This window comes from Halichoerus grypus, chromosome 2, assembly GCF_964656455.1.
Source record: "Halichoerus grypus chromosome 2, mHalGry1.hap1.1, whole genome shotgun sequence".
NCBI classification, from domain to species: Eukaryota; Metazoa; Chordata; class Mammalia; order Carnivora; family Phocidae; genus Halichoerus; species Halichoerus grypus.
In genome coordinates this window covers 85674123-85746211 of record NC_135713.1, presented here as the reverse complement: position 1 = coordinate 85746211, position 72089 = coordinate 85674123, and the positions used below count along the sequence as shown (strand labels likewise).

Below are 72089 nucleotides of genomic sequence, written 5' to 3'. Positions count from 1 at the left end.
TACTTGAAACTTCCTTTGGGGTTTGTTTTACCAATTACATTTGTTTCCTTGTTTTTCATCATCAATAGCAAACTACTAAAGGAAATAGAGTATTTTCTCAATTTTCCTCCATTTTTTTCTGCGATGCAAAATCTTTATCTTGGAACCTTTTTTACAGGGAAAAAATTTATCATTTGTTAAAATAGCTTGGGCTATGACTGAATTTTTATGAAAGAAACATAATATAGTCTTCATGAAATCTGGCATTAAAAATTTTTTACTAATATGAAATACACAGGATTAGGGGAGAAACCCACCAAGACTAACAGACTTTTGGGAGGAAAGGAAGTAATCACAATTGAGAATTACTACCTAAAGACTATTATTAGTTTTCTTAAGTTAAATTTATTTACGTACAAATCACACCATTAAGTACTGTCTGAACCTGAATATTCTCTCCAAATCTCTTATGTTAGGTGTTGTGCCATGCTAATGACCCTGTTGTCAATTTTAGCATTCATAGATGTTAATTCTACAAGTAGGTTTAAGGTACCACTTTTATCTTTATATTACCTGAATTTTTAAAAAACAATTTCCAAAACCTAAGAACCAGTGCCTTTCCTCCACATTGTATTTCACAACTTGTAAAAATTAACTTTCGTTTTTAGGAATATTTGACCTGTTAAGTTTAACAATTTAGTCATCCAGTGGAAGAATAGCATAGTGAGCTTAGTGGGTTAACACCAAATAGGTAAACATAGTGGGTTAACATCAAAATGACCTGGATGTGAATTTAAAACAAGAAAAACTACTTGTGCTGCATTAGTAGTCAAGATTATCTATTGGGTTAAGCATAAACAACTCAGAAAGTAGCAAAAATGGATATAATTTCCTTTAAAACGTCTACATATTAAAATTGTCCCAATTTTTCTGTTAAAAAACTATTGAAATGTATAGTAGATGGCAGTAAAGTTATATGATTCTATTATGTTTTTTTTTTTTCTTAAAGATGGAAAATATCTTCATGTACATGGGACTTTATTTAGGGATTTTCAAAACATGTTTTAAATGTCACTGTGAATCTATTGTATAAATCTATGAATATGAGTTTTATAAATCCACATTTAATTTAATTAATCATATTGATTCACTTGACATTTTTCTCCTCCTAAATCTCCCTTTACCTTCCCCCCCCAATCTCTCTATTAAAAGCAATTCATTCACAGTGGTAGACTAATTTTTGAAGCAGATTTTACAAAATAAAACCTACAATGGCTTTAGAAGAACTTTTAAAAGCATTCAACTTAAATTTGTTAGAAGTGGTTAAAATGATTATTTAAGAATTCAGAGTACTTAATCACACTAATCTTCACATTCTATGTAAAACCCACTACCCCAAATGAGCAGATCTACTTTTTTAAAAGAGCATTTATTAATATTAAAATAACCAGAATAATCATTAATATGCTTTAAGGCAAAACAAGTGATGAGATTAGCAACAAATATTTACTTTGCCAAGTTTTAAAAGAACACTTTACCTCTTTTAAGATAAAATAACTTGTAAAACAGAAAAATATTTAGTGATGTTTAGTATCTATTAAAAACCCCAATATATACAATTTGAGAATTTATATTTGATTTTACTAAATCATTAAAATTGTTGATGGAAAATACTAGTCTACTAAAACATTTAGAATATGGTATATAATAATTTATTATTAAAGGCAACGCCATCTATCACACCAACATACGTATTTCCTATCCAAGCTCTGGAACGAATCTGGAAATGAGGAGACAAAGACAGATTTACTAGTAAGTGTCCCAAAGATATTAGTAATAATAACTAAGTTGAAACGAGTATAAAGCCCTAGGTATCTGCATCAAGGTTTCTATATTTTATAAGAATATATAGATATATGTACACAGACAAGCTAAATGCAGATATATTAGTCATTTGTTTGCAGTGGTCATCATATCATAAAATGGATTTTTAAAGGTTCTATCTTGACCACTTCTTTTCCAGCCCCAAATTATCAAACCATTTCAAGGTTTTGCTCAGAAAAGTTACATTTCACTTAAAACCAACCATAGAAATTGCCCCCAAAGAAGTCTTGTTTGCTTGTTCTTTTCATTTTGTAGTGGTATGGAGTCCAACATGCAACTGAGGGTGGGGGGGAGGAAGGGGGAGGAAGCAGCAAGAAGCAATCGAAAGGATTAGGATGGAAAGTTCCTCAAGCTTCACGGGCTTGTTTGCTGGCCACAGATGCCATTATGGTGTATAGATAAGATATGTTTAATATTAAGACTTTAAAAAGAGCCTTCACACTCCTGAAAATTCAGAGGCAAAGCCGAGCCTCTTTCTTTAGCCCATATACTTCACTACATTGGCCCAGGAAGCCTGGCTAAAGATAGTTTCATCCAGCTCACACACTTGGGTTTTGTCACTTCATGTCATAACCTCCACATTACTTAAATGTAGTTTTAAAATGTGTTAAACGGAAATGCTGATATAAGCCTAAATGTAGCTGTACTTGCTGTTTCTGCTCTAAGTTCATTCATGGTAGTGGATTTAGTTAAAGGGCCCAGAACAGCCATGCTTAACAGTAAGGAAACAAAATCCTCCTGGCTTCAATGGGGGGCTAGGTATATGTCATAGCAGAGGGAACTCACTTAGATATTTGAGATAAATACCTTCTGTAGAAATGGACACATTTCATTGGTGTCCTGTATAATGTAAAGAAAAATATGCTGCATTACAAATAAAGCCCCATTAGTTTTTTTTTTTTATACTAAATGCTATTTTATATATCTTGGACACAGAGAACATGCAGTAAAATTTATGATAGTAAATACCTGACTCCAGATAAGAACTGCTAGTGATCCTAGGTATCTATTGAATCATAATCAAGGACTACCTGGTAAGCATTAAGTGACAATAAAGGGTATTCTTCCTAAAATATTAGATGAATTGATAATAGAGAAAATGGTCACTTTGACAGAAAAGCCAACAGATTATAGCAGTAATTATGTGTGCCTTGTATACGAGCATCCTGCATTACATCCAGTATGCAGTGTGCTATTAAAAAAAAAAGTATGGTACCTCGTCTGGATGATACAGCTGCATTAGGAAGTTTTACAGAATGGCTTATTTTCCAGAACACAACATTTAGCTTTTCCACGTGCTTTTTTTGGTAGAATTTCTCCTCCCAGTTAAAAACTGGTTTTCATCACACAACTGCATAATTATTTTTCTGCAACTAGCGATAATTACTTGTTTTGTGTATCTCTACTAGAGTGATTCAGTGTTTGCTGTTCTACCTCATAAAATGCATCTGTATTAGAGGCATGTGAAAAGGAGTACTGACCTTATATAATATATTGCTATATTGGTAGGGGCACACAGCTCTAATTCTTTGTAAAAGGCACGACAGTCTATATTGCTTTGAGTTTTCCTTTTTGAATGGTATGTGAGTTTTCAGACTAAAGCATAAAACTGGAGGTAACTGAAGACAAGAAACCTCACAACATGGAAATTACTCAGTACACAAAGAAACTCCCTCTCAGATAAATGTACAATGGGTGACTGAATAAAAAAGGCTGTTGGAGGGATTTGTTGACAGTGGCATCATAGAAAACTCTGGAATCACTGTTTGTGAGATTTGTCACACAAAAAAATCAAGAACAGATTTCAAATCATTCAAGAATATCGAATCATTTTATGTCACTCACAGAGCTCTCCACAAATACAAATGAAAATTAAGCAGAGCCCCTCCTGCCAGTCTTCTTTTATCTTACAACAGCACTTCTCTTTCTCTCTTTTCCTTCCAACTCTTATTTGTCTGAGGTTCTCCTTTCTTTCAGGTTCTCTTTAATCCTTGCTTTCCCATGTCCCTGTTTAGTCTTATTCACCAGTGATGCCAATAAAAATAAACAGTCTATTTAAAACAAGTGAGTCAATGCCAAAAAATGCATGATTGATGTATAGCTTATTTTTTTATTCTTATTTTTTAGTGAAACTACACCTGTGGCATTGTCTTATTTAATTTTTTTTTTATCATTTAAAAAACACAACACAAAGAAAACAGCAGAGAACTGAAGGGCTATTTAAGGTCTTTGGATTTATTTATAAATATATGTAAGTTAAATGCAGTGAAATCCTTGTGAGACTACTTTCGTGCTTACTGATCCCAGGGTGCAAAAAGAATTAGCTTATCCAGGAAAACTCAAAGTCATAATTAGTCTTGTGAATTATAATAATCGGGCCTCATCCTACATTTCTTTCTCATGTGGTACTCCCAGTGGGAGTTATGCATGAAAAAGGACTACAGGATTGGGCATTAATAATGGTATACCTGCAAAATTATGAGCATTTTCCTATAGTGCCAATCAATGAAATTAGAAATCTGCCCCATCTTGGTCCTCTGCCCTTCAACCAATTAAAAGATTAACATCAACAGATTTTTCAAATTTCAAAAAGAAATTTTATTCTTAGTTTTAAAAATACCTCTTAAAATTATAAAATAAAAATAGGAGTTTTCCCCCTAATTAAATATACCTTTTATTCTTGACTTAGTTACAGATAGAAGGTGTAATTTTCACTTTTAAAAGAGTTAGCAATGCTTAAGCTTTAGATAATTTCCTCAAACAAACAGAGACAAAAGAGCAAGTAAGGAAAGAGTCAGCGAAACTCAATAGAAAGCTATATGTAATCTCAAGGCTCTCAGATCAGCTATTTTTCCTAAATTGATTACTCAAGGTTGACTAACTGAGATGACCAATTGTTTTGGTATACAGACCTACCCTAAATTAAAGAAAAAAAAGTGTAATAGTTTACCAATCCTGAGATGTTGACGTTTTGTCACAGAAATGTTTTTTATATGAGTTACATTATGATGGACTGCTAACTAGGCTTAGAAAAGCAAGCAGAATGCAGTCATAATTGCACATCCATCTACAGCCCAATCCAACATGGCCCTAATAACCCTAAACATTTAGACAATAGTCCTTCAAGAGGTGACTGGATAAACTGTAGTATATGAAATCAATGGAATACTACTCAACAAAATAAAAAATGAACTTTTGAAACATTTTACAATATGGAAGAATTGCATCATAAATATGCTGCAAGAAGCTAGACCAAAAAAGAGTACAAATTATATAATAGTTTAGGAAATTCAAATTAATGTATAGGGACAGAAAGCAGACCAGTAGTTATCTGAGGGAATGATCAGGAGGCAGGAATTACAAAGAGGTATGAGGAAACTTTTGGGGGTGATGGATATATGTCCACTGTCTTGACTGTGGTGATGGTTTCACAGACATATACAAATGGAAAAACTTTAAAAATTATACAATTAAATATGAGCAGTTTGTTGTATGTCAATTTTACCTCAATAAAGTTGTTAAAAATAAATGGACTGATTAGAATTAATATAGCAACCAATCAGAATGGATGCTTGCCATTAATAACAACAAAAAAATTCAGACAATAGGTTTCAGAATTATCCAGGTGATTGGGACCATGTATAGTTGACCATGAAGAATCTGAAGATTGAGATGGCCCTGTTCATCCCCTCCCTGATGTTTATGATCCCTGGTTTAGTTCAAAACCATTTTCCACAGTCTCCTGTTAAAAATCAATGCAATTCTGACTGAGGTAAGCATCACAAGTTTTAGTTTCTACCTCCAGCAGTGTTAGAAACTGTGTGACTTAGGAGCTATCAAACTAATGTCGGAATACTACCAGACAAGTGTTTGAGGTAGAGGTAAACTGAAAAATACTTTCTTCTAGAGCAAATAGGATCCATCTAGAAAGCATTTCAATTTTACAATTGTGTGTTTTGCCACAGCATCTCCAAAGATTTCCTCTTCCTTTTCTTTACTACCATGTGTGTGATAAAAATGGAGTAGGGAGCTAAATTAGGGGATATTGTTAGTAAAACAACAGAAATTACCAGAAGATATTTGTCTCAGCTAGATATCCTATGTGAGCTGATCAATTTCAATTCAATTCAGCAAAAATTTATTAAAATCCACAATAAGGTGCAAAATCACCATACTGCCACTTTATTGTGGAATGGAGGATGACTGAGATACCTATCAAAGTGCCTCCTACAGAAAAAAGGACTGAGATAACTGCAGGCTACTATTTTTATTGTTCTATTTTTATTATAGTGAATGTTGTGCTTATTTACTTACAACTAAATTTTTAGATGCATAACTTAAGTTTGATCAGTGCCCATCTCAGGGACAGAGGAAAAATAGCCCTACGTAATTTTTAAGAACCTCAGGGACTAAACTGAAAGTCAAAAAACATATGGAAAAACTGGAAGCAAATTGAATATATGTGCAAATTGACATTTTACTAAAAGAACATGTTTTAAACTTTGGGTTTCTCAAACATATGTCAATGAAATTGAAACCGAAATCTCTCCAGCAAGTAGAATGTATTTCTGAGTGCAGAAATAAATGTGTTTTACGTTACCTGAAATGGAAACGTTTTCCCATCTTGTACCACTACAATGTATTATTCTGATTTTAGAGATATAATACTAAAAATATGTTAAAGAAAACATTTCTGTTTAGGGACTTAGGTACATTTTAGTTTTTAAAAATGTCCGTCTTCTTGCCAGGGTCAATCCTCATGTCTCATAATTGGATTTCCAAATTAAGATTTGCAAAATGAAAAATATGCCATTGATCTTGGATTTAAACTTATAACTTATGTTAGTATAGCTAATTCCTGAATTTTAAACCTGTGTACAATAGCTACGATTAAATATTTTTCTGGATATTTTTTCAAAATGGAAAAAAATAAGAGAAGTTCAACTTTGTACTTTGTTCATGTCTCCTGGTTTTCTTTTTCATGTCTTCTTTCCTCTGCTCTTCCTTCTTTTTCTGTCACTTCATTACTTAGCTACTGATTTTTTTTCTGCTATTGTTAATGTGGGTCAGTGACCAAGACTTTGTCTTAACCTTGAAAATGCAATTGCTTGAGGCAAGTCCCCACACTATTTCTTGACTGTGCTTAGGCATTAAAAGAGCTCTTCAGAAAAAAAAAAAAAGAGCTCTTCAGATATAGTGTCTGTGAGATTGTTTTCTTTTGTTACCTTGTAGTACTGGATTTCAGTTTTAACCAGGACCAATTCAGTAAGAAAAGAATTCAAAAGGTTCTTAAGAAAAAATAATCTAAAAAACAACAAAAAAATAATAAAAATAAAAAGAACCAAAGGTTTTTAAGAGGTCCTACCACTGCCTGCTCCCTACCTGATATCTGATGTTCCATATAATCTAGTGAAATGAGTACACCTTCTTCCCCTTAAGACTTTTTGGGAAGGGTCCAACACAAGCTGTCTGGAAGCTGATACATAGAGGGAAAACCCTGTACTTAGGTTCCTAGACCTGGGCACTCTTGCTAGAAAAATCCAAAGAGTCTTTTGGTATAGAGATAATCGAAAAAGCTGCTCTTTTTGCTCTAGAAGGCTCAGTCAACTTCTCTCTTCCTACATTCCTTACCTGAAGGGAGATTTAAAGTGGCCATGATACTTTATGGCCACATTCTAGATACCTACATTTTTTTTAAATCTTTATACATTGGCAAAAACCCACTTTACTCCTTTCATTGGATTTTCTTTAGGGTTCAATGTGATAATGTATGTGAAATCACTTTGCAAACTATAAAAGTATGATAAAAATTTGAATATTGTTTACTGGGAACAACAGAACACTAGAAATTGAGAGCATTATCAGTCAGGTACATATTGATCAGTTTGGGACCTTCATGTTTTAGGTCCTGACACAAACACCTTGTTTATGCATACAGACTTTTTTAGTTCACAGAAAACCAGATCATTAGGTAGGGCTAACAAGTTGCCCCTTGTGATGCCCCATGTAATCTGGAGGAAATATTGAAAGAGTTTGTCAGCACTGAAGCGTTTGGACATAGGAAACCTCACCAGAAAAAAATCTTGTCTTAGAGATATGTGAAAAAATGTCTATGGACAAGCAATTTAGATGATATCATTAACAAATCCTATCCTCTTTCACCACATATCCACTCTCCTGCAAACTTAAAGACCCTCCTTTTTCTCTCATTGATCCATTAACATAAAATCATTTTCTAATTCACTATTATAAGTAATTATAATTAGAATGGATTTATTAATTAATGTCTACTATAATCATTAATTAATCTTAACTATAAGCATTTCATATAATCTGTTCCATAACTCTTCATCTTTTGAAAGACAGAATTCAGAGTTACCTCTGAGGACAGTGGAACCCACAAAATCAATTAGGGGCTACAGATAGAACAAAGGAATAAAACTATTTAGCAATTCAAAATAAAGAGCTAAACAGATATTGTAAATCTTCATGTTTATCTTCCCTGATGCATTAAGTTACTTAAGATTGGAAAAATCAATACAATCTTCAAATTCTACTTTGTACATTGCTTTTATTCATCAATTATCCAAGGAATATGATAATCTCGAATTTTTACTTATATAGATCTATAATACATAGACAATAAAAATTTTATCTACTTTCACTAAAATTTCTGCAAAATACAAAATCAAGAGAAAGTAGTTTTTTAACCCAGAGTATGAGAATTATTTGCAAGAGATTGATGTTGATTAGAAAACAAAATACTATTTTAATGTATGTCTGAGGAAAGTTGAGAGCATTTTAGAATATCCACGTTCAATGTATTTACTTTACCTAAAATGACATCCTTTGCTAAGCACATTATTTATCTGTAACTAATTATTTTAACAGGTGTTTACTGTCCTATCCAAAGACCAAGATATGATGTCAACACTTTTTCTAATATAATGGCAAGTGGCAAGAATAAATTATACAGAATTCTGTTTCAAAATAAGCAAAATTATACTGTGGGGATGCCTGAAGTAACCTAAGCAAATATAATAACAGACACAGAGAGTTAGGGATAAAGGCAAAGTTCTTTGCTTTAAGAGATCCTAAAATGAAGCTGAATTAGAGGAGATACAAAAGACATATAATTACTCCTAAATTTTACCTTTTCCCCAAATAAGTGGCTCAGTTATTCCCTTCTACTGGCAATTGATTTATGGCTCAATCCAATAATCACCTACTTTTACATACAGTGGAAGGTACTGGCTGCCTAACTCCTGTGTATACGGAAAGGGCTTGAGATCATGTACCTCAAGAAAGGTGTTACATGACATCTTTTCATATGTCATTGTACAAGAACCAGCAAGTATGCACCTGGTCCATTAAAAATGACCTGGATAAGAAATGGGATATTCTGCAGAATCCTACAAATCTCTCCACTGCTGCTTCCTAGTTTCCATCTGTCAGTTATTGGTTTAAAAAGTCACTGATCCCTGGTTCTTGTCGTTACCTCAGTCTTTTGCATTTCCTATATGACTCCTAATAATCAAACTGAGGAACTCGTCATGACCCACCTGAAACTCTTTACTGGCACTCTCACTGCCTTCTTCCCACAGTCTTTCTGTACCAGTCCCATATTATGCGTGGTCTGACAACTATGTCAGGTGCTTTCTTTTATGTATGTTAGCATATGTACTTGGTCAACTGAGAAAAATAATCAGTTTATTTTAAATTTTTTAAAAGATTTCATTTATTTATTTGAGAGAGAAAACGAGAGAGAGAGAGAGAGAGAGCAAGCAGGAGGAAGGGCAGATGGAGAGGGAGAAGCAGCTCCCCGCTGAGCAGGGAGCCCGCCAGCAGGGCTTAATCCCAGGACCCTGAGATCATGCCCTGAGCTGAAGGCAGACGCTTAATGGACTGAGCCACCCAGTCGCGCCCAACAGTTTATGTTAATACTTAGTTGACCACCTGGGCGGCCAATTAGGAAATAACTGCATAAAATAGTCAAAAGACTGTAAGATTCAGAACTAAGATGATAGCAATAGGGAGGAAATATGATGGGCTTAAGAGCTACTGAAGGGATAGAATCAACAGGATTTGATGACAGACTGGTTCACAGAGATAAAGGAGAGGGAAAAGCCATGGATCATGCCTTAATTCTGGCTCAAGAAATGGAGGTAATCATGATGCCATTTATTAAAATTGGAGACACAGGAGGAAAAGCAGATTTTGGTTGAAGGAGATGTGATGAATTCAGTTTTGCATAATTGAATCATAGGTGTGTCTGTAAGACTTCTAAGTTGTGATGCCCAGTGTACAGTTAAATATAGGGTCTGCAGATCAAGCAAGAAATCTAGCTTCGCAATGTACATTTGAAAATACAGTATTTTACAAAACTAAATGGTCAACGGTGTTTAAAAAAAAGTCAGGAAGTCACATAGGATAAGGACTGAAACCCACTGGGTTTACCACAAAAGGCTGCTGATGAATATGGCTAGTAGAGTTTTAATGAAACGATGGAGCAGAAGCCTGGAGGAGTAAATAGAAAGTGAGGGAATGGAATGCCCTATCCTTACAATGAGAACAGCTACCTTTTTTTTTTTTTTAATCTCAAGATTAAGAACCAGAATTGCTTATGTAGTTTCTAAAAAAATTAAAATGAAGTCTTCTACCTTTCTTTCCCATCTAGTAATGCTTAGTTTGAAGCTCAGATTGAAATGGATTTCCATGTAGCTTTCAGCAAGTTATACAGAAGAATTCAGAATAAGTTGCAGTCATATCTCTGATATTGTCTGAATAAGACAGTGCCGTACATTTGCCTTGTACATGGTAAATGCTCAAATAATAGGCCAGCACATAGTAAATGCTTAAGTAATATGACTGCAGGCATTCCTAAATATCTGAATCTAATCTATTTCTGAAAATGTGTGGGAAAGCAAATTATTTTTGTAGCAAGAGCAAATATTTTATTATTTTAAATGGGAAAAATAATAGTGCATTCTTCATACAAGCAAAAGCCCCAACTAATTCCCCTAAACATCATCAAAACACTCTTAAACATCTATATAATAATCTATTAAGGATTTATACATTATAAAAATACATAATACTTGATTATTTAACATTTAATGAACACACTAGTGTGTTCAGTGAACATAGTGAGTATGTTGGTGTGAATTACAAACAGTTTCAGATACAGATTACATTTTCCTCTCCACTGCAATGAATGTGTTCTAATGTAAATAAGCAAGAAGATATGTAAAAAAAAAAAAAAAAAACCTATTGAATGCAAGTAACAACAAAATAAAATAAACAAATGAAGGCATTTTTGTTTTAAATGGTTACTTTCAGAGTGAGAGTCAGTGATAAGGGAGACCATTTCACTTGATAATGCATAACACCTCCAAACAAGGCAAATGCAAAGCACTGTTTTATTCAGAGAATATCAGACATATGAATGCAATGTATTCTGCATTCTCCTATGTAACTCTCTGAAAGTTACATGGAAATTCATTTCAATCTCAGCTGCCAATGCTAAATTTGGGGTAAATCTTTGTAAAAGTTGCTATTACCATTATTAGTGTTACACGGACCTGCGCTCTGACTCAAGATTGCTCTTGTTATGGGACACGTGCAAAGCAAAGCAGTGGTTCTCAGCTCAGTGAGATTTTGCCTCCCAGGGGATATTTGGTAATGTCTGGGGACGTTTTTTGTTGTCATAAAATAGAGGTCAGGGATGGTGCTAAACATCCCACAGTGCACAAAACAGACCCTTCTAACAGAACAACCCAGCCCAAAATGTCAATAGTGCTGAGGTGGGGAAGCCCTGAAGGAGAGAAAGAATAGAATCAAACCAGTATTTCAGAGGAAACCTCAACTGGAATAAGGAAGAGATTGAATATTGCAAAATCAGAAGTTGGAATGAATTGATGTTATTAGCTTGGGGAACTATAAAGCAGGTCTTCTCATCAACGGTACTAATAAATCTAAGAAAAGGAGCTACTTTGGGAAGGAACTATGAGGAAAAATATTAAGTTTAGTTTTTACTATGTATACTTCAGGTGTGGGTGAAACATCCAAATGCATGGAATAATTTTAAATAATTTTAATTCATGCAAGAGTTTTTGTCTAAGTTTTGTAGTTAATTTTTTTTTAAAGCATTTAGATACTCTTCAGGTTATAAGTCAACTAACACATCTAAGCTCTAACTCTGTACCATATATCATACTTTTTTCACATGCAAACTCACCCTTCAAGAAATTGCCACCCCATTTAATGGATGAGAGAGATGAGGCTTAGAAAGGCTAAGTAACCAAGGTGATACAGCTACGATATCATTATACTAAGATTTAAACCAATGTCTTCTAACTGTAAGTCCCAAGCTTTTTGCTAAAATAATTTTCTTTTAGTACTCATGCATGCTCCAATTATTTCAGACAATCCCGTATAACCACATCTTCACTGAGCTTAATAAGTAACTTCCCCAGCTACACACACACACTCATGCACATACACACTTTTAAATACATTTTTTTTGTTGTCCTTATAAAAGTAATCTATGTCAATGAAGAAGTTTGGAAAATATAAAGCACAAGTCAAGAGGATAAAATTCATCATTACTTCTACCACTTGGAAATATCTACTAATAAATAACTTTTAGGTAATGATTTGAATTTTTACTGTTTTTCTTTTTGTCTGCTGATGGTTTTGCTGATATGCAGTGATATTTCTAAAACTAATCATGAGGAATTAGAAAGAGGAGATAAAGGGAAAGATGGTACACAAGCCAGAGAATTAGCTCTCAAATTTATAAAGAACCTTGGGTGAGGTGGGGGTGGGGAGAAAACGTGGGGAGGGTAATTTCCAGAGCCTCTCTTTGCCCAAGGAGTTCTCGGGACTTAATAAGTCTTAGTTCATCTGTCATCTCTATGCTCTGCTAATGACAAGATTAAATGGAAGCTACACATTCCAGGGTGCTTATCATTTGCAGACTTGGTACTAAGAGCTTTACTCACATTATCTCATTTTATCCCTGCAGCAACTTCAAGTAGGATATTATTATTTCCAATTTAGAGAAGAAACTTAGGCTTAAAGAGGTTTTAAAAACTTGCCGAGTTCCACATCTAGTAGGTGGGGAAGCAAGGATTCAAAAGCAAATTTGGCCACAGAGGCAGTGTTCTCCCTCTTTGCTACGCTGCCGCCTCTCACTGCAGAGAATCAGGTGTGGAAAAGCACCTAATTCAGGCAAGTGAGAGCAGAGCATAGAATACTGTCTCGAGGTTTCTAGTTTCAGACTTCCTTTTCTTTTCTCTTTGTAGGAATGGGTTGACACATGGCCCCTGGGATATGGTTCCAAGATTCAGTCACTAGATGTTTTACATCTTTACATCTAGATTCCATTAGAAAGCTTTACATCTAGATTCCATTGGAAAAATACAGTGTGATAAGTAATGCGCATGAGAAGATTAGTATGTGCCCAACACAAGAGTTTGCTGAATGAAGGATCAGAAGGAGGGAACTCCACCAAAATGGAGATCCCTTTTCTGGAGTAACTTTAATAACAAGTTGAGCCAGACTCCTACCAAAGCTTACCACTTATTTATTTAGAATAGCTGCATTTTAACAGGTAGATGTTGGCTGACTGAAATTACTATTACCTGCTACTTTTCTTGAGATCAGACTACTGCTCGGGGAAAAGAGATGAATATCAGAGTTAAAAACTGTGGGATTATCACATTTGGGCTCAAATTTAAAATAAATAAGCACCATTCCCTTGTTTTTTTGTTTGTTTTGTTTTGTTTTGTTTTTTTTAATTAATTCCCTTGGTTTTGACAAATATTTGGAAAATGTAGTCTTTGGTTTTTAGCTTTAGGCTGTAGGATGGAGCTGTTGTAGAAAAGGAAAGACTTTAAGTGAGTAATATTTTGGGTGCATTTTCTCAGCTAGCTCTCTAGCTTGGGAATATTCTGTGGTCTATGAAAACATGCTCTTCCCGTGAAGCTCATTGTAGATCATTGGTTTTACATGAAGGCCTATATTAATCTAGTCACTCACAGACATTTTTATGCATAATTGTTGGGTAATAGTCTGTGTTTATTTTATGATAAATGTTTCAAAGCTACTGTTCTCTGGGGTTCTCACATAAAGGAAAATATTTATCTCATTGGAATTTTAACCACACTACAATTAAAATGAAATGCAATCGATAAAATATTAATGCAGGTATGTTTGAAGATCAACTACTTAATGGTTAGGCCCCTATCTATCATTCTCTGGCTTTCTGAAGGTCAATATATAGCAGAGTCAATGAGTTAACCCACAAACCAGAAACACGGTATCTGTCTAATTGTGGGTCTATTATTAATTGCTTAATAAAGTGCATGACTTGTTGATGAGAGTTTATGCTGCCTATTCTTTTTAAAATCTTATGCCAGGCTGGGTTGTTTAACTTTAAAGTCTCAGATAACTGAACATTATTTTTGATGCTAGATATCACTGTAACACTAAAAGAAGCAGATACAATCATAGGATGTGAAGGCAAGAAATGACTATATAGATCTCTTCTCACCCTTTCTTTTAAAGAAGGGGACACTGAAAATCAGTGAAGACAACAGAGTTGCTCAATGTCACATAGTTAGTGGCAGAGCTGACCCAGAACTCAGGTCTCCTAGTTCCCAGGCCACTGCTCTCCAAGACACCAAGCCACTGAATTTCAAGATTCCAACCCAGGGTCTGGTTTTGCAGATACTGTGGGTAATTTGTCTTGCAACTTGTGAGCCTGGCCTTTTGTTTTCTGTGTTGTTTTCTAAGCAAAGTGAAGCAGGAATTAAGTAGGTAAGACATAAAGGAGCAGCAGAAGCTTGCACTAACTGGAAATTGTAGCTCACAGTGGCAGGTGCCATGGAGATTTTTTGAGGCTACTTTTGGTGAGGATGAGCCCCCTATCTCCCACTCAGCAATGAATGTCTGAAATGACTAGCACCAACTTTAATCTTATAACAAGTACTACCTGTAGGTTCCAGGCAGAAGGATGGAACTCCGTGGAGTCCCTGCCAAGTAAAATGGATTATTGAAAAATAACGATATCTCAATTGCCATTATGGTATTTTATGTTGGCAGTAGAAGTCAAAAAATAACAATGAGTTTTCCCACTAATATTCCATTGCCACTTTCTATGTGAGTCAGCTTTAATTATTCATTTTACATAGTGCTGGATAACAAAATGATTCTAAGCTTTGGTCATTTGTGTAACTCTAGCAGCACTCTACAAAGGAGAAAAAAAAGTTCTTGAACTAAGGTTTCACTCTGTCTAATTGCACAAGACTGTTGCAAAAAACAAACACAAACAAAATTATAAACAGAAATGGCTATTCATTTCAGTTTTTAAAACATTTATTTTCATCATGCAAATGGTCACGGGGCAGTTAGAAGTTAAAGATAATTAAGTTTGGCAATATTACCCAAAATGCATCGATTCTTTTATCAAAATACAGCTACTTTGTCAAACTGATCCCAGAATTTGACTTTCAGCTCTGCCAAAAAAGTTTCAACCAACATAAGGACATTTTTCCATTTGATTGTTAGATAAAGGTCTTTTGCAACAATCAAATCAGATTGGCTAGCTGAATCCTAATTCCTGCTCTTATTCACACTTTCTCATTACCTTTTCATGTCTGAACAATTTGGCCAGAGTTGTGGAGTAGAGAGAAGAGTCAATTCTTCCTACAAGATGTTTGTGCATCGGCTCTTTGAAGCACCAGAAGAGAAATGTACCTCAGTGCCTTTTGCGTGTCTGTAAACTGAAATGACTGGTTTGCTGTAAAATACAGTTATAGCTGGCAGAGGTCTTGGACAACATTCAACCCCGCGTTTCCCAGGTTGAGGGACATGTCCACACCATTGGTGTGTACAAGATAATTTTAGGAGGCATATCGATATCCGGTAACACAATAAAAAAGTCTGGATCCTTTCAGGTTTTTTGAGACTTCTAATTATATCAGGAAGAAAGTCTCAAGCTGGTGCTGACAAAGAACTCTCTAACACTTTTCTCTTGCTTTTTAAAAAATAGAAAGCAAGCCTCAGGCTCAGTCTTCAGCAGACAACTCTGTGGAGCTAGAATTTAATAACACTGTATGGTTTTCATTAAATTAATTTTGTCCATCTATTTACAGCAGGGACACAAAACTTCCTTTTAAGATACATTCAGTTAAGTTAAAAATTTTTTTAAGTTAATTAAGGACAAAAATTAAGTGAACATTAGTGCAGTGAATATAGCAATGTAAATGTTACAGAAAGGCTGTAGTCAATGATACAGTAAAAATCACAAAGCTGCTGGGGAGCTGGAGATTGACTCCCTGAACAGATGGGAAACTCAAAGCCTCAAGAGGGCAGGAAGTCCCAGTCAGGACTGCTATCCACAGGCCATTAGCCAAGTGGATGCCACCCCTTTATTTGAATCATTTCCAAAAAATTACTAATTTGAATCATTTTCTTTTTTTTTTTTTTAAGATTTTATTTATTTATTTGACACAGAGAGAGAAAGCACAAGTAGGCAGAGAGGCAGGCAGAGAGAGAGGGAGAAGCAGGCTCTCCACTGAGCAGGGAGCCGGACATGGGGCTCGATCCCAGGACCCAGGGATCATGACCTGAGCTGAAGGCAGCCACTTAACTGACTGAGCCACCCAGGCGCCCCTGAATCATTTTCTTTAAAATAGCCTTTTCCCCCAACACTTTGTGAGTAATACACATTAAGTTTGAGTTTGAAAAATAATAAAGGACAGGAGTGACTTGATAAGATTATTTCAGAGGAAATGTAAATATTCAGAAAATTAAAGTAGATTGTGAGACATGAGTTAGGAAAGTGGAAAAAAATTCCCCAGTATAAAACTTTTCAAGTTTAAATTAGAAGTTAAACTAGTGTTTTTTTCTCTTTTGAGGCTAGTTTGCCTAAGTAAATCAAAATATGTTTTGTTTTGTTTTAAATTTACAAGTCCTGAATACTTGGAAACATAACAAGACTAATTTTCTAAGCAATGTATATATATATTTTTAACATGTACAGGCTTTCATTGAAATACAAACCTAAATGCTACTAGAAAAAGGTTTAAATTAAGGGAAATTGTGTCTTGCAACTCTTAAAAATATTATAACTAAACTTGCAGTTTGAGAAAGGGAATCTAGAGGTTTTGATGAAATCCAAAGATTCTTGACAAAGTATTTCTGCAAAGTCTGAGTGGGATGGAGAAGCAACTCCCTTTTACTGACAGAGACTCATGGTCTCTTAAGATACTGGCCCCTCCAGCTGAGTAGATATTCCGGAGGACAAGGAACAAAATTTGAGAATGCCAGAATGGTCACTGAATTACTGACTTCTAAAAATAAATAAATAACATCTTGTCCATTTATTATCTCTGAACTGAAGTCTATCTCCCATTGGGGAAGTAGAAGAAGAGAGTTAGTGGGTAGCAGGATCAAACTAGTTAATCAATGGGGTGTTAAAATCTATGCTGTATATGGAAAGAGGTGAAACAGAGTAAGGCATTTAATATAGTTAAGAACTCTAGTCAGATGAGAACTAATTCCTTGACTTTGCTCTGCCTCAGTTTCCTTTATTCAAACGTTGGGACTAACAGGCATCTGTGCTATTGGGTTGTCTAAAGAAATAACTAACATCTATTAATGAAATAGAAAGGCCAAGGGCTAAAATGGGAAATAATTAGACTGATTATCTTAATGCCTAAATAACATTCAGGTTGTAATGAGGGAAAAAGAAAATTCACCACCTTTTCCAAGTTAACTAATACTCTCCCATATCGAGGATTCCCATTTTCAGACCCACTCTCTGGGTCTAACATTTTCATTCTTGATTCTGAGAGCCCAGCTGAAGAGCCTTCAGAAAACTTCCAGTCTCTGGGAATTCCAAGGTGCGTCCCCCTGTCCCCATTCCATGCACAGCGCAGTATATGTGTAAGGGAGGTTGCTGGGCATAACTCACCAGGGAAGGAAGACGCTGCTGCATCCTCTTTGATTTTCTTCTAAGAATTCACGAGCAGACTCATTTCTGATGCAGAGTATCTGAGCAGAGGAAAAATGATCCCATTTGAAACTGGGCATCACTTGTGAACATTCTCACAAAGGTCTGGAACTCATCATTACAGCCCCTTGACTCGCTCATCAGACTGCCATGCACGACATGGTGCCAGGAGCATTACGTCCTGATGCCCGGAGCACCCCACACCATTCAGGACTCATCTCAGGCACCCAATCTTTATAAATTTCTCTCCTGCAATCTCCCCTGAAAACAGGAAGGAGGGTAGACTAGAAGCAACACTATGTGTGAAGATTCCACGACGTCTCTTTAGCAATCCATCAGTGTGAGTCAGTTTAGTTTATGTGACCCACAAACAATTTTTATGAATGTGCTCTTACTTATCAGTTTCAGTTGTTTTATACACCCTGGAAATCTCCCCATTTCATCAGTGAGGAATCAGACACAAAGAGCTATTTACTTACCAAAACCAAGTCATCCCATAGGTGGGTCATAATTGGAATCTACTCCAACACTCAGCCTCCCATTCAAATGTTTCTTCTTCAGTGCAATTCCCAGCAGTCTTCTCTCTCTTAGCTTTCCCCTGTCCAGGTGAGTTCAGAAAGGACTGTTAACCCAGGTCTGCCCGTCCTCATCATTTACAAAAGATGTTACAATGGTCTCATTTAAGACGAGGGCACTGAGTCTCAGGGAGACTAAAGGACATGGCCCTAGCTGACAGAGAAGCCACCTTAGTCAGCTGTATATAAGGTATCGATTCTTTTCAGCAAAAAACCAAAAAACAAACAAACAAAAAATCACTTATCCTTGCTTGTAGAGTTTCTGACCCAGGGGTCTCCAACTTTCATGCTAAATCTCCTTAGCTGGCCTACTTCTTGGTTCTTCTACTCAGCAATATGAGTCATATGATTCAGCTGAGTTGAAGTCACCTGATATTTTTTTTCCCCACCCTCATCAATAGCATACATACCAATTGCCCTTTCCAGTCACAGAAGAATTTTCTTATTCTTTATTATCTTTTAAGTACTTAAAGAGAGCTTTAAATAATTCTTCAAAGGAAGCCACTATCATTTGCAGCTTTAATAATTCATTTATAAAAAAATCAAAAATTTGTAGTGAGACATTATAAATTGAAAATGTTATTTGATCCTTTGGTCTCATCCTATTTGCTTGAGGAAATGACCAGGAGCTTAAAATCTGTTCAAATGTTGACAACCTCAAATATATAATCATCAAGGAAAGAGTGAAGACCTTGGAATTGTTGGAATTTGGTTTTGCCAAGACAGATGCCTTCACCTTGTATATATTTTTCTCTTCTTTATTACTAGTCCAAGCAGATAATTATAATAAAATAGCCCAGGACCATGAGAATTAAAATAGCCTGAATAATAATGTGCTTGATTTTCACCCAATTTACAAGGACAATGATGTGCCTCTCCACATAAGACCTAAGGAGTAATTTTTCCTTCTTTCATCCTTCCTTAAAGAGTAGTTTCTTTAATAATAATAATAATAAAAAATTTCAGGTGACTTCCTTTTTCATGGCTTAATTCTACATTCCATTCCAGGGAGAAGGAATTGATATCTCTGAGAGGTGGTTTCACTCATTAATTATTTACATTCAACATAATGTTTGCTGAATATCTACTATGTACTACTCAGACACTCTCTTCAATGTTATATAGACATGTAGATGCGTAAGACACAGGCCTTAAAGTTTGACCAAGAAGGTGTGTAAGAAAAATTAATCACAAGCACGTTTTAATGACAAACTTGGGAAACACTTCACAGAGGAGATCACATTGGATATAGTCCCAGAAGACTGAGTTGCTGTCCTAGAGGGGGCAGGAAGAACATTCCACAAAAAGGGAACAATTATTCAGAGGTGCAAAAATATGAAAATTGGAGATTTTAAGTTCAGGAGGTAAATAACTAAAAAACTCAAAATTTGAAGTCAAAGTTCATCGAAGTTCATCAAAAGGACTCCTCTAGTCCTTTAAGAAGACTTAATAGTCTTTTCACAGTATTCCTCCCTCCACAATCTCTGGTGGGCCAGAAAGGTGTCAACAGAGAAGTGAGCTGACAGGAGGCCTGCATGGTGACAGACTGGTCACTTTCTCCAAAACACAGTGTTCATGAAAAAGCACGGCGTAAGATGTGGAGCATTATAGTATCGATGTTATTACAAAACCACATGGAATCGGTTTGTGAAATCTAAGGCTAGTGGGTCTAAATCTTGGGATTGAGAAGTTTTTAAATTCATATAGAATCATATATGTGAGGTGGGGAGATGATATGAAAGTGGAGGCCAGTGTTTTTTCACAAATGATTATTCAGGGTAGTAAGGTTGTCACGGAAGAACTCTATATCAGGAGACATTTTGGCATGGAATGAAGTGGTTGTACATTTTTTTAAAAGCATGAGGATCATGTTTTTTACTTTCCTTTTGATAGTAATTTTACAGTTAGGTAATCAAATATAACTGTACAGCAAATCATCTACTTTAGGTATCTCCATGAATTCATTCAAACTGATTCTACAGAGCACATTCTTGGGTGCTAGGGATACAAAAAAGAAAGAAAGAAAAAAAGCCAGAATTCCTGCCCTTCAGGTTCTACCATTGTGAGATTCAGAAGAATATGTTAATGTGCTCAAAGGCAGTGTGAAGACTATGAACCATGCTTACTTTTGGGAGGTACTACGGCAATGGGAATGGTTAAAGCTCAAAATTAAGAGAAATCATTCCAGTGGAAATTGCACCCCACATAGTCATTTGAAACCTATTTCCTTTAGAATGTGTAAACTTTTTTTCTCATTGGATTCAGGATCAGTAAACCATCATATCTTAAGTAGTCTGGAAATCTCAGGATGCTATAAAAATGGGTGTCTAAAAACATGACTAGAAAAATACTTCAATCCTTACACCACCCGGATAAAGCTAAAGAATCCATGCCCTACTGCTCCTACTACAGCAATACCCATCAAGGTAATTCATCAGAATTAGTGTGGTGTTTTTTTTAAATATTTTATTTATTTATTTGAGAGAGAAAGAGCATGAGCCCAAGTGGGGAGAGGGGCAGAGGGAAAGGGAGAAGCAGACTCCCCTCTGAGCAGGGAGCTCTACCCAGGGCTCCATCCCAGGACCCTGAGTTCATGACCTGAGCTGAAGTGAGATGCTTAACCAACTGAGCCACCCAAGTGCTCCGAATTAGTGTTCTTTTTGATGAGGCAATAATGAGCTGACATCTAATTTTACTATATAAGTAAATTATTAGTTTATGCCAGCACAGAGAGGGTGATATTCATTTGATTAACCTTACATAATACAAAGACCGTCCAAAGGCTACATGTAGGATTTTCATAGGACTCAAGGAGTTTTTGCATCACATTTTGAGAACCACTACTCCATTGTGCTTTATGCTGGTGTCTTCTTGGACAGTGTATGTCTAAGATTTATAGATGGAGAATTCATGCCTCTAATAAGGCAAAAGATGGAAACTTTTGGTGTGCAACTTTCAGGAAAACTTCAGAAAAGCCTCAGGTTAATATATTCACACTTTATTCACTAGATTTCCTGGAAATAATTTTTGGTCAGAATAGGTTTTTTTGTTTTTGGGTTGTTGTTTTTTTTTTTTTAAGTGTAGGAAGTTGCTTTTTTTTTAATCTGTGATATTCAGCATTCCAGCCATATATGCACACTTTTATCAGAGATGCTTAATCATTTTTTGGTTTACTTTTCAAGAAGCCTAAAATGAGTTTGGGTTTTCTATGACTTTGGTAAATAAATATGTAGTAGAGGGAAAGTCCACCTCATTTTAAATTTGCATTTCTTCTCCAGAGAGAGCATATTTACCAGTCTCTAGTCCCCAGTTTTTGTCATCACTGCAATAATAAACCAGACACACACGCCTGCGTGCATGCGCGTGCACACACACAGGCATACACACTCCCATGCACATCCTCTCCTACCATGACATAACGTTTAGGAGTTTGTCATTTTGATTACCCCTGGTTGAAATTCTGATTTCAAAAAATTATGGAACAAATTGAAAAATCCTTAGATTTTACATCATCCATGCACCCAGCAAGAGAGATAAACTTAATTTGAAAAATGGCGGTGATAGGGACTAGATTTCCTATCCAGCAGGGAGATTTACAGCATGAATAAGATGCCAAGAAATGAACCAAAAGGGTAGAGTGTATGATTGTTTTAAAGGGGGGAAATTGTACAGGACTCATGAGCCATTATTTCAAATGCTTTTGTAAATATGGTTTAGTTCATCATCATCTTTTCCAATTATGTACATGTTCAGCTCCAAAGTACAGCCTCTGCTTCCTTGTTTGAAATGCCACCAACTGAACTAGCATTTGCATTAATACAAGCAATGTTTACAGTGCCCAGAAATGATGGTAGGCATATAGGAGTCTTTTGTTATTTGAAAACTAAAATACCTCAAAGAGGTGCCCCATTAGTTTTAGCTTAGCTTTTTGAACAGGGCCATTTAAAACATTACAATTTTTAGGTTCTTCATGAAATTTTCATATTTCTATAATAACTATTATCATCATGTAAGTAAAACAATATATTTTATTTCTAAAAGTGTAATTGCACACTTAAAGAGATTAGGAATTAAATCAGTTTCTTAATAAAAGCAATTTTATTTTTCAGGTCAGTTATGGACCCACTAAATACTTGGAAACTACCTATACCTTTATTTGTACTGAAATTTTATTCTTAGAAGATTGTAAAATATTTTAACTGCATTAAATATTTAAGCCAGGTATTATTGTGTAGCAATTAAGAGCAAGGACTTGAAGAAGATGGCCTGGTTTCACTAACTACCTGCATGACTTTGGGAACTTGCCAGACCTCTCCGTGCAGTTTCCTCATCTGTAAAATGGGGATAATAGATCCCATCTCAGAGGTTTGTTGTGAAGATTAAATTAATATATATTTGTTAGAGAGAAGAGTGAAACAAAGTATTTACTTCTGCTAATATGGCATATCACAATAGGAAATAGGGGTTCAAGAAGGAATAAAATGAGAACTATGTAATGTATGGCACAAACAGAAAGAAGACTTTGGAAGTGCCAGTTTGTGAAGGACGCCTTTACATCTTTGGTCCACCCCAGGAACCAGAATGTTATCTATAATTGAATCTTCCTGATTCGGGCATCTTTCCTTAATAATACCTGAAGACAATGTTTTTTAACACTTAAAGATCATCAAAAAGTTAATGAAGACTACCTGAGCATGCAGAGCTCTCCAAGGGTCATTACTGTCCAGAGTCCTCTGGTCTTCAAGGTTGATATGTTTAGCATTTGAGTCTTTTTCCTTCCAGTGTTTAGCTATTGACTTATTTGGGCTTTCTTTCTGATCATTCTAATTTAGTCCAAACTTGGATCATAATCTTTCTTCTTTGTCAGCTACTTCTAGCTGTCAGCTACTTTTTGCTGTTCACCCTAAATCCACCTTTCCCAAATTCAAAAAGATTTTTTAAAGGAATATATGCTCTCCCACCTCACCTGGTTGCTTATATCCAGGTGTCCCGTTTGTATAAGCACAAGAGACACACCAGGGGTCACTGGAGTGAATGGTGGTTACTGCTGTGCTAGTTCTCAGTGGTAACAATCTTAGTTGATTCCTCACCAGCACCTTTAAATCAAAATAGGAAAGAATGGTTTTATGGTACAATATACTAGTTTACTAGTTTAAAGATAGTGGTCTGCTCTTACTGCTTTAAGTCATAGGTTAGAAGAGGAGAAAACCATATATCTTTGGATCTGAACTGGTATCCTAGACATGAACTCCAGCATCTGTTAAATATTCCAGAGCTATTCTAGCCCTTAAAGTGATTCCTCACTGCTCATTTGAAAACAGATGTTAAGGAGAAGGAAAAGGACATACTGAAAATCAAGCATGAACTAAAGATCTTTAGAAAATCACTCTAATATTTGCCCAACCATGCTCAGTGGGAAGACTTGCTCTATTGAATCCATACTGTATCAGAATGCCTTCTATGAACACATCCTGTTTAAAAAAAAAAAAGCCTTGTTCAGCAAAAAGCATTTTAGATAATAGAAGGAAGAAGGGCCAAATACGATGTTTATTCCACATCACCATACCTTCTTTGGTCCTTTTCTCATTGAAATTCAGGCAAAGTAGCATGGCAGGCAGAATGTGGTGGTATAGTGGAAAGAACTCTACACTAAGTGATGGGGTGAGGGTGTGGGCCCAATATCTGCTTCCTGGAAAAACCATTGCTCTCTCTGAATTTCAACATCTATTCAGATGAGGAGGTAATAACATCTACCTCACAGAACTGTTGTGAAGATTAAAAGAGATCTTTGTATAACAGTAATACTAGACATTATTATTGGTTTTTATTAGCAATAAATAATTTTGATGTTATAGATCTGAATAATTAAGGTCCCCAAACCTTATTTTCTACCAAACTAGATGTATGATTTCCTTGTTTTTTTTGTTCATTTTTCCAGAAATTCATAACCTGCATGTCTTCTGGGATGCAGTAGATAGAGTACAAAGAGCTCAAACATTGGAATATGAGAGATCTGAAGTCAAACTGTGGTTAAGTCACTCTGAGTTCACTTACTAGTTAGTGCCAGTCAAGTCTTTAACCCTTGGTTTTCCTTTCCTAATATGGGGCTAATGACACTCATTTTGCATAGTTGTGGAGAGGATTAGTGATAATGTATCAAGGAGCCTAGCATAGGGAACAGTTCACAGTAAACAACCATTATACTATAGATATTTTTTTGGTTTTTCATTCCTTCCTATTATTATTGACAAAATGGGTTTAGCTTTGTTCACAATTACTTTATAGGTCCTCAAGCAATGTGCTTAATGGGTAGTAAATGCTGACAAGATTATACCTTGAAAAAGATGAGTCATTTGGATTAATAAATCATTAAATGGTAATATGGGGGGCTCAAAAATTATTTTCTCTTTAGATATCCTAACTGGAAAGTACTTAGAAATTCAAATTCTTGAAGAATGTAAACATTGCTAAGATATGGTTACTGTCTTCAGGAAGCTGACATCCTAGTTGGAGGCATTTCTTTCACTAATATCTATGTTCAACCAAATGTCTTTGTATGGTGACTGAGTTATGAAGTAAGAAAAAAATGCTTTCAGAAATTAGACAAAAGCCTGTGAAGTCATCTTTCTGTCAAAGGGGATGGGTGATGGGGAACTGGGTAGCAGGGAGAATTAAAATCTGTTAACTGTATTCTATGTGGCAGGCACAGTACCACACAATTTATGTTCATGGTTTTAGTTAATCCTAAAAACAATCCTATGAGAAGGGCTGCAAAATGCAGACTTTATATTTGAAAACAACCTTATCTAAGATCACACACCCAGTAAGTGTTGGAAATGGAATTCTAATCATTAACAGGGGAACTGGGGTTAGAAAGTGGGTTTTGTTCAATTCAACTGATTTAAAAAAAAAATCTGAGTATTTTACCTTCTCCAAAAATGTCTTCTTTTCCTCTCCTTGATTTTCTTCTTTCCTTTTCTGTTGGGCCCAACAATGAGCTCAATTCTAGACTTTGGAACCTTCTGATCAGGGGTATAGCTATTTTTTCTGTGCACATTGCCCAGAGGGCTTATCTTATTTTTTAATCTACAAAAAGAATTGATAGCCATTTCAGATGTGCTAGTGTTTAATATTCAAATAAAAGGCAATTCACCCAACATTAATTTAATTGTAGAAATACGGTACAGAACATACCTCAATTAAGCTATATAGTTCAATCATTTATCTTTTTATTTAACAAATATTGGTGATTACTGTTCCCAGCCCCCAATAAGTCACAAAACTTTATAAAGCAGTTTTAGGTAATCAGTATAATCAGTCACAAGTATCAAATTAACATGGCTCACCAGAAGGATTTTTTTTCTTTTATGTATCAACCAATCTGAGGATGGATATAATCTAGGATAGGTAAAGAAGAAGGGTGGAGGGGTGAAGGAATTAGAAATCTGTTTTTCTCGCTCTGTGTGTGTGTGTGCGCGCTTGTTTGTGTGTGAGCATAGAACACTTGCCACGAAGTCTATCCTCTTAGCTAGAGATCTGCTATACAACTGAATCTGTCTCTTTGTAAGAAAACATTCTGAGAAACCCTGCTAGCAACTTCACCTTACATCTCAGTCAGAACCTATCACATGGTCACTCCTAGGAGAAAGAACTCTGTTGTGGTTTGGAATGTAAAAATTAGAAGAAAAAATATTATCAGAGAGACAAAAAGAGGTCTTTTTAGAATGTTAGGAATTTTAGTTTTCCAGCCTCCATAAGAGAGAAAAGCAAGGCGGAAAAGGGCTACAAATGGCTTTGAGGAAGTTATCAGCTCATCTACAATGTCGAACCCTGGAAGCTACTGCTCTTCCCTGAGCCATGTTTGGGTGTTGCAAAGGGCATTCTGGTTCTACTATTTACTGTGAAACTGTATTCAAGTTTCTCTTTTTTATTTTTTTTAAGATTTTATTTATTTGAGAGAGAGACAGAGACAGAGAGAGAGCATGAGCAGAGAGAAGGGCAGAGGGAGGGGGAGAAGCAGGCTCCCCACTGAGCAGGGAGCCTGACATGGGGCTCGATCCCAGGACCCTGGGATCATGACTTGAGCCAAAGGCAGATGCTTAACCGACTGAGCCACCTACGTGCCCCCAGAGTTTCTTGACTTCTGTCTAGCTTAGCTTTAAAGTGTTCTTGTGACCATTTTCTACAATAGTGAATGTTAAGTGCTTAACATAGCATCTGGCACAGTGAACTTCAATAAATATGAGCAACTATAAAGATAATAATCACTGATATTATGAAATGTAATACTGATACTGCTCCTTGACCAGAGTGAGCCTTTTTACATTATCTGCATATTGCCACTGGTTTTCTGCTTTGTTTTTTTTTTTTTTTTTTGGTTTTTTTTTTTGGTCCTAGGAATACCCATCCTGAGCTTTGGATATGTCCTCTGAGAAGGTACCAATGACACAGACCACACTGGACATCAGCTCAGATATTGGGGAAAGAGTCCATGACACTTGAGTGTGGACCTGCCCATCACTGAGCTCCCTGACACAGAGCCACTAATGTCTCCTCTTGAGCTGATGGAGGCTGGTGCCGCTTTGAAGCAGTGAGAGATGCCATGCCAATTCACAGCAAGGTCTTTATTGTTGAAACTCTTGCATAATGACATCTTTATTCATGTGAAAATACAGGATGAATTTCAACTATATGATATTGTTTATGTTCATCAGAAATGTTATTTGTCTTTACAAAGTCTGGTTTCAATGAACCGGCTATGTAATGGATATTAAATAAACATGGAATTTTACACATTCATAATATTTGGTTTCTTGTTGTGATTTTGATGAACTACACTTTCAAACACTGTCAGTTCATCCTTATTTACAAACGAAACATTTGCTTATAGCAGTGATATAGTGTCTTTCTTTATTTTAAGATAAGTCAACTTTTCTATTCAATGTTTAATGTGAAACTGACTCAAAAATGTTCTTTTAGGCCACAATTACATTTCTCTTTGTGTAACATGTATTATACTATTTTAACTTAATGCTGTGAGCTATATAAACCAAAGACCTTCTAATTCTGTTTTTAATGTATTTTTTCCAAGATAAATAATTTATAATGTACTAATAAAACTAAGGCACTCATATTAAAAGACTTATATTATATGACCTACTGAAACTGATCTATGGAAATTGACTCTCTTAAAAGTAATTTTGTGAAATTATTTTGTATAAAATTGACTTTCTTATATGAATTCTTAACAACAAATATAAAACAAAAAGAACTTGAAATTTCTCTCTCCATCCTTCTACACACTAAAGAGAAGTAATCAAATACTTTCTTACTTTATGATTTGGGGATTTCCTAGAAAAAGAAAGCGGATGAATAGTAAACATTTTAGTTATGCATACCAGCTTCTGGCTACCTCTCTAACATAAAACTCCTTTTCAAAGTACACCTAGTCTTTTCACATCTTTAAAGTGATAAAGTTTTATTTATGGGTTTATTTGTAAAATGTTCTCATTTTGCCATGCAGGGGAAGAAATGCCTTTTCTTTCTTTCTTTCTTTCTCTTTTTTTTTTTTTCTGAAACCTGAAAATAAGTAACCCTAAGCCCATGTTCCTTCATCCTGATAGCCTTGGCTCAAAACATGCCCCTGTAAGCACTCATAAGCATCTCATGAGGTAAGGAAAACTCTGAAAGGACAAATAATTATTCCAAACATTAAGGTTCCTTTTACCTGGAAAGGGCTTATTTAAAACGGGTACTCACAGCATACCATGAGCAACTACGGGCATCGTGTAGGCGTGTGTTTGACGCTGCCTTCACAGGGAGCCACCAGGAAGATGTTGGGGAAGGGAAAGCTGACTAGCTTCAGAGAGGGTTTCAAATAACAGGGTGATGGTGTCTTCACACCCAGTGTCTAGCCTTCAGTTTCAAAGCTTGGGGTGGTGGCGCTACAAAGAGAAAAAGAAGGGAGGAGGGAAGTGAAGAAATGGAAAAAGCAGAAATGAAGAAATGGAGGAAGTCTATAGGACTTTTAGGGACAGAATGCTGATTCCTGTCAGCATATGTCCGAGCATTCTAGCACCAGCTTGCAAGGGCCAGAAGAATTACTTAAAAGAGTTAGAAGTTTAGAGTCCATAAAAAATGCTTTTCTATGCCATTTCGTGGATTGGGCTACTTTTGTGGGTGACTAACCTCACCCATTCTTAGGATTCTTTCCTTTTGACTAGTTCCATTTTTCAGGCAGCGACCTTTCCCTGACCTCAGCCCGAAACTCTGGGTCACCTTGCTATAGCCTTGGTGTAGCACTGAATAGAGGGCTTACCAGATTGTTGGCACCGGATAAGTGGTACTGAGCACAATCGTCCTCTTTCATGAGCTGGAGGGAAGTTGCCTTTTCTAGGGTTCAGAGACCTGGGCTGACTTATGCCTCCTTTTCATTCTGTTGCCCAGTAATTTTCCCTCTGGCCAGATCTGCAAACTGGTTGCCTTGCAGGAAGGTGACATGCACCACTGATGCAAAAAGGAAAAAAAAAAAAGAGAGAGACTATTGGCATCAGCACAACATTCAACGGTACTTCAAAAGTTTCATTTTATGGTGAAATAGGTCAATTATTTGCTCTGAATAATTAAAAAGTTTAATTGCTTAAACTTAATCTCAGATATCTTTATATTCCTGTTGTTATTTAATTATACTCCTCTTCTGAGAGGAATCATTATCTGAACACCTGTTTGCCAGTTTTCCAATCCATCCCCCAAATTATCCTAGATAACAACTTCCTCTTCTTGAAAATAAAAACAAGTTTTTCCCAAGTTTTCAAACACTAAAAAAAAAAAAAAAAGTTTGATTATACCTCAGAGACTCTACATAACCTCTGTCATTGGCCTCCATGTTGACACATAGCCATGGCTCCATGAGCAGGCTGGTAATTTCTGATGTTCTAGACTGTTCTGTGTCTTTTCTAGGAAAAAAACCTAATGGGTCCCAATGTCAGGACTCAAAGGCTACAATAAATAGTGAATTCCAACGTCACATTGAAAGGCAAGTGTGACATACCAGCCTGTCTCTTTCAAATAAATCAATATGGTAATATTGACAATTTCCCAGGCTCTCTCTCTATATTCTCTATTTGGTCCCATTCTAAGGATGTCAGCACTAAAAAATGACAAAAAGAAGAAAAAGAGAAAAAAACGAAGGATCTCAATGGCTAATGGGAAACATCAAGCTGATCCCTTATCTTGCAATCCAACTTTGTCAGTTCTTGGGAAAATAGTGCTTCAAATTATTTTTCAAATGAATAGACTCATGTCTTATGTTTGGACATTTAATTAGGCCTAAAGGTGGAAGGTTTTAATACCATTTTGCTATGTAAAATACTCATGAATATTTCCACTATATTAGGTAATTCGTTATCAAATATACTTGTGATTCCAAGTGGCTTGGCCGCAGGACCGCAGAACGCAACCATCAGTCACTGTTAGCTCTGCGCAGGACACATTGTGCCCTGCACGCTCTAAAGCAATCAAACGAGTCTGCAAATGTTCTTCAAAGAATACATGTAGAATGTTACTTCGTTAAACATCTCCTTGGCATTCATTCTATTTTCCACTTTGAATTGCTGCATTTAGTTTTGTAATGACCTTCTATAGCAAGGAGGTTTTATTAACTCTTTGATCTTCTAGCTTTGGGATGAAAACAAAGAAAATATAAATGAGCACTTTGTACACTGTCTTATAGAGGAGAGCAGAAGCAAAAAAGGAAATATGTTTTCATCAAACAGATTGGTTTGTGTGGAGACTTTCAGCCCTTCCTGTTCTTTTCTCCCTTTAAGCAAAATGCTTATCAATGTTGTACATGTGTTTGTTTTAATGTCATCTGTATAACTAGGTCTTTGTTTCTCTTCTCTCCAGCTCCTGTAGCTGAGGTTAGGGTCAGATATCTCTTTGTGGATTTTCTTTTTTAAGGCATTCTCCATCCTTGGTTTCCTCTAACCCTAAGTGCAATTCTTGGGAAATCTGCCATCTTATTTGTGGGACGCTGGCAGCCCTGCTCTGTTTCCAACTGTTCCTTTGTGTGTGTCCATGTGAGTGGGGAAGGGGAGGGGATCCCCGGTCAGGTAGTTGCCTAATACTGCAGTGTGGAAAACACTGGGAACTCTGTATCTGAATCCCAGTTCTGTACTTCATTGTGATTGTGTTTATATATTCTGGAGCAGAATCTCAAATTCTAGTTATCTTGCTCCTGAAGTCCTAAACTCATAGCATTATTAATATATAGATGAGACACTGCCTTTCACACTGACTATTCTTATTTTTTATCACCCCTTCGTGTGCTTCCTTTTACATACTCATTTGATTCTATCTTTTCAGTCTTTAACACAACTTTGGAAGCAAAACTTTAGGTACAATATTATAAAATACCAGCATTTTATGATAAATATTAGAGCCAAAGCATGAAAATAGTTATCAATCAGAACAAATCTTTTCCCAATATTATAACCAGCTATTTATTATATCATACACACTTTCTCTTGAAATTTGAAACTCTTATTTGTTATTAAATCAAAAGCATCCTGAACTAAGAGCCTGGGGACTGTCTGGATTTCCTCAATCTAGACTCTAGAATAACAGGTGATCTAGCTGTATGCTGATAATGTTACCTGATCCTATTGCAGTGACTTAGGTTTATCGGAAATGGAAATCCATGTTTTATTGTGAAATGGATTCATTTTGTTTTGGCTAAGTTTTTCTTTTACCTTTTGGCTAAGTTAAATGTCACTCATTTAACACTAAGTATTCATGATGGTAGTGATGTGCTGAAAGTGTTAACCAATATAATTCACCAGCCTTACTTCAGGAGATGAAAAAAACATGAGAGTTTACCTAGGTTCCCTGGCCAAGGAAAACAGTCCCCCCACTAGAACCATCATCTTTTCATTTCCTTTCTGCTTTAATTTGCTTTGCTTTTCTGGGTCAAAGAGTGGGAGGAAATGATCAACTATTGCAATGGGAGACATTCAGTTTTCCATCATTAGCGTTTTCTCAGCTGACAGTCCCATCGCTAAGGGAAGTGGCAACCAGCTTGGTGAACCCCTTTTTACATCCTCACTTGTTGCCTTTCAATTGTTTTCTACTTCTGAGAACATTCCTTCCTCATCTCAGCAATTCCTTATATTGTTGTATGTTTGTCTAGTCATACTTTAAATTATAACTTCCCTAAGATGAAACCTTGCTTATGTTCTAGAATGTATTCTAAAAATATTTTCCAATGATATTAGTAACTATAAGTTGCTGAAAACTCAGACTACGTCTTTTAGGAAATTTGAAATTATACATAAATAACTTACTCTGAAAGGGTGTCAGTCTGGCAGTTGTGACCAGATAATAGTCTAATTTACATACACATGAAGAATATTTCTAAATATTTTATGGAAATACCTTTTTATAACAAAATAAATAAAAGAGCAATCAGTATTTAGATACACGCAATGCTTTGACCTTAGATACAAAGCGAGATGATAGGCAAAAAGAATAACTTACAACAATTATTAAATGAGAATTTGATAAACAGATACATGAAGAAATGCTAAAATTTGATATCTTGAAATACTAATTGTTTTAAATGGTCCCAGAAAAATTGGAAAAGATTGGGAGGGAAAAAAATCAAGTTACTTACAAAATTCTTTTCTATTTTTACCTTTTGGTGGCCCATTTAAAAAAATAGTTTAAACACCATATAGCATTTATTCAGTGGCCAATAGCATTTTAAACCTATTTGATAATATTTTACACTTCTTTCAAAAATCTCAAAATATGCAATCATAGAATAATATTGTGGAGGGTGTACATAGGGTGTACTAATAAAAACCTGAAGAGGAAAATGCTTTGTAGTAAACAATTATTTATTTAGATTTTTTTCAGTCATGTTGCTAGATCAAAGAGTAACTTTGTTTTTCTACTTTGCAAAATGATGGGAGAAAAAGAATGTAAGGATCAAGGGCTCTTGTGGAAAGTTCTGATTGCCTTGATGCTTTAGAGAAAAAATCCTAAGGAGCTCTTGGTTAAAAATGGTGAATTAATTACATGCACTTATCTCTTCCCTCAACAACCTCTGCCAAAATGATAGCAAAAGAAAAACAAAGGTATTTGCCTACAAGAAAAGAAAATTAGAAAGAAATAAACAGTGGACATGGGATTTCAGCAACTATGTAGAAAACAAGCAGATAGAGAAGTATTGGCAGATCAGAGGGACACAGCTAGGAGGTAGGCCAAAAAGTCCTGAGAGGCTGAATAAAGAAGCAAGGATGAAGTACAGGGCTGAAAATCAGAGGAGTGGTAGAAAGTGTGAATATAGACAAGATGAAACCTCCCCACCCCCCACCTACACAAACACACACACACAAATATATATATATATCCAACACACACATTACCCTTCACTCTCTTCCCAGCAGGAAAGAGGAGGTTATTCTCCAAAGAAAATTAACTATACTGGCCCTAGTTTTAAGATTTCAGACATGGTAGCAGCTGAGGCTAAGACACAGGACTAAAATAAATGAAAGTTTAATACTAAATTGTAAAACTTCCATCCCCTTTTCTGGCTCTGCTCTCAAAATGCTGACAACCAGGAACATGCCTTTCTAGGTAAGAGACTTCAAGATACCTCTCTGAAAAAAATTGAATGGTCCCCAAGAAAAGACCCATACAAACTGAAATTTGGGGTTCTCCTAGGAAAATACTGGCTTACTAGTCAATCACCCTATAGGGAACTTTACCATCAGTAAGTTCTGACAATACATGCAGATCTTTTACTCAGCTTTCTAAAGTCCCATTCTTAAAATATGATTGGTAACTAAGGATTACCAGACACAGAAGAAAGTCTTTAACATGAAAGATAAAGACAAAAAAATGTAAACTCAGAAGGAAAGATAGTTACCCAAAGAATAGACAAAAAATTCAAAATTATCTATAGTTATATATCTCCAGATATTTGAGAAAATACTGTATCCAAAAAACAAAACCAGAATGTTGTTTAAAAAGGAACAATAAAATAAACTTTGAATTTGAAAAATGTATTTATAGTCTTAATTAAAAATTCAACAGAAAGGTGAAAAGATAAAGTTAAGAAAACAATCTAAAAATATAGCTAAAGAATTGGAAACCAATGGGGCCCCTGGGTGGCTCAGTCGTTAAGCATCTGCCTTCAGCTCAGGTCATGATCCCAGAGTCCGGGGATCGAGCCCCGCATCGGGCTCCCTGCTCTGCGGGAAGCCTGCTTCTCCCTCTCCCACTCCCCCTGCTTGAGTTCCCTCTCTCACTGTGTCTCTCTCTGTCAAATAAATAAATAAAATCTTAAAAAAAAAAAAAAAAGAATTGGAAACCAAGAAAGAAATGAACTAAGAATTACCATCTATCTCAATATAATGAATATACAAAGAAAATACACTGCTCCTGTAATCGTGTTCATGAGTTAATGGTAAATATTCCGTGTGGCTGGGGTTATGATTGTCTTGTGAATTCTGCAATGGAAGAAAATGCCACAACTTATAGGGAAGGGCCTTTAAAGAGTTGAGAAACATCCAAGCTCACTATATGCCAAACTCAATATGGTCCAGACTTGAATAAACACAATTTCTCATGACTTCAAGGACTCCAGATTGACCCAGGTCACTCCTTGTACTGAGCATTCTAGGGATGGTAGCCAATTAACCAGAGACTATTATAGGGACTGAGTCAACTTCGGGATCTTGGAGTCACCCAAGATCATTAATGAGATACTCAAAATGCGAGGGCTTCATTGATTTATCCATTCACTCTTTGATCCTTCAAACATTTAGTTACTATCATCCCTTCCTCTTCCCTGCACTCTTAGACATTTAGTCTTTAATATACAAAATAACAAATAAATGTAGTTAATTGTCCTTGTAACTGTTTTTGGTCCTTCTATACTCTCACCACGGTGTTTTATTGCCAGCTCACACCCTCCTACCTCTGTCAGAAAAAGTCACATTATAAGTCTTTCTCATACAGCACTGCCTCTATAGTGCTGGTTGATTATAGTATATTCATCTCGGAAATATTTGATATTAATTTGAATATACATGGTGGCATATGTGCTGTTGGCCAAATAGTCTTCTTGTGCACACAACAGAATTATATTTCCTTTTCCTCTTTGAAATTAGCCATGCCCAATGAATTTGAGCAAAAGTGAATATAAATTGCTATAGCTTTTTCCCTCTGCCATGGTGACTAGAAATGTTCCAACAGCTTTTATCTTAGACTGAAGTGAGGATGATACAGAGCAAAATTCCAAGTAAACCCATGGATAAGTAGAATGAGCAAGAAATAATCTTTATTTTATAAAATCTCTGAGATTGGGGGCTTATCTATATTACAGCAAAATCCAACCTATCGTGATTGATACAAATATAATGTAAATATAAATATAAACATATACAGTTTTTTTCTCATAGCAAATAAGCCAATATATATGATGGGTATCATTCTAAGCTTTCAGTCAGTGAGCATTCATTTGCCTTTCTGTGTTTTTCCTTTCTGGTACTTCTCTCTGTTTGTTTAGTTCCACCATTAATTTAGTTCGGGAGACTAATTTTGAGCAATACTGATGACCAAAGATTGCAAATGGTTGTTCTGGAGGTTTCACCTAACCTTTCTGTCAGGCTAGATGTTAAACTGTAAACCTTCAAAGAAATTGAGGAAATAGAGGCTGATGGCCAACAGGTAATTAGAAATTGGTGGAAGACATCGGACATTATGAAGTGCTAGCATCATTGCAAGCTAGCAGATGTTACTAATAGTATGAAAAGTAGCTGGAAGAAACCATGGCCAAACACATGACATAATTCAGGTGTTTTGAAGATAGAGTATGTTAGTTATCTCTTGCTGTGTAACAAACCTCCCCACACTTAGCAGGATTTTAGAAGTGGTTTACATGGTGGTTTGGCTCAGGGTTTTTCAAGTCTGAAGAGTTCCTTGGCATGAGGGTCTCATCATCAGGCTTCTTGAGTGACCTCATAACATAACAGCTAACTTCTCCCAGAGCAAGTGATACAAGAAAAGGGGATAGAAGCTTGAATGTTGTTTATGACCTACACCGAGAAGTTATACTCTGTCATTTCCACAATATCCAGCTTTCTATACAAGTCAACCCCATTTAGTATGGGAGGGATCAACAGAAGGGTGTAAATACCAGAACACAAGTATCATTGAAGGCCATCTTGGGGACTGGCTACTACAGTGGAAGAACCCTTGTTAAAGAGTAACACAGGGATTGCATCTTTGCAAAGGGATTCTCCTATGATGACCTTGCTGTTTGTTGATTCAGTGTTCCTATTCTGGACACACACTCTATCCCATGCCATCTGCACCTACCCCATGGGATATAATGAATAAACATATTTCAATAATATAAAAAATGATTGATTGATTGAGACTCCTCATGAGCTACTGGCTTAAAAAGATATTCTACCCCAATATTCCATAGTGTTTTATTATTTGTATAAAATTATAAATAATTAAAAAGATTGACTTTTGGTGTCTCAAGTCTTTCTTTGTTAAGTATACTAATTTTCTATCATGTACATTTAAAGATATGTTAACCAAGAAAAGGTAAATTATAATTTTTCTAAAAGTAAAATCTGAAAAAATAAAGAGCAACAATTTACATCATACAGCACTTTTTATCAGCTACAACTGTACTTTTGGAATAATTCTTTCCTCAGATTATTCTGCAATGATTGAAAGTCATCATCTTGATTTCCCTCCTTTTCTCGTGTCTTTAAAATTGGAAATATTTCCTGAATTTCATTGTAATGCCAAATTCATTATATACTTTAAAAATTCTCTTTTGAAGTTCTCATTTTTCCATAAAAAGGACAAATATAATGAAAGATTTCATTTATAAATGTTTAGTGAAGACATTACTTCTATTCTTGTTTGAAATTAAATCAACATTTAAAATTCATGTTGATTTCTTTTTTATATAAAAAACAGAACACAGGTAGCATGATGGTGACAAGACCATAACCATCCAAATGGCACCTACATTGCTTTCTCCTCCTCAAACAAAAATGTACTCTATTGGCTTTCCTAGTTTACTCATGGGTCTCATTTCAAAAGTTCTTTTATAGTTTGGTTTGTTTGTAACCTGGAATGTATTCCCCATAGAAATAATGTTAAATACAGTAATGAGGCAACCAAATTAGTCCTTGGAAGCCCTCTTAACCAGAGAATTCCTCAATTTAGGTTTCTCCAGCTACAGAATCTAATCCTCTTGTGTGGGAAAGCCCAAAGATGGGGGGCTTATTTGAAGGATATGCTACAGCTTCTTGTAGTTTAGAGGAAAAAATTAGTGGTCTTAAGCTTCTTTCGTTTTCTTCCTGGTAACCTACATATATCTACTTTTTCCTCTATTATTATTCTCTTTGCTTCTACCTAGAGTTTATCTGCTTCCTTGGTTCACAGTAGACACAGAACTTACTTCTTAAGTAACAACAACAACACATAACCCACACCTCTTGAGCACTACTGCAAATCAGATGCTAGTCCAAGCACCCTGTGTGTGTTATCTTACATCAGCCTCACAATTCAGGGGGAAGGCATTATTATTATTTTCATTTTACAGCTGACATAACTGAGGAATACAGAATCTGAATAACCTGCTTAGAATCACGCAGTTACCAGGTGAAGGGATAAGAACTTAAACTTAAGCAGTTTGTGGATTTCATCTCTTATTAACTGAGGAGATAGATAGATGATAGACAGAAAGATAGATAGATAGACACACACACAATTTTATCTCTACTAAAATTGAAAACAGATGGAAATAAAACAACTTACCTTTTTTTTTTTAATTTAGCAGTAGTGGGAAAAGCGAAGTCTCAGAAATCAGCAATAACTCGTACATGTCATCTCCATGTCAAGAAAAAACCTGTTTTTTTTTGGAAGTGAGGCAGTAGCACTGGGTAGACAAAGAAAAAAAAAAAATACTCTGACAGTGGGTTCTGGCTTGGGTATGGAAGGCACAGCAATTTGTTGGAGAGATCTCAAGGGAGCGACCCTTCCTTCTCCATTCATCGTGGGACCATCTGGACCCCGCAAACCTTACCATGAAATAGCCCTCAACGGTCACTGGAAAGCATGATAAGGAGGCTTTGGGATTCTGAGTTTGCCAGGCTGGGAGGGAGTCCTGTGTCAGGATATACTTAGGTTGGCAGTATGAGGAGCAAAGAAGAGGATAGGAAGAGAGAAAAACACCAGGTAGCATATACTTGCTTCTGTCCTTTCAAAAAATAAACAAAATATATAAAGTGAAATTTGTTGGTGTAATATTTAATACAGAATTTAACTCTGAAAAATCCTAAGTTTATTTAATGCTAATATATTGTTATTTCATTTTTTAAATCCATTGCTGATATCTGGCAACAGAACCAAACATCACAGATACCTCTTGAGCAAGTCAGAAGTGGCTGTGGGACTAAGCTGTTCTCAGTCTCAGAAATTAGAAATCTTTTTCCACTGTGCATTCTTATATCCTTGCCAAGAAAACAGATACATTTCCCGACTAGGAACTGAACAAGGTCACCTTGGCCTAGGTCATCAGGAACCAAAACAGTAACAGACACTTGCCTACAGGAAGATGACAATATTGTTATTAAAGATTTACAATATTTCTTCTTAAGATTTATTTACTTTTAGAGAGACAGTGTGTAAGCGGGGTGAGGGGCAGAGGGAGGAGACTCTCATGCAGACTCCCTGTTGATGCAGGGCTCCATCTCATGACCCTGAGATCATGACCTGAGCAGAAATCAAGAGTTCGCCGCTTAACTGACTGAACCACTCAGGTGCCCCTCTATCATTTCTTTAAAAAGAAAAGACATAATAACATGTGGAGATTTAATTAATGTCTAACAAATATGAAATGGCAACTTAGTTTACTAGTGCCAACTAAGTAATTTTGTTTAAAAAAAGAACAAATATGAATGAGTAATCAGTGCAACAGTCAAGTACTCAATTGACTTTCTCTAGCTAGACAGAAAAGCAGAAGTTGCAATTGGAAATAAAATCCAGATGGTAGCCTGTTGGGGCACAGAGAGGGACTGGGCAAGTCTTCACCAAAGGAGGTATTGAGGTGGTTGGCCATTGCAGGGGAAGCTAGACATCCATGGTGAAGGCGAAAATTTTCATATATACAAACACTGTAGTGAGAGCCTGGAATTTGGAGATTCGCTGTTGATTCTGAAATGAACAGGTTTGGGATCTTGAGAAAATTGGTTTTCTTCTTTGGGGTCTTGGTTTCCTCTATAAAATCAGGGAGTTGGAAAAAAAATCAATATTCCCCAAAGAGTATGCTTTGAAATAGCAGCTCTTCAGGATACAAATACACACAGTAAGAAAGCCTGAGTTCCAGTCACATTATGTATTAGTTAGTGCTTTTTAAGTTGCAAGTGACAAAATATCTGACTCAAGCTGCATTGATCAAAAAATAGGATTTTTCCTCTCAATAGCTGAAAAGTTTAGGAACAGGGCTGGCCTTTGGAATAGCTGATTCTTTGGCTTGAATGATGTCATAAGGAGCCATGTCACAGGCTGAATAATGGTCCTCCAAAGATCTCCATGCTCTCGTCACTGGAAATTGTGACTATTTTACCTACACAGCAAAAGAGATTTTGCAGATGTGATTAAGGTTTGAGATGGGGAGATTATCCTGGACCCAATCATATCACGCAAGTCCCTAAACGTGGCAGCAGAGAAAGCTAACATGGGAAGCACTCAATGTGCTGTTGCTGGCTTTGGCGATGGAGAAAGGGGACCACAGCCAAGGATTGTGTGGTGGCCTCTGAAGTTGAAAACAGCCCTTGACTCAACAGCCAGAAGAAAATGAAGGCTAAACAGGGGAAGAGAAAGAGTACATCCTCGCATCTCAGTTCAGTGCTCTTATTGGGCAACTTGAAACTGCCAAAAAGGATTTTCACTGGTAGGGGAAGAAATGAATTGGGGGACAGGGGCTAGAAGAACAAATGGGAAAAGAAGAAAAGAAGGAACTGTGGTGGAATACAGGTTGTGGCTTTTGTTGCTAATAAAACCTAGCTGTTTATTCTGTTGGGTCTTATGTTTGGAGCACTCCACATAGTTTTTGAAGTTGTTTCACATTGCATTTGATTCTTAAAACACCTTGGGAGATAGGTAATGCAGTATTTCTTTTCATCTCCCACACATGAGGAAACTAATATGCAAAAAAAGTTCAATTTCAAGGGTTAGAGCCAGAGTGGTGTAATGGACCAAGGATGGATCTTGCCTGTAAATTCAGTTTCCCATCCTAGCAATGTTATTAGGAATGAGTTGCATGAAACCACTGAGCTTCTGTTTTCACAACTGTCAAACGAAACACATGATATCTGCCTTATGGAGACATGAGGATGAACCAAGAGGAGATATACAAACCCCAGGATATAGCAGAGCATAGACAACCAACATCCATAAACTCCTTTACCCCCTTCTCCACCTGGAACTCATACTCAAGTTACCTGACTCCAGGTTGATAGTTATAAACCACATGGCTGCTATGGTAATCTACACATTTATTCATTTTTGTATCTATGTAAGCCTTGGTTTAATGAGAATCTAAGAGAATTACTTTGTAGAAATTAAGTTCCTTACTTTTTTTTCATACAAAATCCCTCCAATTACATCATTATGGGTTTGGAATACTTCTTGTTAAAAATTACCAATATTGCTTCCTGCAGATGTACTAAGGGCTAGTAGTTTTGTAGTTTTCAGGAAACAGAGAAAAAAGAATGCATTACTTTTGTGTTAAACGACAGTTCAATCAAGGTGTAAGAATTGTTTCAGATTTTATAACTAATATTTTACTGTGCATCACATGCAACTCTACTTATGTGATTAGAGCATAAGGATTGGGAACAGGCTGGGGAAAAAATTACCACACGTATAATCAAAGAAATTACTGTAATTTTAAAATTTTTGCAAAATCAATGAGTTTAATAACTTTATCTTGATGTATATATAAGTTCATATATGTATATGTATGCTGATCTGGGGTTTTAGTGTCTTAAACAGTGGTTATTTATGGAGATGTATTCTGGTAGCAAAGAATATAGAATTTTTAAATTGATACTAGCACTTATCTCCGTATTGAGAGTAAATGCAACAGGAATATTTTTTCATATTTTTAATATTGTAGTGCTGCTGACATCATTTCCAATGGTCATGTTAATCTCAAAATGCACAATTTATTTGTATGATCTGTATAATGTGCACGAAGTGTTCAAAGATGTGACAATTTACAGCTTTGTTTGGGTATTTATTATCAGATTATCGTAATGTGCATCTACTTCAAAGAATCTGATCTGAAAACAATACCTACCTTTTTTACAATACTGTATGACACAGTGTGTTGGATGTGGCTATAGAGAATTCTCTCTGCATTTCTGAGTCTATGTAAAAACCCACCTGCAGCTAACCAATAGAACAAAAAAAGAGAAAATTTGTAAACAGCTGGTTTATATAGATTTTTCAAAAGGCTTATGTTCTGATCCATAATATGTGTCGAATTTGTATTAGGTTTGGGGAAGGAAAAATGAAAGTTACAGCTGTGAGTCAAGAAATTAATTCCAGGGAAAAGAAGTAATATTTCCTTTCTTAAAAGATAACAACAAAATGTGTTCTTGGTATGGATGCGTTTCTTGATTTTGTGTCATTGGCTATGAAATATACCTGCCTGGAAGAGCAATAGCATCTAATATGAAATTATTAACCTATTTCATTAACTCTAATATGGGAATATCCCCACTCATAATGTTTAGTTTATAAATTGACCTCAGTGGAACTCATCAAGGGAGTAAAGAAAGGTTTTACAGATTTGCAGAAATTCTTTGTGTGTGTGCATGTGTTTAGTTCATATAGCTTAATGTCCATGAAAATTGGATAGTAAAGCGAGAAGCCTTGTTTTTTGGGGGGATAAGAAAAGCTCAGGACATAGTTTTACATAAAATAAACTCATTAGAAAGAATCTTGTTTGTTAACAAATTCAGTTATTCCATGGTTAAAATCAGTTCACCAGTGTCACTCTATCTCAGAAAATGTATTTACTTGGGTTTTATCCTTATTCCTTAAATACACATCTGAATGCAGCTCTACCACATCATTATGTTAAGCCACCGTTTACAGGTGTTGTAGGTGGGCAGTTTTCTTCCTTTTCCTAGTCAAAATTTCCCAAAAGCTTCATTTTTAATAAACAATGCAATATCATATTTAAAAATATATGGTTTGATACAAGAATTGCCTTCAAGATATGGTTCCTATTAGTTTCTTCTGTTATTAGGAGATCATATGGATTTGTAACTTTTGCCAATTTAACTTTAATTCAAAGCCCAACCACAGTGTTTCTGTATTTAACAGACTGCTAATGAAGATTCTGTACAAACTTTAAGCCATCCCTGATAATAAAAACCTTTGCAAAAATGTACTGATTTTTCTAATATTATGCTTATATGGTATAACCACAACTCAGAGTCTAAAAATATATATACTCATTTTTTTAGTAAACCAAATCTAATTTAATGACTAATTCAATATTACATCAAGCTATGCTAACCTGTCAAAAGATATTTTTCATAAGTTCTATAACCCTTTATTCTAATGACTGTTTTTATTCATAAAAATAGGATAGATGATACTCCCTTACTCTTGCTTTACATGGTATCCCTATTTGAAAAAAGTTTAAATACTAATGTGCTAATATTATCAATAATAGCAAAAAATAAAAGTCTAGATCTCTAATTATTGGACACTGGTTAACTAAGTTATAGTATATTCATATAATGGAATAGCATGCAACCATTTAAGGGATGGTGTCAAAGAATACTGAAACGAGAAAATGGCTATAACATAACTGGGTAAGAAAAGTAAAAACAAAATATATGGCATAACTTAATGGTCATGATATACCCAGATCTTAACAGGGTTATATTTGGGTAGTCAGATTGGTGATGATTTTTGTTTTTAAAATTTTCATTTTTCCTTTGTGCCTTTCTGCATTTTGTAAGTTATCTGCATTGGCTATTTCTTATGTTTGAAATTAAAAGAAAGTTATTAAGATATTCTCATTAAAGAGAAAAATATAAAATGGGTGTAGAGAGAGGCCATAGCTAGTCTGCTTTGCTGACCAGCATGATGTTGCATTCAAGCTCATCTGCACTCTTCTGCCACCAGGCCCCTGTGGTGACAAGAGCAAAGAAGACTGGTTAGGAGCCCATATCTAAAACATTCCCAGGTCTGATTATGATTGCTCAAGCTAGTGGAAGAAGTTATCTGATTCTCATTATTTACTTTTTTTCCAAATGTTGGGCTTAAATATCTCCTTTTACTATTAAACATATTCTGAGCATAACTGCTTTGACTATCAGGTGTATAATAGCGCTTTTACAGAACATATATAAAAACCACTCTTCGTTTTAAAGCCATGCTTTGTAAAGTATTTTGCACAGGCTTTTTTAACTTATTTTGCAAACTAAGAGGAAAAGATTGTTTCTGTTAACCTTTATCTTTACTCGATATTAAATCATCTGGCACATTTGTCATTTTTCCCGCATTTGGCATTTTCTGCACGTTTTGTTAATGCTGATTCTATCTGGTCATCTGCCAAAGAAAAATCAGGTGTCAACAGTCGCTTCTGTGTTCCAGAGTTCCTAAAAGAAATAAAGACATACACTTATGGTCAAAAAAAATATGAAAAAGTGACAAATTCTTACAGCATATTTTAAACATATTTAAGGATGCTGAACTTACAGTATAATTTTGTTAAGTATCCAAGTTCTCCATAGTTATGTGGGCCAAAGAATAAAGACAGGTTTGGAATTGAAGCCTACTCCCTTCAAATATTAGGATTTTTATTAAATTTCTGTAAGTAGAACGTTGGGAAAAATGACCCAAACTTCTTGTTTTCTTTCCTAACAGGTGCTTTTAGGAGACTGTGAAAAGGGAATTCAAATAATAAAGATAATCACCTGATAGAGAAATAATCTATTTAAATAGTTCTAACTAAATCGGTCTGAGTTACCCAATGATGGGTATGGCGATGTACTCTTCTTAGGAGACTATTACCCTAGGAGTCAAGATCCATGCCAGTTCCACCCTAAACCAATAGTGTGGCCTTGAGCAAAACCAACATCCTCTCTGGGTTAAAAGTTCTTAGTCATACTTTACACAATAATTTTGATCACATTTGAGTACATGTTTAATGGTAAAACTGAGTATTTCTGCCTATAATGATGAAGGATTTGACTAGATAATCTGTCAGGTGCATTCTAGCCTGAAATCCATTTGATTTTATATATGTGTATATGTTACATAGATAACATTTATAAATTTTAAAACAAAGTTATGCTAGAAATGAGAGCTTACATATTGAACTGCCCTACTTTTCTATTTGCAGCCAACCACCACCCCAATCTAATGTTTCACTGTATATAAATTCATTTATTCTTTCATTCATTTCAAATATGTGATGATACAGCTATAAAATCAATGTTTGGTTATATTGAATAACCCAAAATAGCAAATGATTTAAAAATCACTTCCACTTGACTTTGGAATCTATTACATGCATTGTTTTTCCAGAAAATTTACCTCATAATTATGTTGTGTGAGAGCGAAATGAGTTTCTATTCCAAATTCACACATTGAATTCTGACTGCCGGGTGATGAGGAGAAGCATCCCAGGGTTAACACTTGCCATGTTGCCACGGATAATTAGGATTGCCTGAGTGTGTCTTTTTTTTTTTTTTTCTTTTTTTTTAAAGATTTTATTTATTTATTTGAGAGAGAGAATGAGACAGAGAGAGAGAGCATGAGATGGGGGAAGGATCAGAGGGAGAAGCAGACTCCCTGCTGAGCAGGGAGCCCGATGCGGGACTCGATCCTGGGACTCCAGGATCATGACCTGAGCCGAAGGCAGTCACTTAACCAACTGAGCCACCCAGGCGCCCCTGAGTGTGTCTTTAACTCTAAATTTGGTATCAACTCTTATGAGTCCAGGTCACCATCTGTTTTATATCTTTTTGGACCTTGTCAGGATCTCACCTTTTCTTTTGCAAATTTATACACTTTGTGTACTGCTTTTGGAGACTTTGTTTCCCATACTCCCCCCACCCCCCGACTGTTCTCTTTCTTGCTTCTGTGAGTTACTCATCATGATAAAAAGTGAGATCCTTTAAAAAAGAAAACTCTTCCTAATGCTTGCTGTATTTACAAGACATTATCATACAAGTTAATTCTTAATCTTACCCCTAAACCTTTACTGTGATCTCAACTCAATTCAGGTCAACCAAGGTAAAGAGTCTCTTAAAGGCTGCTCTTCTCACTTGAATTTCCACTTCCCAAGGTATCCTTCACCATCAGAACTTCAAAGAGCTCTCACTCCATTCACTCTATATATTTGCTCCTTTGTCAGCCTCTTTTAACCCATCTCCAGGTTTGCTGCATTTTTTAAAGAGTTTATCTCAATCTACAACCTCAAAAAATTTGATTTTGTGTATTATGATTCTTCAGGGATCTAGTTCTCAGAGCTAGTACAATGTATTTTGACTACTGAAATACTATTGTCTGGATTATTAGGCCCTTTGCAGTTGACACATTAATAATTATTACACAAAAGCTCAGCCTGCTATTACTATTAGTGTTATTGATTGCTAAATTTCTAAATATACTTATTAAAACTTCTGGGGCTTCATTCATCTATTTATTCATTCAACAAATATTAACAAGTGTTAACTATGGACCAAAACTGTTGCAGCTGCTATGGATAATGTGGTTGAGATAGCAGATCAAATGCCTGTTTTCACAGAGGATATTTTTTACTTGGGAGAGTTGGACAATAAACTAAAAAAGAAAATATCAGATTATGATGAGCTATGAAAAAAACCCAACAGGGTAATAAATAGAAAGTTTTCAGGTTAAGATTTAGATCAGGTGGTCATGGAAGACATCCGAGGAGGGCACATTTGAGCTGACCCCCAAATGAGCACCCCCTCAAAAAAAACCCAGACAAATGTGAAGATCTGGAACACTAGAGGGGATTCAACTGCCTTAAAGAGGTGTGAGCTTGGTGTGTTCACAGGCGGGCCCTCATCATGAGAGAGAAGAGTGGAATGAACCGAGGTCGGGGAGGTGGGCAAGGTCCAAATCACAAAGAGCTTTGCAGACTGTGGAAGGAGGCAGTAGTGGGAAGCCATGAGAGGGCTTAGTGAATGTACACTCCAATTTAGATTTTCAAGATTATTTACTGAGTGTAGACTATAAAGCAGCAAATAGGGAAGGAGAGAGAGCAATAATAAGAGGTCTTTGTCTCCTAAAGAGATGATGGTGGTCTGGACTGAGGTGGTAGCTGTGGAAGGTGCTGACGAGTGGACCTATTCAGAATAGGTTTTGAAGCAACACTAATAAGACTTCTGAAGAACTGACTGCATGTAAAGGGATTATGAAGTGAGGGGTGATTCCTAGGTTTTTGGCCTGGGTTGCTGGGTGGATGGATAGTGGTACATTTTGCTATAAGAGAAATGGCTATGGGAAAGGAAATTGTTGGAAGGGGCAGGAACCAAGCACCAAGTTTTGGACATGTTAAGTTTGAGATGCCTATTAACTTCTAGTGGAGATATCAAGCAGGCAGGTGGCCTTTGAGTCTAGGTGAGGTCAGGGCTAGATATATAAATACGGAAAGATAAATGAGATCAAATAAAACCATACAGTCAAATCTTCAGTTTTAAAAATTGCACTCAAGTGCGCCTGGGCAGCTCAGATGGTTAAGCGTCTGCCTTTGGCTCAGGTCATGATCCCAGGGTCCTGGGATCGAGTCCCGCATCGGGCTCCCTGCTCAGCAGGGAGCCTGCTTCTCCCTCTGCCTCTCTCTCTCTCTCTGTCTCTCATGAATAAATAAAATCTTTTTTAAAAAAATAAATAAGTAAAAATTGCACTCAATATGATCTCATTTTCTTTTTGGGTGGGGAGAATTGAGAAGGGAGTCTAATCATTTTGCTCTGAAAGTAAAAGTATATGCAGAAAGCCATTCCCTTGAGGTAGCTCTTTTCCAAGCACATTTATTTTAAGGATGGAAAATTCATCACAGCAACTTCATTCTGATGTGCTTAGATGATCAGGAGAAAAAGAACTTTCTCCTAACTCTCAGATTCTGACTTAAGAATCTCTGTGGGAAAAGCTGTTCACATGGTAGCTGCAAATATATTGACATCACAGTATATCATCCAAGAACAAGGGTCAGAAATTCCACAAGCAAACTTATTCTTGTAAGATTTCCTGGCAGATGTTATAGATAGAAAAGTTCACCCAGAATTCGAATAAGCAGATAAATATTTGCATGGTTTTGTATTTTAAAAAAACATTTTATGTCTTTAAAATTGCCTCTTTGTTTATTATCACTAGAGGAGTGGTATCAAGGCATGGCACCCAATAGATGTATGATGACATAATAAATAAGTGAATAACCACTGTCATTCCTTGATACTTTTAGTAGTCTCTGAAGTATTGCAGAGATATATAAATTGGTATCTTACAAAGTCATGCTAAAGACTATCATCCCATATTTTTTTAATTCCGTAAGAATTTTGGGATGCCATATTATCCAAATTTTGTTATGTTATATATCAAATGAAATACATCTTGCCATATTAAAAATTTTTAGAAAATACAAATGAGGTTTCATTCTTCCACACATCATTGTTAATTATATCAGAATCACTTTGAAAATCACTCACTGCCCCTTTCATTATGACTGAAGACTGAGTTGGACAAATAAATAAATGTCCAATTCAATGAATTTACCCAATGGCATGTATGTATGTTGTTCTTTGGCGAATTATGTGTTGTTTTAGAATAGTAGTAAGCCCTTCCTGAGAGGGTCCACTGTGATCCCCAAGGAGGTAGGAAGCAATGAAAAGTGTAACCATTGCAACCAAAGAAAACTGTCCTTGTTCTCTCTCCCAGCCATATGCTTTCCAAGCTCTCTTATAAAAGTGTCAAATAGCAAGCTTTGAAGTTGTGGAGTCTTCTGTCAGTAGAACTGATTCTACCAATTCACTGCACTCTCCTCTCTTCTAATGCATAGAATATTAATTTGCATCAAGCTCCTTTTTAGCCTAAAAAAATTCTAATGCCACAACAATCTCACTCATCAATGTTTCAAATTCTGGGAAAAGCATTCTTGTTATTACTTGACATATATGCAACATTTAATGTCTGTTATTTAACTGCTGTTTATTTGCTCTTGCATTTCAAATGAATTGTGACATTTTCTTTTCCACTGTCTTATTAATAATATTCCAAATGCATTGTGGGGAAAATAGTCATCTCTATAAGACAACAGAAAAATTCCAATTCTTATTGTATAAATGGAAATTCAAAATGAGGCTAATAGATATATTTGAGTAGTTAATAAAAAATCATTCATTCAGTCAATGCATTTATTAAGTCCCAATTATTTGCTAGTGATTGGGGATATAAAGATGAATATGATACAGTCCCTGCTCCCAAGAGGTTTACAACAGAGTATAAGGACATGGACATATAAAAGAGCAAGCACACCAAAGTATTTCATGAACTATGATGGTAATATGTGTGGGGAGAGAGGAAAGACTTTACAATTCTGCCATAACAGGATTCATAGGAAAAGTGTCTTCTTAAAGCTTTGTGTTATTAAGGAAAACAAACCACATTTTCAGCATAGTCCTCATCCTTTTATTGAATAGTTTTATTTTTTAAAAAGCTATCTCTAGCAAAGTTTTGCCTTTATGATGCCAAACCAATCCTTTGAAAAATTAAACTTTAAACAACGGATTCTTTGGTTTATCAGGATGATCTACTCAAACCATCTAGTCAGTAATTATAATAACTAGTTTCAGAATGACTTAGTCTAGACTCTTGAGAAAGGAGGTTCCCTTTCTCACTTCTCATTTACCCCTCAACACAAAGATTTCTGCTCCCACCAGTTCATTACAAATCGCTCTGGACAAGGTACCTTGAAGATAAGCCCGGTGGACCCTTTCCATCCTCTTTTTATTTGAGCTTTTTGCACTATTTGACATCAATGGCAGCACCCATCTTCTTGAAACACTGTTGCCCCTCGACTTACAGGATTCTAGCTTTTCTTTCACCTATTTGGCCACTCCTTTAAAATATCCCATGAAGACTATTTCTTCAAAATGTGTGTTGCAGTATTTGGTCCCAGGTCCTCTTTGCAACTTTGTTTGCTTGTCACTGATGCCTTTATGAATGTGAAAAAAGCCACGCACTCACTCTCTACAAGAATGAACATATAAACATACAAAAACTTTTAGAGCATTATTGAAACTGGTTCACAAGATAGACACCCTCCCGTTTCACACAATTTAATAATATGATCTCCATTTACTATCAATATGCTAATTCCCAAATTTATACTTCTAGCTAAGACCTGTTTGCCCTGTATACCAGACTCATGTATCCATGTCCACTGTTCACTGGACTCCTCTTATATGTCCCTCTGACACCTAAAATCCAACATGTCCAAAACGTAACTTATCTTCTGTCCCTAAACCCGTGCTTCCTCTGTTCTGCATCTTAGGACATGACATCATGATTCTCACCAGACTTCTTTTAGTCTCCCCCCACCCCCGGCCCTCCCCCCACATTCATCACAAGAACTATGAATTCTAGCTTCAAAATGTCTCTCCAACATTGCCATTTCTCCACAACCCAATGAAGACCAACCTAACCCAGGCCCACTAATTTCTCTCTTGCTCTACTGCAACTACCTATGACCTGGTACTCCTATCACCAGCTTTCTTTTTCTACAATGTATTCCGTGTCCATGCAAATGCAAATTGGATCATGTCACTTCCCTCATCCTTCTATTCATAATTAGACCTATTATCAAACCTGGTTTATGGTTAGAAGACAGTTGATACAAAGAATGTTTAACTGGCTCTCTGTAATCCCCAAATCATTCACTCAAAGGACATGGATCTAACATCTTCGGATCTCATCCCAATTTCCTCCTCCTATGATAGGGGTTGTATTAACACCTGCCTTTCCCAGGATTTTATGAAAAAATGAGGCAGTAACAATTCTAACAACTTCCATTTGCATAGTGCTTTACAATTTACAAGATGCTTTCATATATGTTTTGTTGCAATAAATGTGAGAATACTTTGAAACACTAAAACTACAAGATAAATAGAACATTTTTAATTTTCCATATAATATTTCATATACGAAAGCCACTGAGAATCAAGGTGATAGGACAGGACAGGAAGCTAACGTTTCTGCAGCTTGACCCTCAGAGTAAGCTCTTTCCAGCTGTCAGCAGGCTGACCTGTGTGCAGTTGGAGGTCTTCCCAGAGAGCCACAGCCCCTCCCGTCCATAGATGGGCTGGGTAATTTTAGCGTCTAGACTGCCTACACTGGCCCTTGAAAGTCACATTTAGTAGAATCTTTAAAAAGCATCCTCTTTGTTCAGAAACTATTCCATCTGGAATATGATCTCTCTGTGACTTCGCACTACTTGTGGCAGTAATTTTATCTTTTAGTAGAAAGCCTGCAATAATATTATGTCCTTGGAGGAAAGTGGGAAGGGAAAAAAATTCCATATCACAGCGAGTGACTCAAAAAAATACAAAAAATTAATATAACAAAACCTTTAGAAAAGGCAAAACTGCTCTTTTCCTTTTTTTTTTTTTTTTTTAAGGTTTTACTGTCTTTTATGGGAGATTTTGAAAAGACTGAGGGAAAAGTCTTTCAGCTTCTCTCTAAGCTACTTCAAGCTGGCTGTTTAGAGAAGACAGACTTTGTAATGGGAAAATATGGGTCTGGGGTAGTTTAATCCTCCCCTTCCTCCACAAAGTGTGACCACAGCTTCCTATTTGATCTGAAAGCCTGGGCAGAGGAAAAAGCAATGGCTCAGGAAGGCATGAAAAGTTCTTGAGGGCAATTTGTACCCATGTCTGTGAAAAGAGATTCATGTCACCACCAAGAAAGATTGACAGGGCCTTTGCACTGGAAACAGAAGTGCTGCGAGTAGACTCACTGAGTGTTGTAATGCAGTGAGTCCAGGCTCCACTGACATCCACAAAACTGTCCTGGTATGTAGACGGAGGTACGACCACTTCCATGAGGCTAATATTGGCAGTTCCAGGGTCATCAAGGGGGTAAGTGGAAGGTCTTTTCGACTCTGGACTCACAGTCACAAAGATGTCAAATTTAGACTTTTGACATTATTTCCAAATGAGGTCACACATGCAGCTGCAAAGCCATACTGACAGGATTGAAAGAGGTTCATTGTGTCCTTTTAAACTTATGCATTGCCACTGAGACATCACTGTTGACAGCACAAATCAAAGCCCCTGCATTTCTCACCTGACTTACTGTGGGAGCCACTGAAATGGTCTCCCTGCTTCCACTCTTGCACCCCTACCACTAATTCTCCAAAAAGCAGCCAGAGTGATGTCTTTTCAGAGTGATTCTTTTTAATGCTAATATCGTAATAACCCTGATTGCAATCTTCCAATGCCTTCCCATCAAACCTAGAATAAATTCTGAGTCCTGAGTACAGCCTGTATGACCTTATGAGATATGAACTTCAGCTGCCTCCCCTACTTCATTTTAATTGACTTTATTGCACTCCAAGCCGACTGACCTCCCTGCTATTGCTGGCACATGACAGCATGTCGTCCATCTCAGGGCCTTTGCACTTGCTGATCCCTTGCTTGGAAAACTCTTTCCCCAGACACTTTATTGTTTCTTCCTTTCATTTATATCTTTCTTCAAAAGTAATTTCTTCAGAAAGATGTTCTTTGGACGACCTATTTAAAAGAATACCTCTGTCACTCTCTATCCTTTGAGGATACCTTAATTTTCTTACACACACACACACACACACACATTTATTTTGCTTATTTGCTTTTTGTCTTCCTCAAAGAATATAAGCCCATGAAGGTTAACCTTGAAAACAAAACTGCCAGTTATTTTGCCAGCAAAAGATGGGTTTATTCAAGAATAGCAGAGAATTGCAATTCAAGACAAGCAAACTACAGCAAAACCATAGGAAAGTCCAGAGAGGAAAACACTCTTTTATAGGAGAAAGGGGAAGTGGAGCAGGGCTGTTATAGCAAAAAGTCTATTGAAGTGAACTGGGAGTTCTAAGTATAGTGGCTTCTCATTGGTTGATCTGTAACTGTCTCTCATTGGCTGGGCTGTTGCCAGGGGAGGCAGGAATCTTCTTTCCTCCTGCTGGGATAGTGAAGTAGTATCCACATACAAGGTCCCTCTCTTCCTGTTGGGTCTCCAATTGTTGAAGCATGGAAGGGCATGAGAACTCCCCCTGCCTGCCTCCTGACTCCATTCTAAGTAAGGTTTCCTTTTATTAATTTTCACATATCCCCCTTTTGATCTAGATCTTTCTTTGAAAGCATCACTAATCAACAGCCAGGTTTCTTTATATTTAGTGGTTTGTCCCTCAGTAACAAGAAGGACCTTTTGTAGCTATCATGTCCTACATCAGAGGGAGAGTGCATAGCAGCTGGAAACCAATGAAGGCCACATCTGAGTAACAAGGAAGATCAGGAGGGAGAAATTTTCACGTACTCCAGCCTAAAGCCCGTATCTTCCCAAGATCGTAAGCGTTGGAGATCATCTCAAAGCACTGAGCCAGCATTAATTTACTGGGTACATCATTTAAAAAAAAAAAAAAAAGAAAAGTTCGACAGTCAACAAAATACAAAACTTAAAATAATTATACAAAACAGAAGGAACATAACAATTCCAAGTTGTATGATGGTTCTAAATCAGGGCTCTAGGGCTGAAAGTAGCCAACTGAAATATTTATTGGCATTTATTCCAACTTAGAGAAGAAAGGTTCTCCTTATAAAGGCAAACCTAGAGTCATGTATGTCTCCTGAAGTCTCCACTTAAAGCAACCATGAAAGCAGACTGGTGAATGCTGCCAAGAGCTCACTGAAAGAATTAACCGAGTTCTTTTGGGAAGATACAGTTTAAATATAAAGATGAAGCAATAGCTGATGAACTTTCTGCAAAATAGCAAGACCTCAAAGATGTTTAAGACAGTATTATCTCAAAGAACTGTTTGGAACCAAATGTGTTACTGATCATACAGCCTGTAAGGTTGCAAATTCAGAGACCATGAATGTGGAGAAGAATACAAAGTCAGTTAATAGTTCAGATGAAAGAAGACTTTTGTGAATTCTGAATCCTCTAAACCTTCAGGAAAAAAACAAGTGAAAATTACCTTCTCTCAGGATCACAATGAGGCTGTTTCTGAAAAGCCATAATCAAAAGGTTTCCCCTTTTCACAAGGGCCTGGGGAACGTAGACAAAGACATGGTTTTTCCACAGAAAATAGAAAAGAAACAACAGTGAGAAAAAGATATACAGACCTGGTCTGAACATCTCAGGAAAGCCATCTCAGCAGATGTCACCTGCTTCAATTCTAGGAAGTCTTTACTTTCAGGTCACCAGATGGCATGTGGGTCCAGTCAGGATTCAGTACTATCTTTAAATGCCTCATGTGAATCCAAGAGTCTGTTCCCTGGAGTTTGGCGGCACAAAGATTGGTTAGCAGTTCCTCATGAGGCCTTCCCAGAGTCTGAAGAGTCTTTCTGGAGAGGTCTTTTCCAATAGATGAAATCTCCTTATGCTTAAGGTCATCATCTCCTCAGGAGGCAATGGGAATAGATTGCTTTACCAAATCACAGTTATTTTTAATAGAAGCAACTAGGCTTTTACGATATTGAAGTATATCTCCTTTTATTAACTGTGGATCAGAAGAGGCAGGGGCTGGGTACATTGGACATCCTGTGACTGTCTCAAAGGGTGACAGTCTCAGTTCCCAAGGGGGTAGATCTGAGATTTAGAAGGACCAAAGGCTATGCTTTCAGCCTAAGCTATTTGGAGGGTCTGTACAAATTTTGCCAATTGAGTCTTAATAGTGCTGTTAATGAGTGCAACAAACCCAGACGATTGAGGAGGGATGCACAATGAAAGTGTTGTAAAAACTGGGCAAACAGCACACACTTGTTGAAGCATCTGACCAGTGTATTGGGTTCGCTGATCACTATGAAGTTCAAGAGGGTTCCCTAGGTAGGGGTGATCTTTTCTAATAGAAATGTTGGCCTGTCTACAGGAGAAAGCTTTGCTGCAGTGAGAAAACATAGAAATCATGACTAAAACATATTTATAGCCATGAGATGGGGAAGCTGCATGAAATCCATTTGTACAAACAGGTTTCCCTGGATTATACTTTTGACAGGTGGGACAAGTGATATCACCATTTTTGAGGCCCAATTAACTTTTTCTCACCAATATTGGTTCATGAATGCTATCATCTTGTCAGTAGACCAACAGTTTAATGTATGTATAGTTTTAAGTAGCAGAAATTTTAGAATTTCTGGTAGGGTCAGATTGCTGTTTGGTCCAAACCAGTGTTTTCTTTTAATCATGCCAATCAGTATTAGATTTCCATGTTGTTTTTCCTTCTCTGGGGCCAATTATTGGGTGTCCTTGTCAATTTTTCCAAAATTTGTAACTTGGGAGAATATCCCTTTGGAGCATGACAGAGGTTTGGCTATAGGTCTTCTTGTGAGAAGCATTTTTGGTGGAAGTATCAGCAAGGTGGATTACTTTGATCCCCAGGGAGTCAAGTCTGGAATGCCCAGAAAGCTTAATAATAGCCAAGTGGCTGGCAAAAGTACAGCATCATAAATTTTGAACATCAGAGCCATTTTTAAAATTATTCTCATTGGAGGTAAGAACACCTTGTTGTTTCCATAATATTCCAAAGTCATGAGCTACCCAAAAGGCATACCAACTACCAGTGTATGTGTTTGTGGTTTTTCCCTTGGCTAAAGTTTTACTCAAGCCTGAGTAAGAGCGTATAACTCAGCCTGTGGGGCTGAAGGAGCTGGTTCTGGCAACTGGTGCTGCCTCAATGATTTTAAAGGGAGTTGCAACAGCATACCCAGCACCAAATTTGCTATTTTCATCCTTTAAATAAGAACCATCAGCAAACCATAAAAAATGTGCATTGGTGAGAGGAGTTTCCTATAAATTGTCATGGGGACTCAAAAGGCAATCTGTCAGTTTTAAAGAGTCATGAGGGGTTTCATGTGGGTCCAAATGTAGCCCTTATTTCAAAATCAGATGCCCTAAGTATTTAACGTGAGCTTGAGCAAACTGCAAATTTTCTTTGGAGACTTTATGTTCCTTTAAAGCCAGAAGTTTTAACAGGTGGATGCTGTCTTCTTGTGAAGAGGTTTGAGAAGAGCAGAGAAGCAAATCATCTATGTAACAAGGTAGAACCTGCAGAAAACTACCACCCAAATCAGGTTTTAAAGTTTGTAAAAAGGACTCTGTAAAACCCATGGGCATTACTTACTCTGCAGTATTTCTGCTCTTCCCGAGTGAAAGCAAAAAGATATTGGCTATCCTTATCAACTGGAACACTAAAAATAATACTATGTAGGGGCGCCTGGGTGGCTCAGTCATTAGGCATCCGCCTTCGGCTCAGGTCATGATCCCGGGGTCCTGGGAGCGAGCCCCGCATCGGGCTCCCTGCTCGGCGGGAAGCCTGCTTCTCCTTTTCCCACTCCCCCTGCTTGTGTTCCCTCTCTCACTGTGTCTCTGTCAAATAAATAAATAAAATCTTTAAAAAAAAATACACTATGTAGATCAATTAGTCAAGAATTTGCTTTCAGTGGGAATGGATGTTAGGAGCACATGTGGGTTAGGAATAACAGGGTGCCAAAGTATAACAGTGTTATTCATTGCCAGAGGTCCTGGACAAACCTTCATCCTCAGCCGTTGGGTTTTCTCACAGGTAAAATGGGGTGTTATAGAGACTAGTGCAGGGGATGAGATCCTGAGCCTTTTAATCTTCTATTACGAACTGAAGGGCTTCTTTACTTATAGGGCATTGATTAATTATGGGAAGAGTGTTGAGAGATCTATTTGAATCTTGATGGGAGGTGCACTGAGGATTCTGCCATTATCAATTGAGGATTTTGCCTATGAAGAGGATGGTAGCTGATCAACAGGAACAAATAATCAGTGTCCCCAGACTCCACTATAGTGCCATCAGAGACAGAATGAATAGAAGATGTCAAATGATCATTTAATTCCCCTGGTTGGCTATTTTGATTACTGTTGTCAAATTCTAGAATTATTTCCCCCTTTTGGAAGAAATTCTGGCGTGATACTTTTCTAAAAAATCCTGGCCCAATAAATGAATAGTGGTGGAGTAATTAAGGAGAAAAGCAGTGAGTAGCTCTCAAAGGGCCTAGACAAGAAGGAAATAGGCTCAGAGACAGGAACCTGTTGAGGTTTATATTAGAGACCCCTACTATCTGAAGTGTTTTTGCACTGAGGCAGGGGCTACTTTATAGCAGTGGGGCTAAGCACCCAGACTATAGCTCCAGTGTCAATAGAGAGAGAGATTAATTCCCAGTCGAGAGAGTGGGTTCTCCAAGCTGATTAAGAGGGAGAATTGAGAAGAGCCCCTGTTGTTCCTCAGAGCCCTGTCATTGGGAATTAGGACATTGGACAAATTGGCTAGAGGGTTGATGGTACCTGAGGTACTTTAATTTTTAAGAATTTTTTTTCTTTTTTTTAATGCCTTCTTTGCTATAATACCCCAAACCAGAAGGGTTTTGGTTTTGTTTAGGGGCCTTCACTTGCTGGAGTTGAAAACAGAACTTTAGCAGTCTTTCTTTTGGATGACTTATCTAGGATGCCAGCAAGCTGGTTTTCCATATTAACCAAGTCTGCAATGGGTTGCACATTCCATTCAGGTCTTTTTATTTTATTTTATTTTATTTTATTTTATTCCATACTGGTCCTTTTAATTAAAAGAGAAAACTCCTGGTTCAGTCCATTAATAAACACAGAATTAAAAGCTACCCAGGTGGATTCAACATTAAAGAAAGACCAGAATTTTTTTTTAAGACAATGTGGAGTTGATTGTAATAATTATGAGCAGACTCATCAGGCTTTTGTGTGCAAGCCTGAATTTTGTTCCAATCAACAGACTTAAGAAAAGCTACTCTGATGCTTGGTGGAGATTTCCAACGAGGTTTCTAGCCTCTGCCAAAATTACGGGGCTGGGGCTGCCTGGGTGGCTCAGTTGGTTAAGCATCCGATTCTTGGTTTCAGCTCAGATCATGATCTCATCAGCACCCTGCCTAGGGCTCTGCATCTGTCAGAGTCTGCTTAAAGATTCTCTCCCTCTGCCCTTCTCCCCATTCATGCACCCATGCTCACTCTCTCTCTCTCAGATAAATAATCTTAAAAAAAAAAAAGTTAGGATTCTGTTCCTCTAAATCCTTTTCAGAATGTTCCCATTGGGCTAACTTCATCCAGTGTTTGGCCTGGTCCTCACCATAAGCACATAGAATAATTGATATACATTTGAGAAACCAGGTTAAGTTTAAACAACTATGTTAAATTTTTCAGCAAACTAATGGGGGCCCTCAGCCACGTTAGGAAACTCTTTTAACAATGATTGCAATTTGGCCTTAGTCCAGGGAACATAAGAAACTTGGGTTTTATCAAGATCCTCAGAACACTTAACTTTAAAGGCGCGGGTTGTAATAGGTTTAGGAGAGAAGGTCAGAAAGGGAGTTTCAGAGGAAAGGGGGAACTTGACAAAAGGATTGAAATGAGGGCCTGGAAGGGCGGGGGGGGGGGGGGAGGTGGCATAGAGAGGAGATGGGGAAATGCAGAGAGAATAGAAAAAGATGACACCAAAGGTGGGGCCTGAGCACAAGGCGGCTGCCGCAGGTCCGCAGGCAAATAAGATGGGGGAGAGGGATAGGAGGCCTCAGAAGCCATTGTGACTTCTTTCAGTTGTTTACCTCAGTTAATTTAGAAATAGTATTTTGCAAAAAGTCAAACTTAGAATCCTAAAAACATCTGGAAGCTTCAAAGTACCATTTAAAATAGGCATCCCATTCAGGTTTTTTGTTTTGAAGCTGCAGCCTTTTAATTTAATTTTGTATAAAACAAGTTTGGAGATATTGAAAATTTCCCCATAATGACCACTGAAGTTCTCAATTACTTTTGGTTAAATCAGTCCACTTAGTTATCAATGTGCATGTGGAGGGGCCATACTTTTTAAACATAAAATAGGCCAGAGTCCCAGTAGGAAGGGGCGCCCTCAAATCATTTTGACTTTTTGGAGGTTTTTCTCTAGAACAAAGAGAAAAATTCCAAAACAGCACAGTTTCTACAGGAACTGCCTAGTTCCAGAAGGAATCAGACCAAAGGCCAGCATAATTCCAGTAGGAACAGTCCAGCTCTGAAAAGGAATCAGACTGAAGGCCAAATGAGTACTCTCAGACATTAGAAAAAAAAAAAGAAAAAAAAAAGGTGTTAAAACAGATATCGAATAAAGCCCGGAGAGCTCAGACATAAAACGTGGAGCTCAAATTCCAGGATAAAACTTACCCTCAAACCCCAGGGCCAGCAAGAAAGCAGTGAGCGTGAGTACCAGCACCTGGTTACTCACCAGGCCCAGAATCCCTTAGGGGTCTTCTCTGTATCCCACCTCTGATCACCAACTACCATTAACCTTATAAATAAAACTAACAATTATTTTACCAGCAAAACATGGATTTATACAAGACTAGCAGAGAACTACAAACCACAGCAAAACCATACCCGCAAGGTAAGAGAACAAAGGATGGGAACAGAACTCTCTTTTATAAGGGAAAGGGGAAGTTAGCAGGGCTGTTATAAGCAAAAAGTCTATTGGAGTAAACTGGGAGGTCTAAGTATAGTGGCTTCTCATTGGCTGAGCTGTAACTGTCTCTCATTGGCTGGGCGGTTGCCAGGGGAGGCAGAAATCTTCCTCCTCTCTCCTCTGGGAGAGTAAAATAGTATCCACAGGCAAGGTCCCCTCTCTTCCTGTTGGGTCTGCAATTGTGGAAGAGTGGTAGGTGGTGAGAGTTCCCCCTGCCTGTCTGCCAACTCCATTCTAAATGAGGTTTCCTTTTATTAATTTTCACAAAGTCAGAAACTTCGGCTTTTTCACTGTTGTATCTCTGGTGTTCAGAACAAGAGTCCCTGGGAACAGAAGGTGCTCAATAAATATTTGGTGTCTTAATGAATGAATGGTCATTGGATCATGCTGCCTATGATGAACAGAGAATTGATTTATTTATTGCTTATGTTTTGAAATAAAATCATTAAACTGCTAAATATGCATGCTGGAATATGGCAGCTTAGGGAGAGCTGCCCCTTTTCAGCCCCATCCCCAGCTTCCTGTCCTGTCCTCCCACACTGCAAGGGGCCTCATGCATATGTCTGGCACAGTTCGTCTGCAAGTCTAAGCCCCAGTCACACTGCTCCCACCCAGCCGCCCCTCATAGCAAACTGCTACCTTCTGGAAACTTCTTTAGTGTAGGGTGTGTACACCAGCAGCAAGGTTTCCTCGGGGAAGGAGACCCCGGAATTAGGCTACATAGCACTGGAAGTGAGCACAGGCTGTTTGGATGGGGACTTCTGGAGTTCTGAGTATCTCAAGCACGGTCTCTAAGGGAGAACGTGGGCTGTATGTGGACGTGTCCTCTGGCACAGGAAAGGTGTGGCTGAAGGACAATAAAAGGAGGACGCTTTAAAGTTATCTAGCCACTAGCCACTTGTGGCTGTTTAAATTAAAATTTGAATTAATAAAAATTTAGTGAAATTAATTATTTAATTCCTCAGTTATGCTAGTTACATTTCAAACATTTAATAGCCACATGTGGTTACCATATCACACACCACGCAGATATAGAGCCTTTTCATCATCACAGAAATTTCAAGTGGACAGCACGGCACTAAAGCACAGGGCCTTGAAGCCTCTCATCCAGGTTTAATTGAAGTACTCCATAAGCTTTGTTAAATATCTTTGATTTATTCAGAAAATATTTACTGAGCATCTGTTATGTTCCATGTGCCATATGAATTATTAGAAAATCAGAAATGAGCAGGGCGCAATTTCTGTCTTCAAAGAGCCTGCCTCCTCGAGAAGTCCTACGGCTAAAGCACCGCTGAGGTGAAGTAAAAGGAGCCCGGCAGATCGCATGGCGGGATCTTTGCTGCAGCTCTAGGGAAGTAGCCTCAAGCAGAATCTAGGTGTTCTACTCAGGGAAATAACATATGGGAAAAACAGGATAAAGAAGTACAAAATGAATCCAGCAATATGTAAACAAAGAAACACAAGACCCAGCACCTCTTATGTAACAGAAATTTCTGCCTTCTAAGTTAGACTAGAGTTTAGAAGAAGACAGGAATGACAAGAGCTGGCTCATTTTACTTTATGAAGTTCATTTTGTTTTGGTTTTTTTAGAATAACTGAAGGAGGGGTGGGAGGCACCTGGGTGGCCCAGTTGGTTAAGTGGCTGACTATTGGTTTCAGCTCAGATTGTGATCTCAGGGTCATGAGACCCAGCCCCACATTGGGCTCTGCACTGTACCTGGAGTCTGTTTAAGACTCTCTCTCCCTCTCATTTGCCTCTCTCCCACCTCAAATAAATAGATCTTAAAAAAGGATAACCGAAGAGGGAAAAAACATAATGGCTTTTTAAAAACACATCTTCAAAGTTATGTCTCTGTGGTTTAATATTTTTCTAGAAAAAAAGATTACCTGTTTGTATTTGCAGTCAAAATTTTCCCAAGTATATATTTTTCAAGGTTTCTTCCTTTAACTTTTTCTCCTCTAGCACACAACACACAGAAAATTCAAATTCAATTAGTCACTCATTTTCCCGCTCAAACTGAAGAAACCTGTTTGGGAAAACATTACTTTGCAAAGTTAAGTAAGCCTGGATTTATTTTTCTGAATTGGACCCATTTCATTTTGGCAATTTTGTTCCATTCTCACAAATGTATTAAACAGTCCTGTGTGGATGTTGTGTGAGAATAAACCCAAGGTTTGTATAAAAGTCCTTACCTGACTTCGGAAATGGTTTCAGGTGTTCCTTCTTACTGTTTGCCTGGCCATCAAATCTGAAACCTAAAAGGATCTTCCCAGAAGCTTTTGAGAAGCCAGAACTAAGGCAAGGATCGATTTCTCAGCAACTCCAGGACTTTGGGACTTGATTAGGTTTACTTAATCATTAGTTTTGTTTATATTCCTAATTAGTGTTAAATTATTAACTTGATTCTTCATTTCCCAGAAGCTTCTGATAATTGACAGCTGTCAGGCAAGTTTGATACATGTAACACTGAGAGCGTGAGGACACATGCTCAAATACGCATTCTCTCTTGGGGAGGAGTGTACAGGCCAACAGAACACCATGTCTATTGCTTTAAATTTTCTCTCATTATCATAAATGTGATATTTTATACAAAGATATTATCTAAATAAACTAAATTGCCAAAAAAACCCCCACTAAATTGCCATTTATAATCTATTAGTAATCCCATATGCCTTACCCAGAATGGATTTTTGCCTTTGTTTGGTCTAGATTCTATACTCTAGAATTTCCATATGCTTCCTTGAGGTACATGCTGTATATTATAGTGCTGTGTATCCACACCACCTTACGGATTTGTATTAAATCCACATTCACATTTATATTATTGCAGAATCTTTACTCAGTTTCAAAATGTTTATTTTCATAAATATTAAGCATATTTAATATGCACAGGCAATTAAATCCTTTAATATCATTTTCTAATAGACTAACTGTAATGCATTTATTCTCCAGGAAAACAAATGGAAACATTATAAACTAGTTTAATTCTATTTATATTGCCTATAAGGAAGATTTATTTGAAGTGAAAAGAGATTGCCTTTGGAAAATTGGGGAATGTGTCTCACTTTCAGTAGAATACCAGAAAGATAATAGTAATAGTTCCATGATGAGATCCTTTTTTTTTTCTGGAGATTCATAAACTTCTCTAGTTGGATCCCTCTTTCTTCATAAATGGCATAGATCTGTAGAATATCATTGGTACTGTCACGTTCTATTAAATACATATTTTAATTTCCTTTCAGCATAGCGTCATAAACTGAATTGACAGCCCAAAGTGTCACTTATCCTGAGCACTCATTTGTGGGGTCCAGAAAAAGTAGCTATCCACAAAGAAGACATATTGCATTGTAACATTAGCTATTATAGAGTAAAAACGAAACTTTCAAATTTAAAAAATAAAAGATTGGAAGTATACTATTATCTTAGCCTGTATCTAGCCATATTGACTAGACCTATTTAGGATTGTTTTTATTCATTACCCAAACCTCAGGTTGTAAAATTTTAACACCTCTTCATCTTTAAGAGGGATTTAATATGTTGTTGAAAGAATGTATCTCAGCACAAAACACCATAACAATTTTTTCAAGAGATAATTCCACCTTCGCTTACCTGGTTGAATCAGTTGATGAATTATTTATATGTAAAAATCGGTTTAGTCATTGACACAGTTCTCTCCTGCAATGTGCCTAGTAGTTCTAGGATTCTAGGCTTCTAACTTGGCAATCCAGAACTTTGACTCTTTAAGGAATCCATTTTCCGGAAGCATAATACCCTTGCTTTCCCATTAACATTAGTCTAGTTAACAAGGCTACTAGAATTACCACTAGAAATGAATGCAACAACAATAGTCCTAATGCTGCTCTTTTGTCTATATCACACTGACGATTGCCAAACTTCCTCGTTCAGTACTCTAGGGCTCCAGGTATTATGACTTTGTTTTGTTTTGTTTTGTTTTGGAAAGAGGGCTCGCATGGAACAAATGTTCCAATAATTATAGGAAAATATGAATAAAATAGAGGATTTCTCAGATCCAATAGAGTGGAATAGGCCTTCCTGGTACATGAAGATGCCTATTTCAGCTCAAAGAAGGAAAATATAGTAGGCAGTATTCCTAAACCTATTTAACAACAGAACCCATCTTTTGAGATACGCCTATTAACATCTCTCAGAATCAGTGCTTAACACACAGTGGATTCTCAAAAAATGTTTGGATGAATATATAAATAAACAAAGGAATGAACAAATTGAATTTGCAAAGTGTTAAACATACGTTTTTATGGAATTTATCTAAGGTCAGAGAGCATTTCTAATTTATAGTTTTCAGGTGCCTGCAGCATCCAATAGTTTCATGTAACCTATGAACACAAAATAAATCTTTGCTATTGTTACTGAAAAAATAAATGAAGAAATTTGATTTTTGCCCACATATTTTTAAATGGCGTGTGAGGAGAACCCAACTGCCTTTTACACTTGTTCACTCACAAACTAGTTTTCAAAAGAATCTAGATAGGTACCTTCATAGTTACCATAGTTGAAAGTGAGTTGGGTTAATGGTGTAAAAATGAAAGTGACAACTGTACCTAGATAGTACATTATTTATGACTAATATTTTAACTATCAAAAATATTAGAGAAACATATTCTCACGAATGCAGGAAGGAGATGAGATTCTGAAGCATTCTCATCGGGGCTCTCTTTGGTGGGAATAGGTAGAGACATCCTTGACTTCATGTCCACGTTCTCTCTTTGGTAATAAACGTCTAAGTGCCAGTTTTAACACCCAAAACCACTGCTCTGGTAAGACCACAGAAGGGACCCAAATGGGTATTGCCTGGCCACCTCTGTCTCTCCAGGAAAATGCCCCGGGGCGCACAGGATTCATTACGGCCTTGGCGAAACACCAGCACACACCAGCTGTGTGTGGGACTGCTCAGCCTCCTGCCCAGCGGAGAGGAATAGAAGTCATCAGTCTTCCTCTGCAGGTTTTCATTAACTCTCTGCTAATCTAGAGCATTAATTCTTGGACTTCTGGGAAAACAGAGTTGTTTAATCCTAAAATCTTAAAGGCAAACATCTTTCTTTTCAAATGTACTTCTGGAATTTGTGAGCATTTGAAAGTAACATTCACAGCAGATTTGCAATATCCACTTTTTGTAAAGAGCAAGTTAATGGTGTGAGTTCCATCTATTACCTGTTATCTGAATGCACTAAACTAGAAGGAAAAATAGGGGGGCTAGCATGGGGGGCAGGGTGGGAATCTGTTACTTCAGTTAGATTTAAAGGGAGTACTTGTAAACAGGGTGCTAAAAAGTGTGTTGGATTTTTTTTAACCTTTTGTGACACGCAACAGAGCTGTGAAATCAGTGAATTAAATAGTTCCAGTCCCCTAGGCACACATGAGCAATAGCATAAAAATGGACAGCACCCATTATAACATTACTGTTATGGAGCAGATGGACAGCTTCGGTTTCAGTCTTTTGTCCTTACTTCAGAATGGGGCAGAACTGGGAAACGACTGTAAATTTTCTCAAAAGAGATGAATAGGAAAGCTGTTAACTTTTTTCTTATTAAAAAAAGAAACCTGGAAAAATTCCAAATTACACATTTTGCAGCTCTTTGACTGCAATTCTTTAGCTTTTGCTGCAAAACATCTGTAGGTGGTTAAGCATTTCCCACCCTCATTCCCCAAAATGGAATATCTCATTCCTGGCAAAACATCCAATGCCCGTGAAGACATATGTTTACCAAACCAGCTCACTGCCATATGCGTGCCACAGTTTCTCCAGAGCAGGATGCATGTGAGTTGATTGGCTTAGCTTAAGAGACTCAGAAAAGAGAAACAAACAGGAAACAGATTGAGAAAGAAGTAAAAGATGGGGAGAAAGCAAGTGAGAGAAAGAAGGGAAAGGGGAAGGGAAAGAGAATTCTTTTTCATTGTGCTTTTAAAACTTAATTTCTTTTATAGTGAATGTTGATGAGAAAATTTCCAGTCATATCACAGTAGTTCTTCTACTACTGGGTAATTTTCAAAGATACTGAGTGTCAAAATAACAAGGGTACCAAACAGACGAGCCTTTAGACTTGAGATATTTTGATACCTAGTCATCTCCAAGTTTATTTCTTTGATACATGTTAAAAGTATCAAATGAAACAACATTAATAACTACTTGAATTTAAATTTTAATTTCGGGCTTAGAAAGACTTCACATATTTTGAAAAATTCCAAAATAGAACCTCAAATACAATATAATCTTATTAGACCCAATGACTAATCCTAGCCATCAAAAGAGAGCGGTTATTTACATAGTACTTCAGATTCACGGAAATAATTTTAAGGTAATTTTGCAAAATAATAAAAACTTACCCTTTCAACAACAAAAACCAAAACAAGGCTAACAAAAGAAAAGGTATACTTTATTTTTCAAAAGTTTCTGTTCTGCATATAAATTAAAATTGTCTAATAAAAACTTAATATATCAATGGTACAAACTATTGGTAGTAAATAGCTTCTAAATGTTAATAAACAAATATATTGATAGTGTCCTGGAGAAATAACAGTTTCACTTAAAAGAATTTTACACAAGAAAAATAATTTGAAGCATTCAAAAAGGACAAAAGACTAATATGAGTCCAGATATAAAATTGACATTGTTAATTATTCAGTCTTGACACAAGCAAATCACATTACCTTTATTATGAAAAAAATCTAAGAGAATTTGCCAAGTTTTATCTATTCTGATTTTTCTACCATTTGGTACTATTATAGTCAATGGGTAGCCTGAGATAAAGCCTTGAAATAATAGAAATGTGTCAACACAAGCAACTCTTATGGGTTCCCATAAAGTTTATGTTTTAACTTTTGAAAAGCTTTTGCTATTTAGTAAGACTTAACTTCTTTCTTACTTTTAACCTCACTTTGCAGTTGCAAAAAATAAAAAAGGAAAGAAAGAAAAAACAAGATAAAATCTAGTACTGTTTGACTATGTCACTGTGTTGTCATGGATACACAAGTATGGAACATCACTACCACCAGTAAGTAAACAAGATTCTCAAAGAGCACTTGGTAGGACATACTAACCTTGTAGCATTGCTGGCTGCAGAGAACTTTAAATAAGCAAATTGTTTGTGGTTTTAAAATAACACATATTAAGAAGAAGATAGCAGGAGGGGAAGAATGAAGGGCCGGAAATCAGAGGGGGAGACGAACCATGAGAGACTATGGACTCTGAGAAACAAACTGAGGGTTCTAGAGGGGAGGAGGGTGGGTGGATGGGTTAGACTGTGGTGGGTATTAAAGAGGGCACGTTCTGCATGGAGCACTGGGTGTTATACGCAAACAATGAATCATGGAACACTACATCAAAAACTAATGATGTAATGTATGGTGATTAACATAACAATAAAAAATTTAAAAAAATTAAAAATAAAATAACACATATTAGTGGAAGGAAAGAAGTTAGACCAATATCCACTTTTTGTATGTGTTTATTCAATAATTTTTAGAGGAATTTATAATTGCATAATGCCCTTTCTTCTTGACTTTCATGTTGCATATCAATTATTCTTATTAACAGAAATTGTCATTAGAATAATCAGTTTCTGTTTTCTATGGTTATAATAGTACTTCATGGGCACTAATTATTTATGAGGAGAATAATAAATGTTCTTTACATTTATGGGGGTCTTTCAGCAGGTGTTTGGAAGATTACATCACGGCCTTTAATGGCATTTCATTTTTGTGTTTTTTTGCTTTATTTTTTTGTTCGTTTGCTATTTCCTTGAAAGCAAAGTTTACTATGCATTCAGACTAAAAAGTTAAAATCTCATTACAACAGTGAAAACAGGGTGCTTGATTATGGCAAATCAGTGTCTTATAAGGATGAAGGAATGGCAGTTAAAACCTTTACGTTTGTATTTCAAAAGAGAGGGAAAATACGTGGATTATTTGGAATGGACTGCTTAGTTCTGTGTATTAAACTTAGCAGGAATAAAAGTCTGTCCCATGATTAATTTTTCCAGCTGATATGTGATGGAAACAAATTCTGATAATTGAGATAGCTTAAACTTTAAACACTTATACCAGATACAAAATATGTTCTTATGTCTGCGTACATCTTGTGAAAAACCATGCACACATTATTTTTTGGGGAAAGTTTCTCCTCTATGTAGTTGTAGAAAGATCCCAAAGCAGGATATTTTACACATTCCACTAGGCTTCTTTAGTTTTTTGTTTGAATGAATGTATCAACAATTTGAAAAGTTACCAAAAAACTTAACTAGTAAGTTTTGTAAACTTTGTTGAAAATATGCATAAAACCATGCAGATTAGGAAAAAATAACTGTATTCCACTACAGCGAAGAATGGAAGCTGACATCTTAGATTAAAAGAGTCTGAATATTGTACAATTTTATAAATTATCTTACTCTAAGTCTCACAGCGAAGAATAATTAATCTGGGGGGCGGGAGGAGGGAACAGAGTTAGTACCCTAAAGAAGGTAAAAACTTAGCTGCAATACAGATGTGCAAACGAAAAGATTTTGCAATAAATCTGGATCTACAAAAATTACATGGGAAAATACAAGTTTGTTTCTCATCATGCCAAATAGATCTTTCTCAACTTAATCTGCAAAAGACTGTTACACTGCACGCCTCCATGAGAACCACTGCGGTTCCTTGTAGGGACTATCTTATTTCTATTTCCCAGATACATGTTTTCTCCTTTCTCAACTGTTTTAAGAATTTTAAGTAAGCAGGGCTCTAAAATTCAAGTTCAGTGTGCACAGAGTTAATTTAAATTTGATAACAAATGGCTCTGCTTTTGAAATGAATGTAGCCTGGCAACTTCAACTGGGAACCCTTCAGAGGGCCTCAATTATGTATGCAGCTTCTTTGAGAAATAGTTTCACACATCTGACCCAAGGACCACTATGTTGTTGCCATGAAATAAAACTGTACGTAGGCATTGTTTCATTTCTGTACCCGCTACACACTGCCAGACTCCACTCCCTTCCCCCACCCTGCACGTGCATGTACACACACACACATACACACACACACACACACACACAATCTCTCTCTCTCTCTCTCTCTCTCTCTCTCAAACTCTTTATTGTCATTTTGCTATTTTTTTCTAGTAGAGCAAATGCATCAATATAATTATCGTAAGCATAATGGACCCTGATTACTTTTTTTGTTATAAAAATATTCTGATTCTAAATCCCTAACTGTTCCGGTCAAAATCAGGAGTGGGAAACCTAAGATAAGGAAAGGGTTAAACCACCCACACCATTTCATTTTTTTTTTCAAAATGGCTGCTTTGTCTGTGTGCATACACCAATAGCAAATGTCCTTCTGTTATTGTACAGCCAATTTGATGTGTCAAGTATTCATATGCTAATAACGGTACAGTTTCTCACTTTTTCACAGATAAATGGTAAAGATTGTTACAGACAGTGAAACACAAGAATAAACAGCTTTTATTTCAGACGCGATAAATTACTTTCCATTCAAATAACATGCGACACACGCTGCTGACCATTTTGTTTCTATTCACTGTTAGTTTGCCTTCTGGGTGTGTTTTTTTAGAATAGTTTGAAAATATTTAACAGATATGGACAGAGTTGTTAGTAAAGACTTGATTGCATTAATTTGCTTTGTAGTCATTTCATCACTCGAAGTTCATTTTTATGCTCCGTTATTACAGGGGGAGAAAGTTTGATGGAAAATCTGACACTGTTTCCCTAACATGGTACAATCAAGTCTTTTTAAAGCTTGGTAATGACAGTATTTGAAGAATGGATATCTTCCTTTCCAGGTTAGCTGAAATGTCATTTAGTAAATAAAATCCCTTGCTCAGAATATCACCTAAAAAGAGGCACTTGAAGGAAATGGAAGTTGTTCTGTCAGAACAAAGTGGAATCATTTTGGTTTTCTGAGACATAAATATGTCCTTCACAAAAGGCTGAGTAGGTTAAATATATATGATTAAAACATACTGGTATTGTTAGGATGGACAAATTAATGCAAAAATGGGGGGGGAGCAGTGGGAAGTTAGAATAAGATAATTAGCTGGTCCTTAGAGAAATATTTTTAGAAGAATGTACTCATGAACGTGCACGCGTAGATGACAGTTGTAAATCAAAAGCAACATTTCCGATTTACTTTTCATCAATTTAACAAAAATGTGCTTTTATACTTGAGTTGTAATAATTTCCTTTAGGGACAAAGATTAGAAAACTGAGAAATAAAACTGATGATTCCTACAGCTACTTCTTCAGTTCACTTTATTGTGCCTAGATCATTTGTCTAAGCTTTACATAGGACCACTATTTAGCTTCTATCTGGTCCTCTGTGACTGTTATCTATGCTTGATTTAGTGGCGACTTTTGATGGAAAAGCATACAAAATAAAAAATAAACGCAAAAAAGTAGCTGGATTCACTAGGCTGAAAGGTCATGGCTTTTAAAAGTGGGTCATACAAAAGTTTTTTTTTCCTAGTTGCTCAGAATTAAATGCACACATGCACATGCACAGGCGCACACACAGAGATATCCAGACAAAATCAAATTAGAGAATTTTTAGAAGTACAACCCTTGATCATGTAATAGTCTGCCTTGAGACATTAAGGATTCCAAAGGTAACTATGACATCAGGTCAATGAGGCTGCAGCTCCCTAATAGCGTAATCAGCAGATTGCAAATTTTTATATAATTCTAGCACAAAAGCTAGGCATTTAAAGGCAGTCCTATAATCTCAGACCTTTTTGCTGAACTCCAAAATACCAGAGATGACGATTATATCATATCAATGAAGAATAATGAACGCCAAGTGACCACTTTTATATCAAACATGGACAATCAAGGGGTTTTTCTACTCTAGGTCTATGCAAGGAAGCTAATAAAACTTATTCCCTCTTTCTTCCTCTCGGATGCCATTGTTAAACCTATAAATTAATAGGACCAACTTTCAATATCTATTTTAAATCTTCTCTGTTACATATTTTAACATTATTTTGCTACAAGAAGAGTAGTTAATGGCAGATGAGATACTAATTTTTACTTTATGGGACACCCATCAAAAAGTGACTGTAAGCTAATTTATCAAAATTGAAATAAAGTAGGACACGAGTAACTATTTCAAGAATTAATTTAAAATGTGATATATGCCACATAAGCGGCTTTACTCGGATTGTGTTATTAATTTAAATGTTTCTTAACTAATTACGAAGACTAAATGGAGAATTTTCCCCCCATTGTTTCCTTTCTTCTCCCCTCTAGTCTCTCTTTATCTGTGTAAATACAATTAGGTGTCACTCAGAGCTCTGAATCTTCTATTTTTCTCCCTGTTAATTCTTGTCTTTAGTGTAATTAGCACCTTGGTCACAAGCACAGGAATACACAACAGGAGTTGACTTTCCTGGCCTGTTCTGGTATTGCTTCGGTCATGCACACTGTTTTCCTTTGCTCTGGGAGCTGCCTTTTTAAGTATAGTGATGTAAATCACCAACTCAAATTTTATGCAGGTGCCACATGGTTACTAAGGACCACTACAGAAGGTTCAGCTGCCTGTAATATTTGATCTTTCAAAATATCCTCCTGCGTATGAACTCCAGGCAAACTGCTCTGCGTTCAGGTAATGGCATTCTACCCTCACTCACGATGGGTTCATTGTAACTGAGGTTTCAATTAAAAACAAACAGAATGGAGCACCAAAATTCCAGGGGCTGCTAATGGGTTGGAGGAAACATGCTTTTGTCTTCTGGCCTCAGAAAGTACAGGTGGTAGGTGTATATTCTAAAACATCCTGCAATTGACACTGACTGACTAATTTTGAGATAAGAATGGTAGTTTTCTTTTTCAAGAAGTATGAGAATTGTGTTCTGAGTCTTGGGGTTTACCTGTACACAACTTTTCTAACTCATTTATACTTTTTGCCACGAGTTTCCAGCCTGTCACTTAAAAGGAAAAGTATCATATAGGCAGGGTGAGCAAAAAAATGAAGGGATGGTCGAGTGTCATACAAAGTCACTGAGCTTCTCAGTTCCAAGAGTAAAATTATGTTCAAGGACTGAGGATACTCTCCTGGAATTGCCTACATCCGCAGCTACCAGCTGAATGAAACGGTATGACACGCTTCCTTCTTTTTCTTGTAATCAGCTCGACCAAGAGGTGTTCCATGAGATTTTGGGACAAATGACACTCTACAAAAATACATTATCTGTACTCAGGTGGCCTAAGATACATCTTTCTTGGATCTCTGTAGATGTAGCACTGTTTCAGAGTATGGTGTCAGAGTCTAGTTTAGGTTATTATTACACACAAAAAGGCAAATGGAGACTCAAGGCAATAATCAACGTAAATCATGTGGAAAAAAACCTCACACCTGACCTTAAATAGCTGCATACAGTAAGCAAGAAACTTATTTAAATTTCAATACCTTGATCTAGAAATTGATTTTGTTGTGGATTTTTTTTTCCTCCACAGGCTCTATGTTACTAAAATACTGAAAATTTATAGATGTGTGATTATAAATGATGTCTCAAATAAACAAACCGCAGTGTGAATTTAAGACCATGACCATTAGGATAAGAAAACATTCCCATGAAGGCCAGATCTACAAATGTTGCATGAAATGAAGAACTGAGGCATTATCTGAACAATGCAAGCTCTGAACAGTTACTCTGGAACTAAGCACTGGGGCCCAAGTTCTCTAGATAATTGTCTTAAGAATTCACGTTATTTGTATAGATCCATTCTGACCAACTGTATCTAAACAGTTTCGCCAGCAGTGTGAGGATCATTCAACACGACAAACTTAACAAACAAGCATGTCCCTCAAGCTTTTCAGATTGATATTTTCTGTATCTCTTTTTGAAGTAGCAAAATCCCTACCAGGAGAGATTCTCTCATAGGCACAGAGGCAAGAGATCGGGTTCCTAGGTCCCATATGTTTGCCATCTATAAAAGCTGATGGTTTTGGTGTTTTGGGCCATAAAACGGAAGTCACTTGTTTCCTTCTATTCAGTCCCGGGAATGATGAGTACTGTGAGTCAACAACAAAGGAGAGCAGGGCTAATGAACAGAGACTGGGGGCCTTCTCTGATTGCTCCCACACTGATGCACCACCCTGGATAGCTCATTAGGGTACTCAGCAGAATACAAAGAGTCTTTTAAATAAAGCTTCCTTGTTCCAAAAGAGTGTATTCATCACCTCATGCATATCCAGGATAGGAGTGGACTCTGAATGAAACAACCTGTAATCATTTGTATGGAGATGTTGCCAAACATATTTGTAACCTCAAAGAAGTCTTCATTCATTGGAACAGGGACAACCTCAGAAGAAATGGATTTTCCCAAGGGTACCACTTGTTTATTTTTTGTGTTTTTTTTAGCGTTAGTACCTTTGTAACCTATTGGACCCAGGGCACTGTGGGAACAGTTTAGAGAGACTTTGCCCTTTACACAAGGAAAAGGAATCTAAAGGACAGGAGCCTTGTGACAAAAAGGAAAGAAAGAATGAAAGGAAGAAAAGGACAGAAGTGACTCATGTCCATCTAATGGAGCAGGCACCTAACTAAGCAATAATTACAACTTTTCCACGATTCTGTCAGAGGGTCCCGTCACAGGCTGGCTTTTGGCACAGTGTTAGTGTGTGAAATTAGAAGTTACTCTAAGTAGAAGGGAAGCCCAGGAACACAAGGTAACATTCGTGACTTGGATTATACTAAAGGCAACATAGGTTGCCTTTGAGTTAGATGAACGATATTCACTTGTGTCTTGACTATGGCGGGCTGTGCTGCTT

At 36.6% G+C, this 72089-nt stretch overlaps 1 long non-coding RNA gene across 2 annotated transcripts; it reads right to left on the bottom strand.

Moving 5' to 3' along the window:
• Positions 1–42892: 42892 nt before the first annotated feature.
• LOC118523112 (uncharacterized) lies at positions 42893–58179 on the bottom strand. Of its 2 annotated transcripts, none has more exons than XR_013445333.1 (3): positions 57994–58179; positions 52932–53208; positions 42893–43181 (listed from the first exon to the last, which is right to left on the bottom strand). It is a non-coding gene; the product is annotated as an uncharacterized LOC118523112 (long non-coding RNA). The 2 variants fall into 2 exon arrangements; XR_004910943.2 differs by having other exon boundaries at positions 52932–53205.
• Positions 58180–72089: the final 13910 nt, after the last annotated feature.